Below are 72089 nucleotides of genomic sequence, written 5' to 3'. Positions count from 1 at the left end.
TTTTATGTCTGTTAGTATTGGTTGTAGGTGTCTGGGTGCTCCTATATTATGGACATATATATTGACAACTGTAATATCCTCTTCTTGAATGGATACTTTAACCATTAAATAATGTCCTTTTTTGTCTTTCTTTATGGCCTTCATTTTAAAGTCTATTTTGTCTGATATGAGTATTGCAACTCCTGTTTCCCTGTCTTGTCCATTGGCATGAAATATCTTTTCCCATTCCCTCACTTTCAATCTCTATGTGTCCTTTGCCCTAAGGTGAGTTTCTTGTAGACAGCATATTGAAGGTTTTTGCTTTTTTTATCCATTCTGCAACTTTCTGTCTTTTGATTGGAGCATTTAGTCCACTGACATTTAAGGGGATTATTGATAGATACAGATTTATTGCCATTTTAAACCTTGTTTTCCAGTTGATTCTGTGTTTCTCTTTTCTTCTTTTTGGAGGTTGGATGTTTTCCATTTATTTTATACTTGAGTACTTTTCAGTTTTTGTAAATGTAATATTTGGTTTTGATTTGCGGTTTCCCTGTTTTTTAGGTATTTTAACCCCTTCCTGTTTCTGTTTGCTTTATCCTGATATTCACATAGGGTCAAACACATCATTAAAATATAAAAAGAATTTATATTTTCTTATTTTCCTTCCCCACATTGTATGATTTTGATGTCTTTTTTTTTAACATCTTTATGTTTAGATCTGTATGCTGGCTTATTTAAGTGATTACTTTCCAATTGTGGTTTCCTCCATCATAATTCTTCTTTATCTCTCTCTTCTTTTTTAATTTAGAGAAGCCCTTTCAGTATTTCCTTTAGAGTGGGCTTAGTATTGCTGTTCTCTTTTAGCTTTTGTTTGTTGGAGAAATTCTTTATTTCCCCTTCTATTTTAAATGATATTCTTGCTGGATAGAGTATTCTAGGTTGCAGATTTTTTCCTTTCAGCACTTTAAATATATCTTGCCACTCCCCTCTGGCCTGGTGTTTCTGTAGAGAAATCAGCTGATAGCCTTATGGGGGTTCCTTTATAATTAACGCTTTGCTTTTCTCTTGCTGCCTTTAGAATCCTCTCTTTATCTTCAAGTTTTGCCATTTTTATTATAATATGTCTTGGTGTGGGCCTGTTTGGATTAAACTTGTTCGAGGGCCTCTGTGTTTCCTGTATCTTGATAGAAATATCCCTTAGATTTGGAAATTTTTCAGCCATAATTTCTTCATATATATTTTCAATCCCCTTTTCTTTTTCTTCTCCTTCTGGAATTCCCATTATGTGTAGATTTGCCTGCTTTATATTATCCCATAGGTCTCTTATATTGCTTTTATGTTTTTTCATTTGGTATTCTGTCTGCTGTTCTGATTAGGTGATTTCCATTATTCTATCTTCCATGTCACTAATTTGTTCCTCTGCATTATTCATGTGCCTTTAGCTCAGTTTGCATCTCTACAAATGAATTTTCTAGTTTTTCTTGGCTCCTCCTTATATTTTATAGTTCCTTTCTAAAGGAATCTGCATTACTGTTCATATCCTCTCTAAATTCCTTGATATTCAGCCACAACTCCTTCAGAATTTTCTCTGTCTCCCTTTTGAACTCAATGTCTATCAGACTGTAGAGGTCTATTTTATTGTTGACTGCTTTAGGTGAATTATCCTGTTCCTTTAACTGGGAATGGTTTCTGAGCTTCTTCATCTTGCTTGTGTTTTTCTATTTCTATGAGTCTGGGGAAGCCAAACTGTAGTCTTGTAAGGCTCCTTCTATGCAAGAGCACCTGATGGAATTTTTGGGGGGGTTACTATTTATGTTTGCTGTGGGAGTTTGAATATTTGCTGTTTCTTTCTTTGGTGTGAGCAGCTATTATTCCCAGGATGCTCAGTGTGTTTTCAGGGAGAAGGAGGCAATGAGTAGGGTAGCAGTCAGTGCCTGGTCGTTGGGCTCTCAACAACTGCAAGGACCTGCAGGAAGTTGGCACAGGCTACTCCTTGTTTCAGGGCCCTGAGAATTGTTATGAGCTCTAGGCAGATCTACAAGGTGACCACAGCGTTTGGCAGTAGCAGTAGCAGGGTGCATGTGTTCCCAGGGGAGTAAGACCAACAATAGCTAGTGTTTGATTGCAGTGCCCTCCTCTGAAGTGATTGGAACCTCAGTGGTGCCTCTTTGGGGACCCCTAGTTGTAGTGGGCCACGACTGCCTCTGGAGTCAATGATAACTGCAGTGGTTTGCCCCCACCACCTGTAGACCCTGCATGAAGAAACTTGTCTCACTTAGCCCACATAGGTGGTGCTGCGCAGGTTTCTCCTAGTTGCAGGATCCTGGGGAGTGACAGAGGTTGGGCGTGTGGGTTCTTCCCATAATATTTGGCAGTGACAGCAGCAGGGCAGTTGTGTTCCCAGGTTTGCAAGAGCACCAACAGATGGTGTTTGGTCACAGTGCCCTCCTCTGTGGTGCCCTTGAGGTGAATGGGGCTGCAAGTGGTGTCTGTTCACAGACCCCTAGTGGTGGTGAGCCATTTCCATCTCTGGAGCCAGAGATAACTGTGGTAGTTTGCCCCCACCTCCTGTAGACCATGCAAGAAGCACCTTGTCCTGGTTAGCCCCCAAATGAGATGCTGCACAAGCTGCTCCTAGTTGCAGGTTCCTGGGAAGGGACAGTGATAAAGCATCTGAGCACTGCCCAGAGCATTTGGCAGTGGCAGCAGCAAAGTGGGTGTGCTCCCAGACGAGTGAGAGCAACAACAGATTGTGTTCTGTTGCAATGTCCTTCTCTGTGGTGCCCTCTGAGGTGGTTGGGGCTGCAAGTGATTTTTGTTCAGGTATCCCCAGTGGCAGTGGAGTCAGAGATAACTGCAGAGGTTTGCCACCCACCCCCACCTGCAGACTATGCAACAAGCACCCTGTCCTCTTTGCCCAAGCAGGAGGTGCTGCTACTAGTTGTAGGGTCTTGGGAAGGGAAAGTGACCAAGTGTCTGGGTGCTGTGCAGAGTGTTTTGCAGTGGCAGCTGCAGGACAGATGTGTCCCCAGGGGAATGAGAGCAACAGTGTATGGTGCTTGGTTCCACTGCCCTTTTTATCTTTTTTTACCAACCCCTGAGGTGACTGGGGTGGTAGGTGCAGCCCACTCATAGGCCCCCAGTGGTGGGAAGACATGCCTCCCTCTGGCCTCCTAGATGACCTCTGTGGTCTGTTCCTGCCACCTCTAGATCACGCAAGAGGCACTACGTTGCATTTAGCCCCCTGATTCTCTTAGCACACACAAGAGGTGTCTTGCCACTGGTAGCCTGCACAAGAAGCGCCCAGTCTCCCCTAAACAAGCAAGAAACTTCTCACTGTCTGTAACCTGTGCCAGAGCCACCCCACTCTCTGAGAGCCCATGGTGCTGGAGTACATGCTCGGGTGCAAAGAGTTTCCTATGGTGGTCTTCCCCTCCTCCTCTCATCCTCCCCAGCAATGGAGCATTGCTCTTCCTGTGTGTCCCACATTTCCTCTGCCATGGCATTCCACTCCCCAGCCCATAGCACACCCCTTCCCTGCCTGTGGCACACTGCTCCTTAGGCTGTCTCCACACTACCGACTCCAGTCCTTTCCCCGGGACTGACCTCCAGAGCCTAAGTCTGAGCATCCAGCCCCCACCCAAGCATCTCAGGCTATGATGTCTGGGCTGGTGGTTAAGATGATCTATGTGGCTATCACTCTGCTTTGCCATTCTCAGTCCCACTGTTGTGCTTTTCTTGGCTACTTTGAGGTCCCTCTGACTCAGCTGATCTTTCCATGAGTTAGGTGGCTTCCAAGGATGTGGGTTCTTTTTCTCCTTCACAGCTCCCTCTCAGGAATGCTAGTCCCATCCTGATTCCTTTTTTTTCTCTCTCTTTTTTCTTTTGTTCTACCCAGTCATGTCAAGAGTTTCTTGCCCTTTTTGGAGGTTTAAGTTCTTCTGCCAGCATTCAGTTGATGTTCTGTGTGAGTCGTTTTACATGTAGATGTGTTTCTTTTTTGGGTTTTTTTGTTTGTTTGTCTTTTTTTGTCTTTTTAGGGCTGTACCCATGGTATATGGAGGTTCCCAGGCTATGGGTCTAATCGGAGCTACAGCCATGGGCCTATGCCACAGCTACAGCAACACCAGATCCAAGCCACATCTGTGACCTACAACACAGCTCATGGCAACGCTGGATCCTTAACTCAATGAGTGAGGCCAGGGATTGAACCTGCAAGCTCATGGTTCCTAGTCAGATCCATTTCCGCTGCGCCATGATGGGAACTCCTAGATGTGTTTTTTTGATGTATTTGTGGGAGAAGGTGAGTGTGACCTCTTACTCCTCTGCCATCTTACTCTGCCTCGGGATTGAATTCTTAACCCACTGCACTGGGCCAGGAATCAAATCTGGAACCTGACCCTTCAGTTGGATTCTTAACCCGCTGTGCCACAGCAGGAACAACTATTTTGGAGGGTCTTTTTCTTTAATTGTTTGCTTTGGTCTAATCACACAATGAAGGGTCATAATAAGGAAAAAATGCTTTATAATTCTCAATAGTCTGAGAATTGTTATGATGCTAAAATTTAAAATATTGCATTCAAATTGAGTACCTTAAAAGGACCAATGCTCATTTAAATGTATTTACTCATCTGTGTTTGTTAGTATAACACAATACATGCATCCATTTCCTTGCTAGTAGAACTCCATCAATCTTCCTATTATAGGCTATGTACAAAGATGATCAAAGTGATGCATGACATTCCTTTCATCAAGAGGTTGAATCTATGCCCATTCCACTGAATCTGTTCTTGATTTGTAACTTTCTTTGAACAGTAAATGTAGTTGGATTAAGATTATGCCAGTTGGATTCTAGGCTTAGGCCTTCAGGTTCACAGAAACCTCTGTTATCAAACTATTGAAGACTGTTGGAGAGTCCATATGGGGAAAGGTCTGGAGGTTAAAAGACACTGTAAAAATGAGACCCTGAAGAATGAAAGGACAGAAGTTCCTGTCATGGCGCAGTGGTTAGCGAATCTGACTAGGAACCATGAGGTTGCAGGTTCGATCCCTGGCCTTGCTCAATGGGTTAAGGATCCGGCGTTGCCGTGAGCCATGGTGTGGGTCACAGCCGCAGCTTAGATCCCACATTGCTGTGGCTATGGTGTAGGCCGGTGGCTATAGCTCCGATTAAACCCCTAGCCTGTGAACCTCTATATGCCTCAGGAGCAGCTCAAGAAAAGGCAAAAAGACCAAAAAAAAAAAGAATGAAAGGACATAAGAGTCTAGCATCTTAATCAGCTTGGTTAAGAGGTCAGACACATAAATGAGGCCATCTTAAATCCTTCACCCCAAATCAGCCACATGAGTGAGTAAGCTCAGATGACAAAACATGGAGAGGAATTAAGCTATCCCAGCTGATCTCTGTCCAGCCAATCAGTGCACTTGTGAACAAATAAAATTTATTATTTTTTTAGACAATCAGTATGTACCATATGAAATACATTAATTTGGTAGGTAATTTGTTACACAAAAGATAACTGTTGTTTACTTTAAAAGATTCCTCTATTCTGAAGATTAAATTATTGACTATATTTAATATTCAGTTTTTCTATGATACATATTGAATTTACACTCTGTTTAAAATTTGCATGCTATTGTTTTTCTTTGTTTGTTTGTTTTGTTTTTTCTAGGGCTGCATCTGTGGCATATGGAGGTTCCCAGGCTAGGGGTCTCATTGGAGCTGAAGCTGCTGGCCTACACCAGAGCCACAGCAACGCCAGTTCTGAGCCGCGTTTGCAATCTACACCACAGTTCATGGCAACACTGGATCCTTAACCCACTGAGTGAGGCCAGGAATCAAACCTGCAACCTCAAGTTTCCTAGTTGGATCCGTTAACCACTGGGCCATGACGGGAACCCCTTCATGCTATTGTTTTAATAACAAAAACAATGTTTGACATAATGAATTATTTAAAATAGGCAAAATAGTCTGAACATGAATGAAAAAGTCAAAGTAATATTTAAATGATGGCTGAACTTTCCCTGTGATAATTCATTTTAATGCATGTCCGAATGTTTAAATTTACAAGACCAGGGACTCAGTCTTTACCCCATTATTTTCTAACCCTATGACTGTATGCAAATTGCCTAATGTGTTTGATGTAAATTTATTCAGTTAAATACTATATAAAAGCTGTTAATAACTCAAATGTCCTTGGACAGGTGAATGAATAAACAAATTTAGTGTATCAATACAATAAAATAAAAAGAGGCACTGAAAAGAAACTAGTTGTTGATGCATGCAGCATTATGGACGTATCTTTAAAATATGAAAGAATTAAGCCAAATTTTTAAAAAGTACACATATATGATTCCATTTAAATAAAGTTCTAGAGAATGAAAACTAGTCTAGAGATAGAATTGAGAGCCGTGGTTTCCTAAGGATGTTGAGAAGATCAAGTGTGGAAGAATTAAAAAGAGGCATTAGGAAAATTTTACAGTGAAAATCTAGATTATCTTGATTGTCATACTTGCTTCAAGAGTTTATACATATGCCCAAACTCATTAAATTATATAGCTTAAATATGTGCAACTTAATACCTTATACCTCAGTAAATCTGTAAGATGACAAAATAATGAAATGGCTATCATGCCTGTTTTTCATTTTGAATGACTTATTTATTTAACAAACATTTAATCTGGGTCAGTGAAGGAGATAAAATTATAAGTAAAATATATCCCTGACATCAGGGAAATTAGAACAGTTTGAGGAAATTGGAAAAATCAGAGCTTTCTCTAAGACCATATACAAAGAAGGAATCAAAATATACTAAAGACATTCTCTAGGACCATATACAAAAATGAACTCAAAATATACTAAAGATTTTGGCTCTGCCTCCTAAAATCAAAGGAAATAAAAGCAAAAAAAAAAAACAAAAAAACAAAAAACGAATGAGAAGTAACTAAACTTAAACGATAAGATTTTGCACAGCAAAGGAAACCACTGAGGACACAAAGACAACATCATTAAATTTAAAAAAAAAGAGAAAAAAAAACCTAAACAATAACAACACAACAACAAAAAACACAGACAACATACCAAATAGAAGAAAATATTTGCAAATGATATGACTGATAAGTGGTTAATATCCAACATATACAAATAACTCATAAAACTCAACACAAGAAAACAAATGACCCAATTAAAAAATGGGAAGATGGAATTGATGCTATGGTATAGCACGTTAAGGATCCAGCGTTGTCTCTATGGTGGTATAGTTTCAATTCCCAGTGGAGATGAAGTAGATCGCAGATATGGCTTGGTTTCAGTCCCTGGCCTGGGAACTTCCATATGCCATGAGTGCAGGAAAAAATAATGAATAGACATTTTTCCTAAGAAGGCATACAAATGGCCAAAGGACACATGAAAAAATGCTCAACATCACTAATCATCAGAGAAATACAAATCAAAACCACAATGAGACATCTCCTCACACTTGTTAGAATGATCATCATTAAAAAGAAGACAAATAACAAATGTTGGCAAGGATGTGCAGAAAAGGGAACAGTGGTACACTGTTGGTATAAATTGAAGCAGCTACCATGTAAAACAGTATGCAGGTTTATCAAAAAACTAAAAATAGCACTACCATATGACCCAGCAATTCCACTAGTGGACAATATTCAAAAATATCCAAAGCATTAACTCAAAAGGGGATATGCACCCTAAACTTCATAGCAGCATTATTTACAAACTGCCAAGATATAGAAGCAACCTAAGTGTCCATCAACAGATGAGTGGATAAAGAATATGTATGTATGTATGTATGTACATCTTCTTTATCCACAATGGAATACTACTCAGCCATTAAAAAGAATGAAATATTGCCATTTACAGTAACATGGATGGACTTGGAGTGCATTATGCTAAGTGAAATAAGTCAGACAGAGAAATAAAAATAATGTATGATATCACATATGTCAAATCTTAAAAAATACAACGAAAAATAAATAAAACAAAAATGGTAACAGACTCATAGATATAGAGAACAAAGTAGTGGTTTCTGATGTGGAGAGGGAGGTGGGGAGGAGCAATATAAGGGTAGGGGATTAATTACTAATTAATTAAATACAAACTATTATGTGCAAAATAACATATAAAGATACACTGTACAACACATGTTATATAGCCAATATTTTACATTAACTATAAATAGAATATAAATGGTAAAACTTGTAAATTACTATATTGTACTCCTGTAAGGTATAATATTGTACATCACATATGGTTCAATGAAAAAAGAAAGGCCCAATTAGAGAAAGCAAAAATAATGTTATGCGACCAATATGTGCAAAACTGTAGGAGAGAAGAGAATGATTATTTTTCAGTCAGTACTAACATATGAGTAGAAATGGGATATATGGAGAATATAACGAAACTCTAAGCAAAGAAAAAGCATACAAAGTCATGTGACAGAAAAGAATGATGCTCTTCTTTGAAACACCTCTCTAACTCAAGAAAAGTGGATGACGGCAAAAAATGAGATTCAAACTGTGGAGCCTTTAATGCTATACAAAGAAATTTAGTCTTTATTATGCAATGATGAATAAGCATTATACAATATATTAAAACAGTATTAGATCTATAATTTAGAAGGATAACTAAGGGAGATAAAAGGGGAGACTATTACTTTTTTTCAAGTGCAAGATGATGAAGTTTTGAACTAAAGCAATGTCAAGGAAAAGAACCATATTAAACGTAGAGGTGAAAATGACAGGTTCTCTGGGAGGTCAAATGATTTAACGTACAGATATATTTCAAAGATCCCAATACCTATTTCATTTAGGTATTATTGAACTAACATTTTATTTTAATGATTTAAAATATTAGATGGTTTTCTGTGGTATATTTTAGATTGATATATTTATGTTTTTCTCACAAATGATTTATTTTTAAAATTATTATAGGTGAAATGTGTTACTGTTGGTAATCTTAATTTGCATTTCCCATTATGAATCATATGAAGTATTTTCTCATACATTTGGAAATCATCTCTATTTACTTTTCTCTGAATTAAACCTACAAGTCCTCTGACAATTTTTAACTGGTTTCTTAACTATTTTCTCATTGATTTGCAAATTCTTGAGTTTTAAATATGCTTTCTGAGTTTGTCATGTGTTTGTTTAACACTAATTATAGTAATTTTCCATATAGTAAAAAAAAAAGTAAGATTCTCAGTATTGAGGACCAAAAATAAAATACAGGAAATATTGAGAGTATAAGAGAGCTTTGCTGAAAGGCTAAAAATACCCAAACAACCATAAATGATAAAAAGGAAGAACATAATAATATAAGCATGCCCTAACCAATTTCCAATGCATTCTAAAGCCCAACTTGCTGAATCAGTATTGCAGAAAATTAACAAGTGGTGTGAAGAACAACACTGAGAAGTTCATTTGTTCAAGAACACTTAACTATTTTAAACCTGCTATTATGCACTATTTCAGATTTTACCAAAAATTAGTGAAAATATCCTGATCGCTGATCACAGAGCATATATACACAATGGAGAGAAGATAGGCAAGAGACAATGGAATTTGATAAGTACTGAAATGGAAAAAAATACCAGATGTGATGAGAAAATAGAAAATGGGTATCTAACCCATATTTGGGAAGTTACAGTATCTTTTCTGAGATGTAAAGGGTGAATATGCAAGATCAAGTGATGTATTGAGGGCAGAGATTTGGGTGAATGAAGCTATTTTAAAGACAGAGTAACACAATGCACAAAAATCCCTGAAGATTAAAAATTTTGCTTTCAGGGATATGAAATAGTTCTAACTGAATGGAAGTATAGATGGTAACCGGACAGGAAAAAATTAAAATTAAAAGGGATAAGTAATGACCAAATCATATATGGACTTTGCAGACCTTATAAGTTGTTTATACTTCATTCTAAAGACAATGGAGAAGTGTGAGTTAGTAATATATTCTTATTTCCTTGTGAGAATAGCCTTAATTGGTATATTAAGATTAGGGGATTTCTTTTTGGGCATTTTTCAGGTTTATTCACTTCTACCCACTGCCCACACCACTATTCACCTATTAAACAATTGCAGTAGTTTTGTTGACATTGGCTTTTTTCATATCATATTCTTTCTGTATAAAATGTCCTAGTCCATCTCATCTCACCCTTTATCCTGGTTATCCAGTTTGCATTCTCATACTTTAATTATTGTTTTATTAGAATGTCTTTTTTACTAAAATATACATTTTTGAAGGCAGAGTAGAGATTATGTCTGTTTTGGTCATGTATTTTTTTTTTAGCTTTATCCATGGAATACTGAAGTTCCCTGGCCAGGGATTGAACCTGAACCACAACAGTAACTCAAGCCACAGCAATCACAATGCCAGGTCCTTAAACTGGATCCACCAGTGAACTCCGTATTCATGTCTTCTTATCAAAATCTGACACTTAGCTCTCAACTAACTGATGATGAATTCAATTCTGAATACTAGTTTCATGTGCCTGTAGAATATCAAGTAGCAATAAGAAGTAGCATAAGGTCTAGGCCTTATGAAAGGGAAGAGAAAGAATTATTAATTAATAGCAAACGGTAAACAGTTTTCAAAGGAGAATGTGTGGAATAGGAATATAAGAGCCACTAGATTACTGTATAATACATTCTTTGTCCCCATATTTCATGTATTCTGTCCACCTTTTCTCTAAGCTATTGTCACTGCTGCCATGACTAGCTCCTGGAAGTTTCACCTCACAGCACCTCAGTTCAACTACAAGTACTCATCTCTTCCTTTCTGTCCTAATTCTTCTCTGAGTAAGGAGAATTTACTACCTGTGGGAATGCTCAGCACTTATATAGTGGAACAAAATTGAAATGAGCCAGAAAGACAAAGACAAATACCATATGATATCACTTATAACTGGAATCTAATATCCAGCACAAATGAACATCTCCTTAGAAAAGAAAATCATGGACTTGGAGAAGAGACTTGTGGCTGCCTGATGGGAGGGGGAGGGAGTGGGAGGGATCGGGAGCTTGGGCTTATCAGACACAACTTAGAATAGATTTACAAGGAGATCCCGCTGAATAGCATTGAGAACTTTGTCTAGATACTCATGTTGCAACAGAAGAAAGGCTGGGGGAAAAATGTAATTGTAATGTATACATGTAAGGATAACCTGACCCCCTTGCTGTACAGTGGGAAAATAAAAAAAAAAAAATTGAAAATTCAACTGAGTTATATCCCATGTGACAGTCTTTGACCAAGAAGAGAGCTGATGGATAAACTGTCCCCTCTTCTATCTCCTGAGTGTAGAAGTCTTGAGGCTTCTTTTGCTTTAGCGACTCAAAGGATATTAAAAAGATTGTTCCTTACTTGCTCATAGGGCTGAGAAGCTCAGTACAATATCCTTATATTGGCTTTCTTTCCCTCCTTGTTTGTTAAACATTCCAGCCTCTTATTCCTGTTTCCAAAGATTATTTCCCAAATTAAACTCCTCGCATGCAAGAAAATGTCTGCTTTCTGGAGAAAACTCAGTCTAAAATTAACTTTAACTTCCAAATAAAGAAAGAAAACAGCTAAAGTAGACTCTAAGAGAATACTCACAAAGAAAGTTAAGAGAAGTAGTAATGTAAAGTCATAGAAATAATAATGATCATAAAATGGCACTCAATAAAGAATTGCACTCAATTATTAAAATTCAAATAATGCCAAGAGGAACAGTGAGATAAGCAAAAGAGTTTCCAAAAAATTTAGTAGCAAGAAGCTCAGTGACATTTTGAAGAGGATAATCTTGGTGGAACACAACAGGGGGAAGCCTAACTACAGTAAATTAAAGAGATATAAGGAAGTAAACAAGTGGTTAATGTTAAGGTTTTTTTCATAAAAAATTCACTGGGAAAAAAATAAAAAGATTAAGACAATACTCAAAAAATGATGAATGTGGAGAAAGCCAATATACAGACTTCTATTAATAAATAGAAAAGAAATAATACTGTAAATATAATAAAATATAATGGATAATATATGGGATATATATATGTATATATATAGAATAGAATAGAAAACATTTCAAATTCAGCAAAAACTGATTTTTTTCTTGAAATTTTCCACTTAGAAACTGTAAATTTAATGGAAAGATACATATGCCCAAGTATATCTTGACTAAATAAAATGTTAAGTAATCTGAGCTCTATAAATAAACATTCAAGAAATAGTGTTTATCAGACATAATTTCAAAACAATAATTTGTTAGACAATCAAGTGGAAAAATTAAAGGGATAAGAGATTCAATACCTGAAAACAAGCAAAGGTGTTAAATAACACTAATAGGCTTTTCAAGAAATATTTATGGCTAGTGTTAGAAAAAGTATAGGGTAAGATATTTAATAAGGTATTTGAATAAAAAGAAAAACACACCATAATCAAGGAAAGATACCAAAAAAGGCCCAAGACAAAAAGAAAGTCATTCTCTTTTAAAACAATCATATAATTGCAAGCATAATCACAAAGGCATTTTGGGGGCAACTTGATAATGAGATTATAAAATACATCTATTAGACAAATTGAATGAGAATAGTAATGAAAGAATTGAAGGATTTAATAAAATGTGCTACATTTTTAAAAGTACTATAGCCTTGAAATAGTTAAAACTTTATTATATTAAAGTAACAATAGAGTTTTACTAATGGAAAAATGCATAAGCCTCACACAAAGGCAAAGGCAAACATCAGCATTGATATAATAAAGATAGAATTTTATAAAGTAGGAAATGGATAAGTTACTTAAATATTGATGTTAGGATCATCGGTCACTATTTTCAGTTAAAAATCAAATCAAATCCTTTCCTTAAAAAATAAAAATAAATTCCAGGTATAGTGGATATAAACATAAAATTATAAACCATAAATATCCCAGATGAAACTTTGGATAGCTTTTAAACATGACATCAAAGATAAAGATTGTAATTAAAAATTCTGAAAGAATGGTTACATTAAAATATCAAACTGAAAAACCCTATGCAAGTGAAATGAGGATGAGGAGGTCAATTCCAAGGAGTTGATCTTTTAAATACAGATACTTTTTACATGATAATAGTAAATATAAATATGTACTCATGACACATGTGTTAAATACTATTTGACTAATAATCTTGATGCTAGGACTACTTTGTAACTTAGGTTTCTGTGTGCTTTTCTCTATTTTTCTAATTTTCTTTACTGAGCATGTTAACTTCCCATACATAACACAATCAACGTTATTAAAGTTAAAAATAGTATCTTAGGTGTTTTCCAAAAATGATTTTCCATCAATTATAGATAGAGATATGGATTGTTTAAATGCTGAATATAAAACAGCAAGGCTTGCATTTATTTGATTAGTGTTACTATGTTAGTTATATCCCCAGGCCACGGAATCCTGGGGTGTGGTTTTCTTACAAGATAATAATAAACCCTTACACTTGGGAGTGTTTAGTTGTGTTAGAAAACATAGCTTTTTCTTAAAGGCTCACACTTCTCTTAGTTTCCAGGTGTTCCATATCCACCTGCGTTGTATAGATGAGCAGTGCCAGAGTAGCTGTCCAAGACTGTGTGTGCCACATAGTGCCCCATTTATTTGCATGTTAATGCCTGCTTGGACAATACACCTACAATAGCAGAATACTCCCTTATTAACATCAAGAGACATTCTTGCATTTTGATAATGACTTTAAATATATTACAGATATATTTCTTACCCTACAGTATAAACTATATAAAAAACTTAGAATTACTACGTAAATTGATATAATAGTGAACATCCAAATAACCACTGTACACTGTTCTGTCATTATCAGTAGTGATTTCTTTACCTTTATGTATAGTTTTAACATCTGTATACACTTCTATATGTAATTTAATTTAGATTTGTCTCTTTTGGCATTTATAAAAGTAAAATCATTGTCATATTCATTTTATATACTGAGTCTATCATTCTATTTTATATTGATTAATCTACTCTTATTGGATTTAGCTCACTTCCACTGTTGAAAAGTAGTCCTCTGTCAAAACATAGCTGTTTATTTATCTCTTATACTGATGATGAACATATGGGTTCATTCCAACATCAAGCTGTCGCTAGCCATGCTCTGTGAAAATTGCATACAAGGATCCTGGTACACATGCAGATGCCTGGGTCCTGTGATATACGCACATGAATTTACTGCATAGTGGCTGTTTTCAAATTTACACTTATTTAAATCCTATTTAAGATGATCTACATCTTTAACATCAGTCAGTAAACTATACTAAACTTGTAGGAGTGTAGATATACCATACCGTAGTTATAACTATGACTTCTATTATTAACAGTGTTGAATGCCTTTTTCTTATATTTATTGTTCCTTTACATTCCTCCTTTGTAAAGTACCAGGTCGGCCTGTTGCCCTTTTCTTTTTTTTCTATATTTTATAGGAGTTTGTTGTTTATTATTTTAAAAAATTTTAGTCTTATTAAGAATATATTTCTGTTATATGCATTGCAGATATCTTCTCTCACTCTGTGGCTTGCATTTTCATTCTTTGACACTGTGTCTTGTTGAGCAAGAATTCTTAATTTCAGATGACAATTTATTGATCTGTTAGTATTTATATCTTTAACAAAAATCCCTTATTACTCCAAGGTAACAAAGACGCTTTCTGCATTAACTTCTAGATGTTTTAATTTTGCCTTTTATGTTTAGGTCTATAATACAACTGGGAATGAATTTTGTACATGATATGCGGAAAGTCATTGGTTTTGTTGTTTTTTTAGTGTCTTTTCTAAACAAGTTGTTGTAAACTCTGCATTCTTTGTCATATGTGATCCCTGAAGTCTGTGTTCGGTTAGCATATTGGTCAGCTAGTGTTCTTCAATTTCTTTAAATGCTTGGAGCCAAGAAGAGGGAAAAAAAGATAGAAAAAGAAAACCTCTTTTCCAGTCTCTACAGATTGGCCCTATCTTGAATCATTTATTTAACACCTTTTCAAACTCTGCCTTAGCCTTATTTCCTATTTGCATGGACCCTAAGGCAAACCAGAGGTAAAATCTCAGGGTCTTCTCAAGCCTTTTCTTTCTTTTTTTTTTTTTATGACACATTTTTATTTTTTTATTTATTTATTTTTGTTGTTGTTGTTGCTATTTCTTGGGCCGCTCCCGGGGCATATGGAGGTTCCCAGGCTAGGGGTTGAATCGGAGCTGTAGCCACCGGCCTACGCCAGAGCCACAGCAACGCAGGATCCGAGCCGCGTCTGCAACCTACACCACAGCTCACGGCAACGCCGGATCGTTAACCCACTGAGCAAGGGCAGGGACCGAACCGGCAACCTCATGGTTCCTAGTCGGATTCGTTAACCACTGCGCCACTATGGGAACTCCTCAAGCCTTTTCTGAACATTAATTCAATCCTGTGTATGCCCTTGGACTTCTCTATTTTCCAGTATATGAATGAGCTTTTAAAAACCCTTATTCCTTCGCATATCTCTTTTCCCAAACTCTTCCTTTCCAGGCTTTTGTTTGGGAATCTTGTCCTGACTGTTATTTCTTGTCTCAGGCTTCTGCAGCCAGTGCTTTTGCCTTCATATGCTTCTGGCAAAAACCAGCAGAAAATCCACCCCAGCCCTGGAAACCTTCAAGTCAGAATGAAACAAAGACAAGCCATTCTGCCAGTCCTTGAGGGAACCACCAGGTAACTCAAAACACACAACCTCAGTTATCTGAGAATAGGGCCCCTATTGCTGCTTTTGGCACTGGTAACCTGATGGCTGCCAATCTAGTAAGTGGGTGCCAGTCTAGTAAGTGGGTGATGGTGGATGGGCTATTTAAATGCCCATACCACAATGCAGCAGTCTCTTTCTTCTTAAGCTTTCTTTCTTGTTACTGTTGTCAGTTTTTGACTAAATTCCAAAAAGGTTGATTCAGATAAATTTTTCCTTATGTGTGTGTAAAGGATGACAAATGTGAAGCTACCTACTCTTCTATTTTCAGTGATATCACTCCTCACCAGTTTTTATATATAATATTTTCATTATAATTCCTCTCAAATATTTTCTGATTGTTACTATTGTTTCTTCTTTGACTAAATGCATACTTAGAAGTGTATTTCTTAATTTCCAAATATCTGGACATCTTCTCTCTCTCTCTTTTTTTTTTTTTTTAAGGGCCTCACCTGCAGCATATGGAGGTTCCCAGGCTAGGAGTCAAATCGAAGCTACAGTTGCTGGCCTACTTCACAGCCACAGCAACACCAGATCTGAGCCATGTCTGTGACCTACACCACAGCTCACAGCGATGCGAGATCCTTAACCCACTGAGCAAGGCCAGGAATCAAACCCACAACCTCATGGTTCCCAGTTGGATTCGTTTCTGCTGTGCCACAAGGGGAACTCCCTATTTGGACATTTTCTAGTTATGTTTTTAAAAATGCTCTTGTGTAATATTCAGGCCAGTAAATGTATGGATTCAATGTTCTGAATTTTTGTGGTTGGCTTTATTACATACAGTATGATCAAATTTTGTAAATGTTTAATATATGATGAAAATGTTTATTTCAGTGGTTTTGGACAGAGTTTTCTGCAAAGGTCTGTTTAGTTAATTTTGCTTTTTGTATCTATAATATTACTAAATTTGTGTCCACTTATTTGATTAATTATAAGCTATTTATTATAGTTAGGCTAAGTGGTAGTGCCAGATGAGATAACCTTAAAATCTTAGTTATATAATGTGAATCCAAGGTGAAGGTGTGCTTGAATATTGGTCACTCTTATCCTTAGAATAAAGATAATTTGATGTATAGTTAAAAAGGATCACTCTATTGATGTTGTAGAGAATAAGCTATAGTAGCAAAGGAGAGAACAGGGAAACATGTTTGGAAGTTATCCTATGAGTAGATAAAAGATAATATAGCCTGGAAGAGGATTTTAGAAAAAGAATTGGAGTTGGTAAGTTATGGTCAGATTCTAGATGAGTTTTGAGTACAGAAAGTATACAATTGTATTATGATTTGACGTGGAGTATCAGAGAATAAAGGAATCAATAATGCTTCCAGAGTTTTGTTCTAAACAAGATTGAGAGGTGATGCCATTTACTTATATGGAAGAGACTAAAATAAACATATTTTTGGAGAAAATCAAGAATTCACTGGTATACATGTTAAGTTGGAAATGTTTATTAAATGCCCAAATGAAGATGTAAAGGAGGGAACTGTGTTTATATATCTGGAGTTAAAGGACAAATAAGGACTAGAGATATAAATTGAGAGTCATATACATGATATTTGGAACTCATATAGGGGCCAAGAACAGGTCACTTCGAAGTGAATATAGGAGTTCCCATGGTGGCTCAGTGGTAGCAAACCCAACTAGTATCCATAAGGTTGCAGGTATGATCCCTGGCCAGGCTCACTGGGTTAAAGATCTGGCATTGCCATTAACTGTGGTGTAAGTTGAAGATGCAGCTTGGATCTGGCATTGCTGTGGCCAGAAGCTGAAGCTCTGATTTGACCTCTAGCCTGGGAACAACCATGTACTGTGAATGTGACCCTAAATTAAACAAACAAAAAAAGTGAATATAAATAGAGAAAGAAAAGAGATCCCAGCACTGAGCCTGGGAAACTCCAACATTCAGTGGTAAGAGAAGAGGAACAAGAAACTGCAAAGAAGCCTAAGAAGGGGGTTGTGAAATAGAAGGAAAATCAGTGGAGATTATTTTCTATAGGGAAAATATAGGAACCCATTTTTCTAAATTATGGTGTTAATAGTGTCGAATGCTGATGATCTTTCAAAATGAGGACCAATTATTGGGTTTGGAAATATGAAGGACATTAATAATATTAACAATAGCACTTTTTGTATGTGTGATGGGTAAGAATATCTAGTTAGAGCAGGTTTAAATGAGAACAGCTGAAGAAGAATGACTTTTTGAGAAGTATTTCTCTAAAAGACAGTAGAGAAAAGGTCAGAAATGGGAGAAGATTCTAGAGGTTAATGGAAAAGATTTTCTCCCATGGAAGACAGTATGGTATGTTTGTGTCATCCAGTAGATGGGAAATTTGGGGCTGGAACCTGAGTGATCAAGAGAGAATGTAAACCATGCTCAAATGGAATGCTTAACTTGAAAATGTGATCAACTATTCTACTGTAAGAATGAATAGAAATGAAGACATATCAGTAGGTTTGGAAATGTGGGGAGCTCCTCTCCTTATTATTTTCATTTTCTAAGGGAAGTAAGGTAGATCATCAAATTAGGAAGAGGCTCTTGAGTTTTGAGAAGAGAGGAAAAAATGTGAAACTTAAAGACCAGGAGAATGAATAAATAAATGAAAATACAGAAGGATGTATAGCATCACTGTAGACACGTGAGATTTGGGTCATAAACATAAAGTGAATCCAGTGATTAAGGTTGTTTGTTTTTAATCCAGTCAATATGCTTTTCTTGAGCATAGTAGTGAAGTATATAGGAGTGTTTGGAGAGTTGGATGTAACCAAAACTGGAATTTGTTCAGGTGAGAATGATGAAGAGAGAGTATGCAAGGAAGGTGAAATTCAGGAATTATTATAGTTATGGAGAATGGTATATAAGCCAGATAAGCCAGGAAGACAAGATGGATGGGGGCATTTAAAAAGTACAGATACTGTTTTTTTCCTACAGATAGCTATTAATTTTTGTTGGATTTACTTCTAGTCTTTTCCGCATTACCCAAAATGTTATCGAATTTTGCATATTGCTTGATAACTTTATTTTTTAAATTTTGTGGTAATGTAGATTTATATGCAGTTATGTGAAATGATGCAGAGAGTCCTGTGTACCCTTTACTCAGTTTCCTTCAAAGGTAACATCTTAAATAACTAGAAGGAAATATCACAACCAGGAAATTGGCATTGATACCATCAACTAATGCTGTTTAGATTTAATCAGTTGTACATGCACGTGTGTGTGTGTGTGTGTGTCTTACTTCTGTACAATTAAATCTACCACAGTCAATATACATAACAGCTCTACATCATGGATCCCTCATGCTATACCTTTATACGCACAGACATACCCTTCCCTCCCTGGCAACCACTAATTTGTTAACAATTTGAAAAATTTTGTCAATTCAAGAATGTTATATAAATGAAATCATACAGGATGTCACCTGCTCAGATTGGATTTTTATCATTCAGAATAACTCCCTTGAGACTCATCCAAGTTGTTGAGTGTTTAAACAGTTTTGTTTTATTTCTGAGTATTAATCTATGGTATGGGTATGACACAGTTTATTTAACCATTCATCCACAGAAGGACATCTGAGTTGTCTTCAGTATTTGTCTCTTCCAAATAAAGCTTATATAAACATTTATGTAGAACTATTTGTGTGAACATAACTTTTGATTTCTTTGGGATAAATGCCCAAGTATTCAATTGCTGGGTCATATGCAAACATTTAGTTTTCTAAAATCTAGCATCCTCTTTAACACAGTAACTGCTTCATTTTACAGTTCACCAATTTTACCACCAATGTATGACAGGTCTTTGCCCATATTCTAACAGGATTGTTTATTTATTTTTACTCTAGAATTTTTGAGACTCCTTTGTATACTCTACATCTTGGGTCTTTGTCAGATATATGGTTCACAAATATTTCCTCTCAGTTTATATCTTGTCTTTTCATTTTCTTCACAAGATCTTTTATGGAGGATTATTTTTTTAATTTTGATGAGGTCAAATATTATGATTTTTCCTGTTATGGACCTTGCTTTTGCTGTCAAGTTTAATAACACTTTGTCTAGACCTTCTTCCTAAAGATTTTCTAAAACGTTTTCCTAAAGTTTTATAGTTTCACACTTAAGTCTAGGATAAATTTTGAGTAAAGTTTTGAGGTTTAGATTGAGGTTCAGGATATTTTTTGGCTATGGATTTCCAGTTGCTTCATTTGTTAAAATGTTTCTTCTGCCTCCATTGAATTGCTTTTTATCTGTTGCCAAAAATAAGTTGGAGGAATTCCCATCATGGTGCAGTGAAAACAAATCCAACTAGGAACCATGAGGTTATGGGTTCAATCCCTTGCCTTGCTCAGTGGGTTAAGGATCTGGTATTTCCGTGAGCTGTGGTGTAGGTCACAGACATGGCTTGGATCCTGCGTTGCTATGGCTGTGGCATAGGCCAGCAGCTGTAGCTCCAGTTGGACCCCTAGCCTGGGAACCTCCATATGCCTTGGGTGCGGCCCTTAAAAAAAAAAGTTGGAAAAATTTGAGTGGGTTTATTTCTGGTTTCTCTGTCTGCTCCCTTGATCTATGTGCCTCTCTCCAAATATTACACTGTCTTTAATTACTGTAGCTATCTAATAAGTTTTAATATTAGGTGGAGTTATTCCTTTTACTTTATTCTTCTTTTCCAAAATTGTTCTAGCTATTCTGTCTCTTTCTGTATTAAATTTGGATCACTTGTTTTATGTCCTCAAAAATCATTGCTTAGTTTTCTATGGAAGTTGTATCAAACATATTGATTAATTTGAGGAAAATTGATGTCTGTGTTATTTTATTTCCCATCCACGACCACATTATGCCTCTCTATTTATTTAGGTTTTTTTTGATTTCTGTCATCAGAATTTTGTAATTATTATTATTATTATTAAAAATAATTTTGCTTTTTAGGGCCACACCCGTGGCATATGATGTTCCCAGGCTAGGGGTCAAATTGGAGTTGCAGCTGCCAGCCTACACCACAGCCACAGCAACACCAGATCATGAACTTCGTCTGTGAACTACACCACTGCTCATGGCAATGCCAGATCCTTAACCCACTGAGTGATGCCAGGGATCAAACAAGTATCTTCAGGAATACTAGCTGGATTTGTTACCACTAAGCCACGATGGGAATTCTCTTGTAATTTTTACAATACAAATCCTATCCAAATTTTATTAAGTATATACTTTGAATATATCTTATTAAATTATTTTCTTTGGGGTAAATTTAATGTTTTTTAATAACTATTCCCATGTGCTGATTGTTAGTATATAGAAATGCAATATTTTCTGTGATTTTGTATCCTGCAATCATGACGAACTAGCTTTTTAATCATAGAGTGTATTTTTTAATATTCCCATCAGATTTTTAATAGACAAATGTCATATGCAGATAAAGGCAGGGTTTCTTTTGTTTGTTTCCTCCTTTCCAATTGCTGTGCCTTTTATTTGTTATTCTTGCTTTGTTTCAGTGACTGGAACTTCAAATAATATGTTTTGTTTTGGTTTGATTTCACTTTTTTTCTTTTCAAGGCTGTGCCTGGAAGTTCCTAGGCTAGGGGTTGAATAGGAACTGCAGTTGTATGCCTTTGCCATAGCCACAGCAACCCTGTATTCAAGCCACATCTGTGACCTATGCTGCAGCTTGTGGCAGCACTGGATCTATAACCCACTAATTGAGGCCAGGAATCTTACCCACATCCTTAAGGACACTAGGTCAGGTTTTTAACCCACTGAGCCACAATGGAACTCTGGTAATATGTTGAAAAGGGGGACTAGAGTGGTCGTTCTTACCTTGTTCTCAGTCTTTATAGAACAGCATCCAGTCTTTCATAATTAAGTATGAAGTTACCTTTAATCTTTGTGTACATGCCCTTTTCCAAGTTGAGATAAATCCTCTGTATTCCTGGTTGACTGAAAGTTTTTATCATGAATGAGTATTTGATCTTTATCAAAGATTTTTCTGCATTGAATGATTTTTATGTTGATATGATGTATTATATTGGATATTGTTAATGTTTATAATTAGAGAGTGAGCAGTCTAAATTGAATATCAGTCAAGTGTTTTATTTTTATAAATCTTAGAAATATAGGACAAAGTTTGCACATTGTTCCATCTTCAAACCTTGGAAAGGACATATGCACATTAGTAAATGAAATATTTGAAAACATAGTTAACTTCATCTTTAAACGTGGCTCTCTTAGCTTTGTTGAGATTCCTAATTTGGTATTCCATTCTGTAAATCTTTGGCAGAATTACTATCACGAAGGACAGTAGAAAATGCATTAAAGAACTCTCCAACCACCAATGCCTCTTCCTCTGTTTTCGAAGTATTAACCATATTAATAGGATTATAAAAACACATTATCTAAGGTGACTTATTTTTTTAATAAAGTATATGCTGAGATTGCTAAAAGCATATCTGTAATTCTAGTAGCATCTAAGGACCACATTGGTAGACTTTTGTGGTAATTTTGGTGTGTTAGAGGAAAGGGAAATCTAAGTTATAAGGGACTATGGAAAGGAAGAGAAGGAGATGATTTTTCCCATAGTAATACAATAAAGAAAAAAAGAAACAATTCCTATGCTTTTTCAAAGAGGAAAATAAGAAAGAAACAATAAGAACAACAAATGTGGGAGGGTTCTATGTAAGATTCTGGAAACATGACTCATGTTTATTGATTTTTTTTTTTTATTGGCTGACTGTTTTCCACTGGTGGTTAGTGATAATACCTTTAAGTTTGAAAAGAGCTTATTTTCAATAGCCCCAAAGAGGAAGGAAGCTAGTTCTATGGAATGGAAGTACATTTAGGCATCTGTAAACTGAAATTAAAAAATAAGGAATGAATAAGAAGGGATCCAGAATGTAACATAGCATATTACCTATATCATAAGAGTGCCATAGGGGTTTTATAATCTTTTATGATTTAATAAGCTAGATATTTTTATACTTTTATATAATAGAATGATTACAAATTTATCATTTATATTGCAAATATAAAGATTATTTTAGAATTGCTAAAAATTTTGTAATGTACTATAAATAGGACAAGAGAAAAACAATTACATAACAGCTGTATATATTCTCAATCATACAGAATGAAAAATATCACAGTAAAATTTCACTAAAAGATCAGGAAATCTTCAAAACATTCATTGGGGATGAATGTAAAGTTTGTAATGGGAAAATTAATCTCCATTCTGAGAACACTAACATGGAAAAATTAAATCTATTTTATTTGTGTGAATAAAGTTGTTTTCTAAAGCATTTCAGCAAAATAATGAAACAGGATAATTTAAAATATGTTTTTAATAATATGTAGTGATTCTTCAGTCCCATGTATCTGGAAAAAAACTATAATTCTGAAAGACATATGCACCATAGTGTTTATTGCAGCACTATTTTCAATAGCCAAGACATGGAAGCAACCTAAATGTCCACCAACAGAGGAATGGATAAAGACAATAAAGATAAAGATTGTACATAGATACAATTTAAAGTTACTTAGCCATAAAAAAGAATGAAATCATATCATTTGCATCAACATGGGTGGACTAGAGAGTACCATACTAAGTGAAATAAGCCAGATAGAAATATCATATGATAATGTTTATATGTGGAATCTTAAAAAGATACAAATGAACCTATTTACAAAAAAGAAAAGGACTTACAGAGATAGAAAACAAATTTATGGTTTCCAAAGGGGAAATAGGGGAGGGATAAATTAGGCAGATTTGATTAACAAGTCAGCAATACTATATATAAAATAGATAGCCAACAAAGACCTACTGTATGGCACAGGAATTATACTCAATATTTTGTAATAACCTACCAGGAAAAATAATCTGAAAAATAATTCTTATATATTATATATTATATTTAATTATGAAAAATTATATGTACACACACACATATATATATATGTGTGTGTGTATATATATATATATATATATATATATATACTGAATCTCTGTACATCTAAAACTAACATTGTAAATCACTGGGAACTATGACATTAATAAGTGAAATTGAAAAGGATTCAAAAAAATGGAAAGATAGCCCATGCTCCTGGATTGGAATAGTTAATTATTAAAATATCCACACTACCCAAAGCAATCTATAGATTTAATGTGATCCCTATCCAATTACCCATGACATTTTACACAGAACTGGAATAAATAATCTAATAATTTATTTGGAATCATAAAATACCCAGAATTGCCAAAGCAATACTGAAGGGGGAAAAAAGAAAGAAAAAAAAAATAAAGCAGGAGGCATACTCTCTCAGACTTTAGACAGTATTACAAAGCTACAGTAATCAAAACAGTGTGGTATCGGTACCAAAACAGACATAGGGATCAATGCAACAGAATAGAGTGCCCAGAAATAAACCCAGACACTTATGGGCAACTAATCTTCAACAAAGAAGGCAATAATATAAAATGGAAAAATATGGTATCCTCAGCAAGTGGTGCTGTGGAAACTGGACAGCTGCTTAATCAATGAAATTAGAATACACTCTCATAGCATGCACAAAAATAATTTCAAATGGCTTAAAGCCTTAAACTTAGTACCGAAACCATAAAAATCCTAGAAGAGAACATAGGCAAATTTTTCTCTGACAAAAATCATACAAATATTTATTGTCAGTCTCCCAAGGCAATAGAAATAAAAACAAAAATAAACAAATTGGACCTAATCAAACTTTGTATACAAGCTTTGACTTCTATACAAACAACCCATATAACTCAACAACAAAAAAAGAAACAACCCAATGGAAAAATGGGCAGAAGACCTAATAAACATTTCTCCAAAGAACTCATATGGATGGCCAGTAGGCACATGAAGAGATGCTCAACATCACTAAATATTAAAGAAATCTATATCAAAATTACAATGAGGTACCACCTCACAGCAGTCAGAATGGCCATCATTACCATCATTAATAAGTCTACAAATAACAAATGCTAGAGGTGGTGTAGGGAAAAGGGAACCATCTTATACCATTGATGGGAATGTAAATTGGTACAATCACTATGGAAAACAGTATGGGGTTTCTTCAGAAAACTAAATATAGAACTGCCATATGACCCAGCATTCCCACTTCTTGACATCTATCCAGAAAAAAGTACAATTCAAAAGATACATCACCACTATGTTCATAGCAGCACTATTCACAGTAGCCAAGACATGGAAACAACCTAAATATCTATTGGCAGATGAATGGATTAAGAAAATGTGATATACATATATATTACTTAGCCATAAAAAAAACAGACTAATGCCATTTGCAGTAATATGGGTGCAACTGGAGATTATTATACTGAATAAAGTATGTCAGAAAGAGAAGGACAAATCCCACATGGTATCACTTATATGTGTATACTAAAATGGTATCACTTTATTATGACAACACAAATTACCATACCTATGAAACAGAAACAGACTCACGGATGTAAAGAAAGTTTTGTGGTTGCCAAAGGGAGGGGAGGAGTGGGATGGACTGGGAGTTTGGGATTGGTAGATGCAAACTATTACATGGAATGGATAAACAACTAGATCCTACTGTATAGCAAAGTGACTCAGTCTCCCTCTCTCTCTCTCTCTCACTCACACACACACACACACACACACACACACACACAGGAAACTATATCCCTGCGCAGGTACTATATCCAATCTTTTGAGATAGACTACAAGGAAAAATAATATTAAGAAGTATATATGTGTGTGTGTGTGTTTGTGTACATGTGTGTATGTGTATGACTGAGTCACTTTGCTATACAGCAAAAATTGACAAACATTGTAAATCAACTATACTTTAATAAAAAATTAAAATATTTAAAAACTAAATAATTCCGAAAAAGAAACACAGTTTTTTATATTACTTATAATAAAAATAATAGCTCAAATAAATAGTCAAAATGTAACCAACTAATAGATTAGCAAATTTTAATTGAGGGATATTCGTGATTGGTATTATTCTTAGGGTTGCTTCTTGAAAGAAAATATGTTTGATAGAGTCAAGTAAACATGTTGGCAGGTTATAGGAAGTGCAAATGGAAAAACTGCTCCCACTCATGACTTCAGTGATGGGAATGTGATTTTATCCCCTCCACAAAAGCAAGAAGTGTTATTCTGATTTTCCCAGTTGGGTGGTGTTGACAGAGCATGGAAGGAGTTTATCTTCTGTACCCTCTACAGCAGAAGCAAATAATGTGTCAGCAGGGTACAAGGTAGAAGGGCACAAAGTGAGCTGAGCCTTTCTTTACTTTTGCATATTAGGAATGTGACTTAATGAATTAGTGTGAGAAGATGTGGCTAATCACTAATATACCTCACTTCCCCTTTCCCACAGGGTGAGTGGGACCCATCAGAGGGCCAGCAGATTTTGAAAGTAGCAAATACTGGTAAGGTTATTAAAAAACTGGGCCACTCATATAGTGCTGGTGGAAATAAAAGTGGTATAGACACTCAATGAAAGTTTGGAAAATTTCTCAATAAAAAATGTTTCAACCAGAAAATAAAAATAAAATAAAATAATTTATTATATATCTGAGATGAATTATTAGATATAAACATAAAATCTAAATGTGTATACCTTTTCGAGAAAACATTGAAAATATTTTATCAGTCTTGTTATAGGGAAATTTTCTTTATTATAACAAAAAGTCACCAAATAGAAAGAAAAATAGATCTTTACAAAGTAAATGTTTTGCTAATCAAAAATGCTAAAAAAATTAAAAGCAATCTATAGACATAGGGAACATATTCTCAATACTTATAATTCAAAAAGGAATTGATTCCATAATACATGAAGAATATATAGAAATTAATGATAAACAACCCAGTTTTTAAAAGGACATGAAAATATATTTCACAGAAAAAAGTAGTTCATGAAGTGTAATTTGCTTCCTAGGAATTTACCCAGGGTAAAAATATAATGCTTTCCTTTCAAAGACTTTCAAATGAATGTACAAATGTATGAAATTCTTTACAACCATGTACTAATGTTCATAGAAATTTATTCATAATATCTCAAATATAGAAACAATCTCAATATCCCCCTCAATAGGAGACTGAATAACCACTCTCCATGTAGAGAAAGATTTCTGAAGCAGTGCAAAAAAGCACTAACAATGAAAGAAAATTATCAGCTGAATTTTACCAAAATTAAAATGTTTTGCATTTTTATGATATCCCCTGATGTTGAGATAATCTTTTTATGCACAAATTGTCTTCATCAATAAATATGATGGAAATGTAAACTAATAACTAAATTAAGTAGTTTAAAAGAAGAATAAATATTTGGAAAAACTGAACTCCTGGATTTCTGTTGGAAATGTAAAAATAACATGACTACTTTGAAAACCCAGTTTGACAGAATTTTGTACAAATAAACATAAAGTGGCCTCATGACCCACTATTTTCTGTTATGTCAAATGAAAGCCCATAATTTTTATTCATGTTAAATGAAAACTTTTGTTTCACAAATGCTTATAGATGTGTGTAAAAGTTTTTAGTACCTTAACTCATAATACCTTAAACTAGAAATAATCCAAATGTTCCTTACTAGGAGAATAGGTAAGAAATCTGTGGCACATGATCACAATGGAATACAATACAGTTTAAAAACAGACATCTGATGCATTCAACAACATGGATGAATATTGAGCAAAATAGATTACATATATACATAAAAAGTTTATACTGAATTATTTCTCTTGTGAAGTTCAAGCAGGCAAAAGTAATTAATTATGACAGAAATTAAAACACCAATTGCCTTTGGGAATGGGAATTGACCGGAAAGAGGCATAAGGAAACACAGGGCTAATGGAAATGTTCTATATCTTGACTGCATTGGAGATTACTTAAATATATGCACTGGTAAAACTCACTAAACTATGCTACATTTTGCACATTTTACTTTATGTAAACTGTGTCTGAAGAATAAAGAGCGATTGAAAAGTTATTTTCTAAATTTTACAATATTCATGCTATTTGTAAACTGTGTAGTTTCTTTCTTCATTATAATGAATGTTTGGCTTACATCTAATTTATTATTTTTTTTTGTCATTTTTAGGGCCGCATCCATGGCACATGGAACTTCCCAGACTAGGGGTCAAGTCAGAGCTACAGCTGCTGGCCTATGCCACAGCCACAGCAATGCCAGTTTTGAGCACATCTGCTACCTACACCACAGCTCTCCGCAATGCCAGATCCTTTAAGCCACTGAGCGAGGCCAGAGAATGAACCTGCATCCTCGTGGATACTAGTTAGACTCTTAACCTGCTGAGCCACAATAGGAAGTCCATGTAATTTTATATTCTTTCTCTGAAAGATGGTCTCAGAATTATATAAGCTTCAGACCCCAGAAATCTGAATAGAGTGAATGCAAATTTATTTTACGAATGTGCTTCTTTCAGCCCTTCTCCTTTTTTCCTTACTCAACTCAGTCACTGTTAGGAATTTTGGTTTATTTGGCTTCATCTATATTTCTCATATTTGATCACTCTCACTTTTATGCAACTTTCCTTAATAACCTACAAAAATGTATGTTTCAGTTTGTTCTCATATTTTCTTTAACATATATTATTTTTTAAATTACTGCAATTATACATATTAGCCACTCTATCTCTCACATTATACTATAGATTCTTTGAGGACAGTTGCCAGAAACCCTCTTCTTATTCTCCCTTGTCACTTCCAAGTACCTTTGACATCTCCTTCATCTATCCAAAGCTACTTTTCCCATTCTTCACAGAGTTGTCCACCATGTGCTAGGATATGATGCAAATATTAAGAGATCACTACTTTCATCTTGGTGTCTTCTCTGTTCAGCCAGACCTCCAAAATTATCTCTGTATTCATGACTTCTTAAACAACCTAGGTTCACAGTATATGGACTACTTTATGAATGTACTCAGTAAATAGATACTGAAAAAGGTAGGATTTCAAGCAAATTAAGTTGGAGAGAGGCATTCAAGATAAAGGAAGGAGTTTGTATAAAAGTTGGCAATAAACACAAGATAAGTTTAAGAAATTAATATAATTTATGACTAGAATTCAAGAAGTTTTATAAAACAGGTGGAAAATTATGGTTAGGATTTCGGTGGCTTTACATACAATTTCAAAGAGTTTGGGTGTTATCCTTGAGATTTTGTTTTAGCCTAGTAGTAACAGTCAGTTAAGAAAATGTTAATTGAATATACACTAAACAGTTGATCTCTGCCTCTATGGAACTCACCATTTAGTGGAAAATACAAATATTAAATAAATAATAAAATATAATTAATACAATTATTTTAACTATATAATTACTGAGGAAAAGTATTCATAACATTTCATGGATTGGTTGTCAAAACCTAATTTTTTGGGTCAGGAAAAGACACCATGTTTCTTCCACTCAGTGCTATTTTTCCAGCATCTATAAATATACCTGATACATAAAGATGCTGATAGTTTTGCATGAATAAGCAGGTGAATAGTTGAACTGAACTCTGTCAAACGAGTTTTAGTTAGTTAAATAGATAGAGGATAAGTCTTTATCCAGGAGAAAAAATACCTGCCAGTATAACAACCTAGAAACTTAAGAGAGTCTGGTAGATTCAAAAACCTGAGAAAAACCCAATAGAGCTGACATGGAGAAAGCAACAAATAGAATGTCACAGATGACACTGGAGAAAGAGGTAGAATCTGTACAATACAGAGTATTGTAATCTGTTAAAGATTCTGAAATTTTTCCAAGGCAATGGGAATTCATTGATTAGTTTGCATCAGGGAAATTATAAGATTACCCTGCCATTTTAAAATAGTTTTAGCCTCGTTGTGGAGACTTGATACGTAAAGATTGGGAAGTTGTCACAAGTAGATGAATAGATGTGCAGATATCCAAGTCTACTTGTGCAGGCTAAGAAACAAATTACTGAAGTTTGGACTTGGGGTGTGACAGTGAGGATGGAAAACAATGGAAGGTTTGGGGATTCTTTAGGAAGTAGGATCAAAGGTATAAGAGCATGGCTGAGTGAGCAAAATTAGGAACTAAGAATAATTAATAGAACTATATATTGAGCAATTAGGGAGAGTTGCAGAAGAAGATAAAGATTCTAAATTTGTTCTTTTGGGATTTCCATGAGATTTCCAGGGAGACTGTTTGAATGACAATTGTACATAAATATCTCTTCAGGTCTTTTGCCATTGTCTTGCCTTTTGTCATTGGCTTTTTTTGCTGTTGAGTTGATCAACTAATTCAGCAAAGTAGCAGGATATAAGATTAACATTCAGAAATCAGTCACATTTCTGTATACTAACAATGAAATATTAGAAAAGGAATACAAAAATACAATAGTTTTTAAAATTGAATCCCCAAAAATCAAATACCTGGGAATAAACTGAGCAAGAAGATAAAAGACTTATATGCTGAGGACTATCAAACATTAATCAAGGAAATTAAAGAAGATGTAAAGAAATGGAAAGATATTCCATACTCCTGGGTGGGAAAAATTAATATCGTAAAAATGGCCATCCTACCCAAAGCAATCTACAGAGTCAATGCAATCCCTATAAAATTACCCAGGACATTTTTCACACAACTAGAACAAACAATCCACAAATTTATATGGAACTACAAAAGACCCAGAAGTGCCAAAGCAATCCTGAGGAACAAAAACCAGGCAGGAGGCATAACTCTCCCAGACTTCAGGCACTATTACAAAGTCACAGTCATCAAGACAGTGTGGTACTGGTACCAAAACAGACAGAGAGACCAATGGAACAGAATAGAGAACCCAGAAATAAACCCAGACACCTATGGTCAATTAATCTTTGACAAAGGAGGCAAGAACATAAAATGGGAAAAAGACAGTCTTTTCAGTAAGTGGTGATGGGAAAATTGGACACCTGCATGTAAATCAATGAAACTGTAACACACCCTCACACCATGCACAAATAAACTCAAAATGGCTTAAAGACATGTGAGACAAGACACCATCAAACTCCTAGAAGAGAAGAACATAGGCAAAACATTCTCTGATGTCAACATTACAAACATCTTCTCAGGTCAGTCTCCCAAGGCATCAGAAATAAGAGCAAAAATAAACCAATCGGACCTAATCAAACTGACAAGCTTTTGCACAGCAAAGGAGACCATAAAATAAATAAATAAATAAATAAAAAGACAACTTACAGAATGGGAGAAAACAGTTTCAAATGATGGCAACTGACAAGGGCTTAATCTCTAAAATATAGAAACAACTTATACAACTCAACAACAAAAAAGCCCACAACCCAATTTAAAAATGGGTTTTCTCTGGTTAAATGCTCAGTAGTAGAACTGCTGGATCATATGGTAGTTTTATGTTTAAGTTTTTGATGATCCACTGTAATGTTTTCCATAGTAGTTGTATCAGTTTTCATTCCCACCAACAGTGTAAGATTGTTCCCTTTTCTCTGCACCTTCTCCTGCATTTATTGTTTATAGACTTTTTAATGATGGGCATTCTGGTATAAGAATGATACTGGTATAACGTGATACCTCATCTTAGTTTGATTTGCATTTCTCTGATAATTAGCAATGTTGAGCACCTTTTCATGCATTTTATGCCCTTCTGTATGTTTTGTTTGGAGAAATGTCCATTTAGATCTTCTGCCCGTTTTTTGATTGGGTTGTTTTTATTTTGAATATTAAACTGCATAAGTTGTTTATATATTTTGGAAATTATTTCCTTGTCAGTTGCTTCATTTCCAACTATTTTCTCCCATTCACTAGATTGTCCCTTTGTTTTGTTTATGGCTTCCTTTGCTTAAAAGTTCAAAGATTTTAAATGTAATCAGGTCCTATTTATTTATATTTGCTTTTATTTTTATTACTCTAGGAGGTGTATCCAAAAATATATTGCAGAGGTTTAAGTCAGAGAGTGTTCTGTCTATGCTTTCTTCTAAGAGTTGTATAGTATCTGGTCTTTTATTTAAGTCTTTAACCCATTTTGAGTTTATTATTCTGTATGGCATTAGGGAGTGTTCTAATTTCATTCTTTTACATGTAGCTGTCCAGTTTTTCCAGTGCAACTTATTGAAGAGACTATCTACTCCATTGTATACTTGTGCCTCCTTTGTCATAGATTGGTTGACCCTATGGTGCATGATTTATTTGTGGGCTTTGTATTCTACTCCATCAATCCATATTTCTGTTTTTGGGTCAGTAGCATACTTTTTTGATGTCTCTAGCTTTGTAGTATATTCTGAAGTCAGGGATCCTGATTCCTCTAGCTCTATTTTTCTTTATCAGGATTACTTTGGATATTCAGGGTCTTTTATGTTTCCAAACAAATTTAAAAAAATTATTCTGGTTCTGTGATAAATTCCATTGGTAACTTTATAAGGATTGAATTAAATTGTAGATTTCCTTGGGTAGTATAGCCATTTTGATGATACTGATTCTTCCAGTTCAAGAACATGGTGTATCATTCCATCTGTTTGTGCCATCTTTGACTCCTTTCATCAGTGTCTTATAGTTTTCAGGATACAGGATTTTTTCTTCCCTAGGTATGTTTTATTCTTTTTGATGTGATAATAAATGTGATGGTTTCCTTAATTTCCCTTTCTGATCTTTTATTGTTAGTAAAGAAATGCAATAGATTTCTGTGTATTAATTTTGTACCCTGTAACTTTACTGAAGTCATTGATGAGCTTTAGTAGTTTTCTGTTGGTGTCCTTAGGGTTCTCTCTGTATAGCCTCATGTCATCTGCAAACAGGAGAGTTTTACTTCTTTTCCAACTTGGATTCCTTTTATTTCTCTTTCTTCTCTGATTGCTGTGGCTAGGACTTCCAAAACTATTTGGAATAAAAATGGCAAAAGTGGATATCCTTGTCTTATTCCTGATCTTAGCAGAACTTCCTTCAATTTTTCACCATTGAGAATAATGTTAGCTATGGGTCTGTCATATATAGTCTTTATTATGTTGAGGTAGATTCCCTATATGCCCATTTTCTGGAGAGTATTTACATAAATGGGTATTGGATTTTGTCAGAACATTTTACGCATCTATTGAGATGACCGTATAGTTTTCATTCTTCAATTTGTTAATGTATATCACATTATCTATTACTATGTGGATATTAAAAAAAATCCTTGCATCCCTGGGATAAATCTCACTTGATAATGATGTATGATCCTTCAAATGTATTATGGGACTTGGTTTGCTAATATTTTGTTGAGGATTTTTCATTTATGCTCGTCAGTGGTATTGGTCTATAGTTTTCTTTTATGCGTTATCTTTGTCTGGTTTGCTATGAGGGTGATGATGGCCTAAAAGAATGAACTTGGGAGTGTTCTTTCCTCTACAATTTTTTTAAATAGTTTCAGAAGTATAGGTTTTTAACTCTTCTTAAGTATTTGATAGAATTCACCTATCTGGTTCTGGACTTTTGGCTTTTGAAAGTTTTTTAATCACAGTTTCAATTTCAGTACTTGTGATTGGTCTGTTTATATTTCCTATTTATTCCTGGTTTAGTCTTGGAGGATTGTACCTTTCTAAGAATTTTTCCATTTCTCATAGATTGGCCATTTTATTGGCATATTGTTGCTTTTAATAGTCTCTTAAAATCCTTTGTATTTCTGTTATTGTCCATTGTTAGTTCTCCTTTTTCATATCTAATTTTACTGATTTGAGTTCTATCCCTTTTTTTCTTGATGAGTCTGGCTAAGTGCATGTAAAACCCTGTGTACACCCTCCAAGAGTGAAGTCTCTGTTTTCCCTTAGTCCTGTGGAGCTCCTGTATGCAAGCTCCACTGGCCTTCAACCCCAAATGCTGTGGGGCCTCCTTTTCCCAATGCAAGACCCCCAGGCTAGGGAACCTGACATGGGTTTTGGAACTCTCACTTCTATGGAGAACCTCTGAAGTATATTTATTTTCCAGTTTGTAGGTCACCCACCAATCAGGTATGGGATTTGCTTATATTGCAAGAGTGCCTCTCCTATCTCAGTTGGCTACTTCTCTGTCTTTGGGTGTAGGATTTTTTTTTTCACAGCTTCCCATCTATTTTGTTGATGGTTGTGCAGCAGTTAGTAGTGATTTTGGTGTTTTTATGAGAAGAGGTGAGCTCGTGTCCTTCTACTCTGCCATTTTGTCTGTCTTACCAAACTGAATTTTTAATATTCACAACATGAATACAGGAATCACAGTATCCTCCCCGAGTCAATCGTTAGCTGATTGACTGTTACCAAAAATAAATAAATAAGGGAGTTCCCGTCATGGCTCAGCATTTAACGAACCTGACTAGCATGTGGTTTTGATCCCTGGCCTTGCTCAGTGGGTTAAGAATCTGGCATTGCCATGAGCTATGGTGAAGGTCACAGATGCGGCTCAGATCCTGCATTGCTGTGGCTGTGGTGTAGACCAGCAGCTACAGCTCCAACTGGACCCTTAGCCTGAGACCCTCAATATGGTCCGGGTGCTGCCCTAAAAAGACAAAAAAAAAAAAATAAAAATGAAAGTAAAAATAAATAAATAAAAATAATAAATTATTTTTCACTGAGAGACTAAACCTCAGTCAGTGTCGAGTTAATGTTTCTCAGCTGTATTTGGTTTGACATTAAGCAATTTGCGGTGAAAACATGCAAACACACACACAGCAATAATTGTATGTTCATGTATGACTCTGGTCTATGTAGAAGTTGTAAATTCATAATGTTTTTAGTAAACTGATTTTTATTTTATATCATGTCTCTTTTCTATATTACTTATAACTTCAATTGAGACTTTCAGTGTTATTTTCCTCAGAAATGAATTTACTAAAAAATGTTATGAATTGCCTGCAAATAATCTCTTAATTGAAAACTGAAGAGCAATACAGATATAAGAAAAAAATTAGGATTGTTTTATTTTTATTACATTATGTTCTGGAGCAAAACTATTTACTTTGAATAGATAGTGCAACTGTAAATAGAAGACAAATAGTATCCAGACAAAGCAGTTATCTGGTGGAGATTGCATCTCAGCACAAAGCTTCATCAGTGTTAAAACGCTTATTCTCTCCAGTAGGAAAATGTGGAGATTTGTTTGTAATATTAAATGTGGAGAACACATATTCTTACCCTTGTAAAAATAGGTCAGGCTTCGAAAGAGACATTTTTATACTTAAAGTTACAAAACAAACAATTCTCACAGGCATTGTTTTATTTACTTGGTTTTAGCTGCATTCATGAGGTGTGAAATTTGGAAGATTTATGGGACTAGTTAGAGGGAGAAGTGATAATAGCTAATGCAACTCCATCCTAGCAAAAGCTGTTTCTCAATTGGGCATAAGGTTAAGGTAAAGCAAACAAGCAAGAAATATGGTATATAAGATATGGGTGTTACAAGACTTTAACCAGAGTTATATTGTACTGTGCCCATCCAGTTCTTTGTTCTCTAATCATCATTGGTAAATTTAGTTTTTACCAATTTGCTTATTGATTCTATATATGATTATAGTGGTTTAGACAGTTTTTTTTTTTGTCTTTTTGCCTTTTAGCCTTTTCTAGGGCCACTCCCACGGCATATGGAGGTTCCCAGGCTAGGGCTCTAATCTGAGCTGTAGCTGCCGGCCTACACCCAGCTCACAGCAATGCTGGATCCTTAACCCACCGAGCAAGGCCAGGGACCAAACCCGCAACCTCATGGTTCCTAGTCAGATTTGTTAGCCACTGAGTCACGATGGGAACTCCTGACAGTTCTTTCTTGCACCAAAAAGGTGAAATTAATAGACAACCTTTATTTACTCTTGACCTTTTTGATTTGATCAGTGGAATGCAATCCACCCAGCACCTAAAAAGAACATAATAGCACTTCATACCTATTTATTGTTATATAAAATAATGAATAATTCTCATTATTAAGAACGTTCTTTTCTCATAATCTTTCTATGCTAACATATACAACCACACACACACACACACACACACACACACACACAATCTGTGAAACAATAAGCAAGTATATTTGTGTGTCACAGGAAAAATCTTGGCATGTAAAGTCATAATGGAAAGTGTTTACATCTTTATGAAGTTCTTTCTAAGCTCTAAGTCACTCCATTTGTTCTCCATGTTCTAACCTAACCACTACAGTCCTTATCTTTTAAAATCTCTCTTCTAGGGCATATATCTCCATAACTAGTTCAAGTGTATAATCATCTGACTCTTCCCTTTTAAAGCAATTAAATAATAGATTTTTAAGACTTTGAGATAAATGAAAAAATAGATGAAATGGAAGTTATAAGATAGAGTTTTATGAACAGGATATGGGAGCTCTGGGTATCCATCAGCATGTCCACAGATGTGGTTTCCTCACCTAAAAAGTGAAGCACTGGATGATTTCTGGACTCTCTTCTAAGCTATAAAATTCTGAAATTATTTATATAATTATGAATTTTTAAAAAATCCTTCTTTATAGGTCTTTGACAATAACATTGTATAAGTATAACCCTTCCTATAAAAATAAGAGGAGACTTTAAAATGGCTGCCTCCCAGGGCTCTTTTTAGACCAAAATTTTTGTTATTATAGTTTCACACGATATACACTGATGTTTGCTTTAAGTTCTGTGGACTAACATTCGTATCCAACAGCAATTATAATTCTGGAAAAATAAGAGTTGAGTTATTTTTCTTCTGTTAACGGACTGGAATACTGCCCTGAATAAATCATGCAATCTATGGCAAGCTACAGTTCAGACTTTTAACTTTCCAATTCATTCCTTTACAATTTTATAAGTATACAGTGTAGAAACAAATACACCTTTAACTCTTCTCTAATCTTTGGTAATTTTCTTTTTATGGGCCATAGGTTCAAAGCCTTTGGCAAACAATAACATCAACCTGAAACTTAATAACATTGTTTCTATTAGTTATATTTATTTTTGCCATTACCTTTAATGGCAAGTGATACTTTCTTTCTGTTCACAATAATGATATACACTTTTCTTCTAAAGAAGATATAAGTAAAAGAGAAAGTGGATTGACATTAAAAATCAAATTGCTAGAAGTTTAGATTATATGTGGATAAAATAAAAATAGTGAAAGTGATAATTAAGTATCTAAAGATTAGAAACACATAGCTTTGATAGTGTTTGTGATTTATCTGAAGTTCTCTTGACTCTTAGATCTCTTAGATAATATAATAATCATCACTTAGCTGGCTTCCAAAATGATTTTTCTACTTACTATAAAAAAGTTCCTTTCACTGAAAACCAACTATGTTCCTCCACAAGTTGAATTTTGGAGTTGATTACTTAATGATGTTTTTCTTTGTTTCCTCTGAAAGCAGAGATATCTGACCTAATTAGGGATAGTACATGGGCAAACCACTTCAGCTTCTATCTTTGATTACCTGCCTCTCTTTTATTGAAGGCATCTGAGGAAAAATGCGTATTTCCCTTTATGTATACTCTTATACCAGGGATAGAAATATAAATTTGTATGATACTTTTTTGGGTTAGTAATTTTAAACCAATGTAGACTTTTCCTTAAAATTCTATTTGTAGGATGTTTGTCTACCAAAAAATATTATAGATGAGCTATGATATGGATGTAAAAATTTTTACTGAAGCATTTATAGTAACAAATGGAGATTAAGCAAATTTCCTTCTTCTACTCTTGGTTTCAAGGACACTTCCTTTATTCTTTTGGTTTTCCTGCTACCTATGTAACTCCTGCATCCGTATTTTTTTGCTTCTCTTCATCCCCTCATTTTTTTTTTAACAGCTGCACCCGTGGCATGTGAAAGTTCCTGGCCCAGGGATTGAATCTGACCCACAGCTCCAAATTATGCCACAGATGTGGCAACACATGATCTTCTAACCCATTGTAACAGGCCAGGATTTGAACCTGCACATCCACAGTGACCCAAGCCAATGCAGTCAGATATTAACCCACTGCACCACAGCAGGAACTCCTCCTCAAACTCTTAATGGTAGTATACTTCAGGCCAAACTTCTTTCAACCTGATCTACTATGTATGTCTTGATATTTTAACTGTCTTATGGCTTTAAATAGGCTTTAAATGCTAATGATTCACCTTTTTCTCTCTCTTACTTGTTCCATTCTTCTATAACCAAGGTTACATATTTAACTTATTACTCTATGTGTCCACTTGCACATCTAACATATGTCTGAAACTTAGCGCACACTAAACTGAGATCTTGATTTTATACCCTCCTCCAGTCTTCCTAGCCTAGTAACTGCATTCTGCCAAACTAGAGTCATGTTTTATTAGATTTTTTTACCCATTGCCATATCAAATCTGTCATAAAATCCTATTTGCTCTACTTTCAGATTATTCCACAATAAAACAAAAGTTATTTCCATAGCATTATACTCATTCCATTCTCTTTGAGATCAGGAACAAGATAAGGTTTCCTGCTTTGACTGTGTACATTCTTAGACAGCTTGTTAAAGAAAGAATTAAAAAATAAGGGGGAAAAGACACAGATTTTATTCCTCTATGTGTGTGTGTATGTATGTATACTCCTAAATAAACTGATAATTTTTTTTTTTTGCCTCTTTAGGGCTAAACCCGCAGCATATAGAAGTTCCCAGGCTAGGTGTTGAATCAGAGCTGCAGCTTGCAAACTATGCCACAGCTGCAGCAATGCCTATCAGAGCCATGTCTGTGACTTACACCATAGCTTACAGCAGCGATGGATCCTTAACCCACTGAGCGAGGCCAGGGATTGGACCTATGTCCTCATGGATGCTAGTCAGATTCATTTCTGCTGAGCCACAACAGGAAATCCTGCTGAAAAAATTTTAAATTATTATGAAAGTTCTTCTAAGTTGCTGGTTTTAAACTCCATTATATTTCTATATGCTAGGAACAAAGTTAGAAAAAATATATATATGTCACTCTTACAACAAAAATGAAAAGACCTAAGAATAAGTCTAACAAGAATATAAAATGTCTCTTTGAAAAATTATAAAACTCATTAGGTATAATAAGTTCAAATATACGAAGGTGTCATTTCATTCCTTTTCAATATAAATGCATTGAAACATCATGTGATAGTTAATCTTATGTGTCATCCTGACTGGCCATGAAGTGCCCAGGTTAAACTTCATTTCTAAGAGTAACTGTAAGAGTGTTTTCAAATGAGATTAGCATTCCAATCAGTGGACTCAGAAAAGGAGATTGCCTTCCTAAATGTGGATGGGTATCCTCCAACCCTTTCAGGGCCTGGATAGAACAAAAGACTGAGAAATTGCCCTTTTTTGCTTGCTTTACTGCTTCAGCTAAAACAGATCAATCATCTCATCTTCTCCTGCTCTTAGGCTCGAATTTACATAAATGCAGACATTGACTGCTTTGGTTCTTCAGACAAAATTATACTACTGGCTTTCCTGAAGTCTCTAGTTTACAGATGGCAGCCTGTCTCAGCCTCCATAAACCTGAGAGCAAATACCTCATAATAAAGTAATCCTCTCTCTCTCTCCTCTCTCTCTCTCCCTCTCTCTCTCTCTCTCTTTCTCTCTCTCTCTCAATCGTGTGTGTGTGTGGTGTATGTGTGGACAAATATACTTCTGGGAGAGCTGGACACCTTTGCACATTTGCATTGGGATCCATTTATAAGCATATTCACAGCACTGCTGCTAGGATAACTGAAATCTGACTGTAACCCAGGTATACTTCACCTGCAGAATGGATGAATGGATACTTTTAGGATATTCATAGTATTTTATTAACACTGAACAAAATTTACTGCTGGAAAATGATAGAATGATATATAAACATATATAATAACATATTCAACATAAAATTCTTACCAAGGGTATGTTAAAATTCTCATGATAATTATATCATTTAGTTCTCTATTGTCACTGTTTCTCAAATTACAACAAGTTCAGTGATTTAAAGCAATGCAGATTTATTACCTTACCATTTCTGAGGTCAGAAATGTGAAATCAGTACCACTGGATTAAAATCATGGTATTGGCTTGCCTAGGTTCCATCCTTTTTCTACCTTCTAAAGGTCACCAGCATCCTTGGCGCATGGCTCTTTCCACCATCTTCAACGCTAATGGCATAGCATTTTTAAATCTCTCTCTCTTTCTATGTCATGTTACCTTTTGTGTCTAATCTCTGCCTGCCTCTTATAAGGCCCTCTATAATTCCATTGGTCCCACCTGAATAATTCAGAATAAACTTCCCATTTCAAGATCTTGTATTAATCACAGCCACAAAGTCCCTTTTGCCACATGAGGAAACATATTCACATGTTTCGGGGATTAGTGTGTTTAGGGTAAGGGATTTTATTTTTAGCTTTTCACCAGATTATATTGGCTACAAAAGCATCTATTTTTTCATATTTAAGAGAAAATTTTTCTCCAAAGCAATAGCTCAATATCTATGTGAAAATAGAAAAAAAATTTCTCCAAAGCAATTGCTCAATATCTATGTGAAAATAGAAAAAAAAAATCTGTTCAAAATTTTCATTTCATCATCACTAACAAATATTAATTGGCACCTCATCTTTGGAAAATTAACTATAGCTCATGTCAGCTACCAGCGACTTTGTGTAAGTAATAATCTCATCAAATAATAGTTTAGAAAATTTCATTTACAAAAATTTTAATGACTTTTTATACCTCTACATACAACTCTACCCTGTAAATTTCCTTCATGATCTCAAATACCCTCTAATATGGAATTTGGGAAAAAATGTTAAGAAATATTTCTTTCCTGCCCAGTGTTTTACACAAAGGTCAAAATATACTCATGAGTTGTCTTATTATAAACTTCCCATGCTGATTTCTTAATCTATCACTTTATTTTTTCCATAAATATTTAGCGAATGTCTATTATGTACCAGAAACGATTGCTGATATGGGAATATATTATATAAAAGGTAGCATACTTACCCTTAATTTTTTATTTGAGTTGCATAAGAAATGAGGGAGGAAGACACTAGTACAAATGTGTTTATAAATACAAATGTATTGTGCTAAGGATTTTGAGATATGAAGAGATATGAAGCTATTCTAATGAAAACAGAATAAAAGAAGCTATTACCTCCTCCTGGGTAATTCATCTAAGGTTTCAAGGAGGAGGTGACACTTCAAGATGATTCCATAATGCATGGGCAGTAATATGCACCTGGGCAAGGTCAAGGAAAATCATTCCTCATACACAGAACAGCATTTGCTAATCCAATGGTTCTCAGCACAGAACTATTTTACCCCCAGGGAATATTTACAAATATTTGGAAGTGTTTGTGGGTGTTACAGCAGGGTGACAGGGAGGAATGCTACTGACATCTTGGGAGTTAGGACCAGGAAACTCTTGCAATGCATAGAGTAGACCCCTACAGCAAAAAAAAAGAAAAGAAAAAAAAATTAGTCAACTTATAATGTCAGTATAGATGATCCCCAGTTTAGAATGGTTCAACCTAAAACTTTTTGACTTTGCAATGGTGCAAAAATTATATACATGCAGTAGAAATTGTACTGCAAACTTTGAATTTTGATCTCTTCCCAGACTAGCAATATGTAGTAGAATACTCTCTCATGATGCTGGGCACTGTGGCAGCAAGTTGCAGCTCCCAGTCAATTATGTCATCAGGAGGGTAAATAACTGATACATCAACAATCATCCTGTACTCATACAGCTATTTTGTTTTTCACTTTCAGCATAGTATTTAATAAATTACATGAGATATCCAATGCTTTATTATAAAATACACCTTGTATTAGATGACTTTGCCCAACTACAGGCTACCGTAAGGGTTCTTAAGCTATGATTTTCAGCAGGTTAGGTGTTTTAAATGCATTTTAAACTTATGATGGGTTTATTGAAAGATCTATGGTGCCAAACTTGAGAAATGCTATTCTAAACCACACAGTTGTTAGATAAGTTGTTATGTTTCTAAAACCACAAGAAGCCCTGTTTATCATTGTTATTTATTAAGAACACACTATATATTTTACTGTTTGAGCATAAGGACAAATTGGGATGAACATGAAGAAATAAATGGTAGGTGGTAAGGGGAGTCTTTAAAGAAAGGATTGGTAAAAATAATGATAAAAATTTTCATAAGGATATGAGGCAAGTGATGAAATATTATAAATAAAATATTGTCATTAAAGAAAAGCCACACAAAACAAATTTTTAATGTACGCAGGTATAGGATGTCTTCACTAAAAAGGCTAATGTAGATATTATATTTAGAGAAATACAATTTTTGCACTTACCACTATGGAAAGCTGGCTTGATTGAGCAATGTATTCCAGAATTAAGCATCTAGATTTTTCCAGACTGAAAATATATTTTGTATTATAATCTACTGTTTTGGAGATATATTATTACTGTTTTCAATATATCAGTTTTCATTTAGCATCACACAAATGGTATGCACATTTATCTTACTAATTCCAGCGAATGATCCCACAAACTAAAAGATAACTTTATTATTTGGTTATCATCATGTTTTAGGGTCTAAAAAGATAAATTTGTTCAAGTGTCTGAGAGCTTTCACAAATCACCAAATGAAATATCAGAAACATGCCAAGTATTTTTAATTGTTTTGAGTGCCATGGAAAAGTTTAAGTAGTAAAATCAGGCTTGAAATAAAATTCAAAGACTTTATAATATAGTCAGCACCCAAAACTATAAGAATTGTGTGGGTGTTTGGATATTGTTTTCTTTTAAATGCAGACAAAATTCTATTTTAGTGCACAGTTCCTTTGGAGAAATAATTTGTCAATTATGCTGAATGAATGGTGGCCCGGTTTTCAATGTGTAGAAAACAGACAGGGATTGACCTTAGCCTCCTTGAAGCAATGAGCTCAGCTGGTTCTCAACCCAGATCCTTAGGGCGTCAAGGTGGCTGTATCACCCTCTGCATTATCTAGCCCCTGTGTGTTTACTTCTATTGATGTACTATATTGTGCTTTCTCAGACAGAACCCAGCAGTCACAGGTTAGCATCCTTGGAGTTAGAACTTCAGAAAATGTCATTGCAATTTAAGCAACAGTGATCAAAAGTAACTACTACATATCACCAGGAGCCAGTTCTAGTTTTTACACTAATCCAAAATAAGCAAAGTACATCATGTTCAAAGGAACTATTTTGTACAAGACTTGACTTTTAAGTCTGATAAATTTGTGGGTGAAAAATATTCTTTTTGATCTGAGTTCAGTGGTTGTTACCTCCTATCTGAAAAGAGTTAGTGGAATAGATAATAAATTAGTTTGGAAAGTAAAACTGAGAAGGTGCAGGGTGATAATTTCTCTAAAAGTCTGATCTCAGAAAAAGTCACATTCAGAAATGGCCTAGGTAAGAACTATAGGAACCAGGCTACAGAAGAGGAGGGGGTAGAAATTTGACATTTCTGGAAATCCTCCTTTTAGAAATCACAGTGGTTTCTTCAGTCATTAGGATATCTATCAGACATCTGAGAATCAGATTTTACCCTTTTAATTCTCATTTTCTCCTGAGATTTTTCATAAGCATATATAGCCCTTTTCCCTTTAGACAAATCATGCAGAACTGCCAGTCTTATGGTATCCATGCTAGTCTGATGATGTGCAGTTGACAGACAGAAGTCTGAATATTTGGTTTCTATGTTTGGAGGTATATTATAGTTATTGACTTTCTCTCTCAAGGTCAATATCAAAATTTATTTAAACACGAAATGCTGTTCAAACAAATTCAATTTTGATCAGGAAGTAAAAATCGATACCTCTTTCACACTACATATATGTATGTGTATATATATAAATAGAAAGATCAGTGTATATACATATACATGTATATACACACACACATATATATACATACATATCTTTACAAATATTCTTCTCTGAGACATTACTATTTGGAAATATATATTTATTAGCAGTTTTAAATAAGAAATAGTTTTGGAGTTTCTGTTTTGACTCAGTGGTTTAAGAACTCGATGTAGTCTCTGTGAGGATGCAGGCTTGATCCCTGACCTTGCTCAGTGGACTAAGGCTCTGGAGTTGACACAAGCTGTAGAATAGGTTTCTGATAGAGCTTGGATCTGGTGTTCCTGTGGCTATGGCATAGGCCTGCAGTTGTAGCTCCAATTTGACCCCTAGCCTGCAGCTTCCATATGTCACAGGTACAGCTCTAAAAAGAAAAAGGAAAGAAAGAAAAAAAGAAAGATAGTCTTAAAATATTTAGTATAAGAAGTATCTAGATTCTCCTCTTTAAAACCTAGTAGTTACAATGGCATGTCACAATGCGCTGAAACTAAGAGGGACATTCTAAATTTTTATGTGCCATTTACCCTTAGCAATCAGAACAAAACCTAGCTCCAAGAATGGATAGGACATGCAGACCTACTTGGGAGGAGATGTTCTAGCCAGAATCCTTTTACTATGAAATAAGGGGAGATAGAATTTAGTTTAACAGTTAATCCATTTTTTAAAAAAATAATATTTAGCTGATCTCTTTTTTTTTTCCAGAATGCTTTATTTCCTCAAGAAGCTTCACCCAAATATATTCCCTTTAATCTGCCTCACTGGTACATCAAAAATCCTTAACAGATATCACTTAGGTTCCAGCTAGTCACCCTCCTTTAAAAGCCAATAAGACTTAAAGAACTTTGGTGCAGAAGAGTATGAGTTAGAGGACTTGGTTGGTTTTAGCCTCCTCACTTGAACATTTTTGAGTTTCCTCATCCACCATGTGGGTTTTGCACTGGATTATCTGTAGGCTTCTTTCTTTGTCTGAACTTCTATGATTCTTGACAGGGGGTTGGGGGAGAATTTATTGTGAAGCAAATAAAGCCTTAGATTGACAACAGCCCTTCATCTACATTGGGAAGAAGCCTTGAAATATATAGTCATGTGATTTTATAAATTTTGCAAGAGTAAAACATTTTAATTGAAGTCAGTAATATACTTGCCTTTGCCACATTTCTGTCAGAGACACTGGTAAAATGGATATTTTATGTTAGTAAATTGGATTTCTCTTCTTTTAAAAGGAGAATCCCTGCGAGTTCCCATCATGGTTCAGTGGTAATGAACCCCATTAGGATCTATGAGGATGTGGGTTCATTCCCTGGCCTCTGTCAGTGAGTTAAGGATCCGGCATTGCTCAAAGCTGTGGTGTAGGTCACAGATGTGGCTCAGAGCTTTTGTTGCTGTGGCTGCAGTGTAGGCCAGCAGCTGTAGCTCCAATTTGACCCCTAGCCTGGGAACTTCTATATGCCATAGGTATAGCCCTAAAAATAAACAAAAACAAACAAAAACAAAAAAGAAGCCCCAAATTCTAGGAGCCTCAGCCTCCACAAAAACTAGATCCACCCCTACTTAAGATGTCTTTGGATGCCTGTAAATTTAAGAAAATGTTAATATCATTCAGCTTGTCACAATTGTAATAGCAGAAATTGGATGAATAACCTCCCCAGGCCCTCATCAGTCCAAAGTTTCTTCTTACCTTTATATAGAAGGAACATTAGTTGTTTCAGATACTACAGACCAATATTTGTATTTAAATAGCAATTGTAACCGTAAGTAGAATAATAAGATTTGAGAATTATCTGGAATGCTATATCTGAGAAAATACAGTATCCATGGCAACTTTATGTTCAACTTGTAACTTTTGAATATTTTGCCTTTTTCTTTACATTGTTATGATTTATAATCACACTAATGACCTCCCAGTTAGGCATTTTCTGACTATGAATGACAGTCTCTATTAAAGGCCTCTAGCTTTACCTGAGACCACCAAAGCTTTCTATTCATCATTAATGCCAAGAAAATATCTGGTCTGAAGGTCATTATTGCTTAAATAGTAACTCAGAAAGTTGTGCAAAGCTAGCAATTAAGTTGGCTTTTAGACTATTTTAGAAAGTCTGTATAAACACAACTATCAGACAGAAACAACAGTAATAATGAAAGCCCAGGCCACCAATGAAACTAAAGTAAAGGTAAAAATTTCTCTTCAGGTTATTGGCCTTTTAAAAATAACTTTCAAGACTTTAATGATGTGAGAGCATGTAGACTAGAATTATTAACTTGCTTACTCTTCCTCAGTCTCCCATTAAGATTCCACCCACTCTTCTAGGAATTGTCTGCCCCAGAATGCATTTCCTGCTGTGTTGATTACCTTGCAAAGTCAGGAGTATCACAAGCCTGTTTATATTAATTGCCCTTGATGGTTTTACAAGTGAGAAGGAGAAAAGAACCAGAAGTGAATATGGAAAGCTCTCCAGTTCTACTATGAACAATCAATTGGATTTGTGTTTTAAAGATGTAAGAGTCATTTAAAATATTTTGGTTTTACTATACAAATAGCATACACTATAACCCAAGGGAAAGGGGCCATATCGGCTATGATATAGATTCTGTTCTTCTTGCTCCTTGTACCTATTTTCCACTTCATTAAAAACCTGAGTCTGACTCCTACATTTTTCTTCCTAAAACAAAGCATGTTTATAAATTGCTCCCTTCCAGCAATTCTCTTTCCTTCTTATCTTTCCTTCAGAAGTAGGTTTATGAAAACTATAGGCTACAGTGACCATCTTTACACGCTTTACTCCTTAAGCCCTCAGGCCACTAAAATCTCTCTCTACCACCTTTACCATTCTGAGACTTGACTTCTGCTATTGCTATTAGAGATGGCCTGAAAACCAAGTTGGGTTGACATTCTTCACATCTTATCTTCCATGACCTTTTGGACTCACTTTCAGCCACTCCATATAATCTCAAAACTCTTTTTTTTTTTTTAATCACACAACTATATAATATTGTTCCACTCCCATTACATAATTCTCTGTGAAATATCCCATCTGATCATCCTTTAAATGCTGTTATCCATGGAAATCTATCCTTTCTTCTCGCCTTTTTCTGTACACTTTTCCCAAGTGATTTATCTTAATTTCATTGTTTAAAATGCCACTTATATTTTAACAGTGTAAAATCTGAGCTCAGTTTCTCTTCTGTAGCCGAGATCTGTATATTTTTTCATGTCCTGTAGGTATCCATTTGATATTTTATTATCGATTTAGTATCAATTATCCTAAAATTGCTTTTAATAAGTAGAACTGGAGAGCTTTCCATATTCATTTCTGGTTCTTCTGTCCTTCTTCGTTGAATGGTGATTCTTATACTCACTCACTAAAATTAAAAACAAAGATTATCATCCATTTCTCATTTCCTATGACTTTCATATCTAATCTCCAAATCCTATAAATTCAATCTTATTAATATTTCAAAAATCTATTCTCTTCAAGATACCATGCCACTATATAGCTTTATTTCTATTTCTCACTAGACATGAAATTTTCACCTACACACACTAAATCTCTCACTTGCAGTTTTCTTTAAAACACAGATCTCATTATGATTTTTTTTCCTGTAGGAAAAAATTTCAGTGACGTATCTTTTGCCTATATGATACAGTTTAAATTTCTTGTCACTGTTTAAAGGATGTAAAAAACTAGAATATAACCTCCATGGGAGCAAATTCCTTGCCTTGTCTTTCAGTCACTTACTCTCAATCTAGATCTAAGTGGACCTTATGGCTGGTAGACTGTGAATAACTTTATCTTAAACCCATTGGTTTAATATTTTCTTTTTGTTTTAGTTTATTTTTTGACCACTTCTATAACATGTGGAAATTCCCAAGCCAGGGATTGAGCCCTTGCCCCAGCAGTGACAACACAGCATCCTCAACTGCTAGGTAACCAAGGAACTCTAACCTCATTGGTTTATGTGTCCAATTACAGCCTATGTCAAACCATTTTGAACTCACAGGACTGAAGTTTCCTAAATATGCCATTTTGAATAATACTTTTAAGTTTTGCTTCCTTTGCTTGAACTACTCTACCCATTTACTCACAATAAGATTCACCTTTTGGGAGTTCCCATCGTGACACAGTGGTTAACGAATCCAACTAGGAACCATGAGGTTGTGGGTTCGACCCCTGGCCTCGTTCAGTGGGTTAAGGATCTGGCGTTGCCATGAGCTGTGGTGTAGGTGCCAGATTTCAGCTCGGATCCCGCGTTGCTGTGGCTCTGGCATAGGCCAGCAGCTATAGCTCAGATTAGATCCTTAGCCTGGGAACCTCCATATGCCATGGGAGCAGCCCTAGAAAAGACAGACTCACCTTTTTTTTTTTTTTTGGCTGCACACAGTGGGAACTCCAAGGTTCACCTTAAATAATGCATCTGAATATTTTATTACACTCGGATATATGTATCAATCTGTTTTACCTATAGAATCAATAGATAATTTATATATTTAATTACCTGTGTGTTTTATCTATAAAAGCGCATTAGAGGATGGGGATGAACACATATTTTCTTTAAATAAAAAGCATGGTATAGAAAATACTAAATTCCTACTAGACTGTGGATTGTTTTATGAAATTTTGTTTCACCACATACCCATGAAGTATATATGAATTGCATTGTAAAGGAAATTTATTTTATACAATGGATCATGGTCTAAAAGATTTTAGAAATCCACACTAGACTGAAATTTCTTTGAAAACAGGTTCTGAATCTGCATAAATTTTTACCTCTGGCATGGAGTATTTTCTTAGGCATATATTATTAGTTGCTGAAAAAATTTATTATTAAAATGACTCTTCCTCTAAAAGCATGACTTCCAAAGTCTCTGAGTAGTGTCATAGTATAGGTCTCAGGCACTTAACTCTATAACATTGCACATGTATTTTTATCTGTGGTAGACAGAAAAATGGTCCCCTAAATATGTCCACAACCTAATCCCCCGAACCTGTGAATTTATTACCTTACATGGCAAAAGGAACGTTGCAGAGGTGATTAATTTAAGGCTCTTGGGATAGAAAGATTATACTGGATTTTCTAGGTAAAACCAATATAATCACAAATGTTATTTCAAAAGGGAGGCAAGAGGGTCAAAGTCAGAGTCAGAGAGGAGCTGTGATGACAGAGAAGAAGTGGTAGTGGATGTGCCTTGAAGTTGGAGGAAGGGGCCATGTGATAAGGAAGGCAAGCAGCCTGTAGAATCTGGACAATGCAATGGAATGCAATATCCCTTAGAGTCTCCCACAGGAACTAGCCCTGCCAACACCAATGTTTAGCCCATGTGACCCATTTTGGATTTCTGATCTTCAGAATTGTAAGATAGTAAGTTTATATTGTTTTTCAGCTGCTAAATGTGGGATAATTTTTAATAGCAGAGGATGAAACTAATACATTCTCTCACCCAAAGAACACCCCCACCCCTGCACACATTTTAAACTGTCAGCCCTTTAATTGCTCTGCTAAACTAAGCATTCTGGAGGCTAATCCTAACATCCAAAGCAAAATTCTCTTTTCCTTAGAAAGTCTAACAATAAAACTGGTTGTCGTTCCTGGTTTCCTAGACTCTGTTTTTAATGCATATGCTATATCTTCCTGAAGGACTGGTATATCTTCAAGAGAAGAGGAAAAAACATATTATTTACTAACATCATGTGGCACTTTCTTTTGACTATCATATACACCAGTTAATATGGATTTGTTGATTCTATTTGTGTGACTTTGCCTCAGAAAACATTGATATACTCCAAGGCAATAGATGTTTCTGGACATGGATATAGAGAAACAAACCTTAGACTTTTGAATTTAGGAATCTGTGTTATTTTGTAAGCATTTTAAATATGTCTGATAATTACCATGCATTTAATGCATGCATATATGATGTCTGCTCTTTTTAGTACTCAAATTCTGATTTAATCTATGGCCATCCTGTCTTTATAATGCCAAGAGGCTCTTAGTTCTGATCTGTGTGCAGAATATTGTGTTAAATAAAAAGAAGCACATTTATGAGATAAGTGCCACTTGTGGAGAAGAATAAGAGTGAAATGACTGTCCATAGATGGCAAATGCCATATATGTGAAAGAATCCTAGCTTACAGCTTAAAATATCATTTGGCTTCTCCAGTCACATGTTCTGCAGGCTAATAGTAGGTGAAAAAGATAAAAAATTGCATGCTTCTCTTTATTACAAGCTTTATTAATATGTGCTTCCAAGAACCCCTAATGTCCTATCATTAAATTTTTTATTATCTGATTTGTGTGTGTGTATGTGTTTATTTTGGAGTTCCCCCAACCCCTGATGTCTCAGAGCCTATAATTTTGTCTGAGGTATCCTTAATCAATCTGGTTAGCCAGGTCATTACTGGGTTCTCATTCCGGAACTGAAAAACAAATGATGAAGGTTAAACTGTACCCTTTAACCTTGAGAAAAGAAGGCTTTTCTTCTTATCTTCAATCTCTTCCCTCACAGCTAACACAGTCTTTAAGGATGGGATCTGGAAATCTGCCATTTTGAATACTCTACTTGGGGTTACAGTAATTTACAGTTCTTACGGAGGCATAGCTTAGTGGTGTAAGTCTGTATACGTAATGTATGTGTTCATGTGATTCTTGAAAGCCTAAACAACGTCAATTTTGTAGGATTTAAGAATTGAATTTGTGATATCTGATTGGCCTTTCCAGTAATAAAGAATTGAATCCTTGCTGTAAAAGGAATATAAAGCATAAAATAATATGTGCTGAAATAAAAGCTTGGTTGACCTTTTGACTTCATTTTCAAACTGTGTGAGCTCTCTAATTGCTCTGCTAGCATTTCTGGCATGGGTTATATCAATACATTATTCCAATATTGTTTGTTGTACTATGCTGTCTATATTTACTACTATGTTATTTTTGACATTAATGTACCATACCATACAGAAAATAAGTGGGAAAGAACAGGTCATTTTTGCAAATGCACTGTAATTTGTTAGCTTCTATGAATTATGTATCAGTCTGCCTGTCGTTTTATTAGAATTTGTAGTTATAGAGAACAAATGCCTCATTAATTTTAAAAAATCCTTCTCTTTACTTATTCTCTATAGTAAGTTTTTAACATGTAAAGCAGTGACAATAACATGAGATCATGGACAATTGAAACAAAACAAAACAGTTATTTAGGTCATATATATAAGCACTAAACTCTGATTTAGGAGTTCTGGGTCCTAGTTTAAGCCAGTTACTAATGATGTTACTAAGACATCATTCTTAGGACTCATAGGTATTCTCCCTTGACCCTCCTTTGCTCATGTGAAAAGTGAATATAGGTTAAAATACATTGTGTGAAATAGTGGAAGGCACATAGTCTTTGAAGAGAGATTTGCATTTAAATCCTTTTTTAACATGTATTACTTACATGAACTTGAACAATTTTTTTAACTTTTTGGAGCATAAATATAATCGTTTTTAAAATGTGGTTAGTATATATCTATTATTCAGAGAAGTAGATAAAAGGAAATATCTGAGTATATCTCATATCTGATGGATTTCCATTATTCACCATTAGATTTGCTCTTATAATTCTTTCTAGCTTATGCAGTGATACTAATGTTAATAACAAACACATATAGCAGCTATTATGTGCCAAATATTATGCTAAGCAATTTACATACATTGTCACTTAATCCTTATAACAACACAGTGAAGTAGTAATTATTATTATACCCATTTTGCAAGTGAGAAAACTAAGAGTACAAAAGTGTATGTTAATTTTTCAAGCACTCCCAAAATCTGGATCTAGAGTCATTCCTCTTAGTTATTTTGCCATGTGGGCAACCATGAAACAGTGCTGTCTATCATATATTATGATTAACATTGTTTCTAAATTTAATTATACACTATATATTAGAAATAGGATTTGAATAGACATCAAGAGACCTGGCTTTTGTATTCAGCTTATCAATCACTAGCTATAATATGTAACCACTCTGACCCACTTCTGCATAACAATATCTACTCACTTAACTTCACATTTCTATTTAAAGAAAATAAGAGAAATGATATGTAAGAAGATTCTGTGAATTTTAAAGCAATATCTAAATAATAGATTTTTTATCTGAAATCATGAAATCAAAATTATCAAATTCAGATAAGAAAATAAATAGTCCTCATTTTCTCCTTAATTGTTGTAACCCTATCGGTACCACTCATACAAACAAGTTGACTACATAAGGGTGAGAGAAATGAATATGTATTTAGCGTCTAGATTTTGTGAAACTGTATTTGTGTCGTCTCATTTAATACTCATATGCTGCCAAGTCTATATCATCCATCTAGACAAGATCATTTGCCAAAGTTAATCAGCTAAAAAAGGAAAGGATTTGCACACAAACCCATGCTCTTTACACAGTTTATCACTGCTCTGGGGCAGAATTAGGAAAAGACTGTGATTTTGAACTTTGAGAAAACTATTCAAGATAAACTGGACTAAAATTTTGCCCATTAAAGCTGGGTTAACAATTTTTTGAAAAATACCTTTGAGAAGTATTGGATGTTTCTCATGTAATATCAAGAATAATAAAACATAATGAAATTTAAAGAAGAAAAGATATTTTTAAAACATATTATAAGTTGTCAGCATGTATCTAACCAAGAAATTTAATGGAATTGGCTTCTCAGCACATTACAACATGTATGGCATTTATTTTTTTAATTACTCAATGAATTTTATTACATTTATAGTTGTACAATGATCATCACAACCCAGTTTTATAGCATTTCCATCCCAAACCCCCAGTGCATCCCCACAGCCCCCAACCTGTCTCAATTGGAAACCATAAGTTTTTCAAAGTCTGTGAGTCAGTATCTGTTATGCAAAGAAGTCCAATGGGTCCTTTTTTAGATTCCACATGTAAGTGATAACATATGATGTTGGTGTCTCACTGTCTGACTAACTACACTTGGCATGATAATTTCTATGTCCATCTATGTTGCTGCAAATGCCATTATTTCTTTCCTTTTAATGGCTGAGTAATATTCCATTGTGTATATGTACCACATCTTCTTGATCCACTCCTCTGTCGATGGACATTTAGGTTGTTTCCATGTCTTGGCTATTGTATATAGAGCTGCAACGAACACTGGAGTGCATGTATCTTTTCAAGTCATGTTTTTTTTCTGGAAAGATGCCCAGGAGTGGGATTGCTGGATCAAATGGTAATTCTATTTTTATTTTTCTGAGGAATCTCCATATGGTTTTCCACAGTGGTTGAACCAATTTACATTCCCACCAACAGTGTAATAAGGTTCCCATTTCTCCATACCCTCTCCAGCACTTAATTGCTTGTAGATTTTTTGATGATGGCCATTCTGGCCAGTATAAGGTGGTAACTCATAGTGGTTTTGATTTGCATTTCTCTAATAATGAGTGATGTTGAACATCTTTTCATGTGTTTTTTGACCATCTGTGAGTCTTCTCTGAAGACTTCTGCCCATTTTTTGATGGAGTTGTTTGTTTCTTTGGTAAGGAGCTGTAGGGAGTGTTTATAAATTTTGGAGATTAATCCCTTGTCATTGCTTCATTTGCAACTATTTTCTCCCATTCTGTGGGTTGCCTTTATGTTGTGTTTATGGTTTCCTTTCCTGTGTAGAAACTTTTAAGTTTAATTAAGTCCCATTTGTTTATTTTCGTTTTTATTGTCATTACTCCAGGAGGCGGAGCTGAGAAGATATTGTGTCATTTATGTCAGAGAGTGTTTGGCCTATGTTTTCCTCTAAGAGTTTTATAGTATCTGGTCTTATGTTTAGGTATTTAATCCATTTTGAGTTTATTTTTGTGTATGGTGTTTAGGAACTGTTCTAATTTCATTCTTTTAGATGTAGTTGTGCAGTCTTCCCAGTGCAACTTATTGAAGGGACTGTCTTTTCTCCATTGTATGTTTTTTACCTCCTTTGTCATAGATTTGTTGATTGTAGGTGCATGGGTTTAATTCTGGGTTTTCTATCCTGTTCCAGTGATCTGTATTTCTAATGCCAGTACCATATGATTTCATGAGTGTAGCTTTGTAGTATAGTCTGAAGTCAGGGAGCCTGATTCCTCTGGCTCCATTTTTCTTTCTCAGGATGGATTTGGCTATTCTGGGTCTTTTGTACTTCCAAACAAACTTTCAGATTTTTTTTTTTTGTTCTTGTTCTGTGAAAAATGTCCTTGGTAATTTGATAGAGATTTCATTGAATCTGTTGATTGCCTTGGGTAGTATAGTCATTTTGATAATATTCATTCTTCCAATCCAAGAGCATGGTATGTCTTTCCCTCTCTGTGTCAACTTTGATTTCTTTCATCACTGTCTTATAGTTTTCAGAGTACAGAACTTTTATCTCTTTAGGTAGGATTATGCTTCCCTAATTTTTTTTTTTTTTTTTTTGCTATTTCTTGGGCCACTCCCACGGTATATGGAGGTTCCCAGGCTAGGGGTCCAATCGGAGTTGTAGCCACTGGCCCAGGCCAGAGCCACAGCAACGCATGATCCGAGCTGTGTCTGCAACCTACACCACAGCTCACGGCAATGCCAGATCGTTAACCCACTGAGCAAGGGCAGGGACTGAACCCGCAACCTTATGGTTCCTAGTCGGACTCGTTAACCACTGCGCCACGACGGGAACTCCTGCTTCCCTAATTTCTTTTTCTGATCTTTTGTTGTTAATATATAGAAATGCAGTCTATTTCTGTGTATTAATTTTGTATTCTGCAACTTTGCCAAATTCATTGATGAGCTCTAACAGTTTTCTGATAGAGTCTTTAGGATTCTCTAGGTATTTATCATGTCATCTGAAAATAGTGATAGTTTTACTTCTTCCTTTCCAATTTGGATTTATTTTATTTCTTTTTCTTCTCTGACTGTTATGGCCAGGACTTTGTATGGCATTTATATTTGACACTTATTATTAAAACTGAAGGAAGCACATCCATCAGGAAGGAAAGGTAGAGGGAGTAGAGTAAAAATGAGAAAGAAAAATAATAAGTGTAAAGAATAAGAGAGAAAAAGCAAGTAAGTGAACAAAACAATTGAAGCTGGGGCAAAAAATGTTAGGTTGCTTTTTATTTTTATTTTGTCATAAGTTTAAAAGGCTTTTTTTTTAGACTTTAAAACTGTCTGACCGTGGAAGCTGTAAGAACAAGGGCAAGTTGTATGTAAGACTCATGTTCCCTTTTTCCCTTACTGTTTGGAAGTTTTGGTAACTTTATTTAAAGTGTAAAAAGTGGATTTCTCACTCAGAGACTTGTCACTCATAGAAGGTATTAGGATAATGACTGTATATGAAAACATAAAATGTGACATTATAGAAATTAGAATCAACTGATTCATACAAATATATTGAATACAGTCCTTGTTTCAACTTACTTGTTGCTTCTTAATTTTTATTAGGACTTTCTAAATTAGAGAAAAATATTGAGCTGTATTTTGGAACTGCCATGAAAACAACCACCTTCTTTGTAAAATGCTCCTTTTTATTAGTTTTGGCAAAAAAAATGCTCTGAGACACCTCTAGATAAATAGAAAATGCACAAGGTCTGATATTAAGTATAATTTATAATTGTAAGAGGAAAGAAGGAACTAAAAGGCATAAATAAAGAATTTGGGAAAACTAAAATCCAAAATCACTTGAGAACAAGATACCCAAATGAGTAAAAACTGACTTGTTGACTGCATATAGCTCATTCTAGAACCATCAGGTCTGGACATTTGACATGTAGACTAATTCAAGAGTCTACTAGGTGTGTACTGCAATGGTAAGGAGTACCTTGAATAGTAGTAGCATGAACCACATGGCATGGCAGATATTTGACAGATTTTGATGTGCAAATTAATTAGTTCTATACTCCATATACCGGATAGGTTTAAGCCAACATATAGAAAGTATCTTTGACTCCAGCCTGGATGGAGTGGGAAGGCAGAGGCAAAAACAGCCCACACCTGTTCAAAATAGAAAGGAAGACATGTAATCTAAGAAAAGGTGAGCCATATTGCCCCCTATTATACAAAAAAGAAACAATTCAATCTTGGAATTTTAAATATAATAGTAAAACTAAAATCATGACACTTGAAATATCCTTGTTGCAGTTTTATTGAGACTGTGCTGACTGCAGCATGTTTTTCAGAAGAAATGATTAGTTATCATGATCTATTTAAATCAAGTCTGTTCTCCTCACAAAAATGTGTACATTCTAACTTAATTTTAAGTAACTGGCCTATAGGAACCAGAAAAGATAATGTAATAGTTTGCTGATAGTAATAAGTGACTAAGAGTTACCATCTGCAAAAATACACTTTTGCTTAAGAAAATGTGCCTTGGGGAGATAGCACAACATATCCAATCCCACTGAAGGACTCTGGATCAAGGGTTTGCTTTCTTTCAGAGTTTTGTCCTACTTCAAATGTGTAATTGAAGAGGCTAGCTGCCAAGTTGTGAGGCCCAATAGAACAGTTGTATCAGTCAACCAAAATATTTGCTAGCACCAGGAATGACTTCTAGTTTTAATCTTCCGAAAAAATGCTAAACACAGTTTTTGGAAAACATGAGAAATGTTACACAAGGCAAAACATGCTACTTTGTCACTGACACAATAAATGGGTTAATTTACGCTTTGAAAGCTTCCTGCAGCACATTCTGCAGTGACTGCTTTGAATCCCAGCCATCTTTGTGTATTGGCTTTGGAAGCTCTCAGGAATGGGGCTATTTGTTCAGATTAGGTCTGTCTTCAGCAGATAAGTCTCTTATGTAATTTTAAGTATAAGGAGAAAATATAGGGCTTTTCATGGCCTGGGCATAGGAAATTTCTCTTGCCCAATTAATTAATGCCTTTCTTTTAAATTTCCTATTTGAGATTTGTCTTACATTTTCACACATGGGGACTCCAGTGGGCAGTTCAAGATGTTTTACCCAGTTGAGTTTGGAAAGAAATACATCTGTGTAGATAGCTGTACCTTTTGCTAAATGGATATTGAGTAAACATTTATGTCTGAGATAAAAGTATCTGGCTTAGACCATGGTCTTGGAGAAATGAAAGTTGAGTTGCAGTTTCCCAACTCTATTTGCTAATTTTTTGAACTCTCCAAACCCTAATTCATTCTCTTGAGAGGTTAGCGATGGTAGCCTTCATACAATTTCTATGAATAATAGATGCCACTATAAACATAAAATGACTAGTACAGTACCTGGCCCATAGAAATTTGTGTTGTTGTTGTTATTGTCTAGGTTTTTCAGGGCTGTTCTCCTACTTCCAGCTCTCTTCCTCTTCCCAGAGCAGAAGACAAAGGTTGAATAGAACTTGTAATGATTGAGAATTTATCTCATATGAGATGCTTTAAACTGAGTTTTGGTAAGTTGGATAGCAAGTTTTCATGAGGTTTTCATACTACTCCATGGGGTAGTGGGAAAGAATAGATGAGTTATAGAGCATAAAGTTTTATTTTATTAGCATGTCTAACCTTGTCACTATTTAAATCTGTGCCCTCTCCTTTCACATAAAGGGGATTTTGTGTCATCGATTCAGAAAATATTTACAGATACTTCTTTATGTTTACTCGACAATTCTATGTGCAATAAAAAGTAAGCTCAAATGTGATCTCAGAGGTTGCATTCTTAGAGAATAGGCAGGCACACATTTTCCCACTCAAATTATAAACAGAAAAAAAGGATATAATTTTAATACAAAAGAAACTAACAGGAAAGAAAATGATTCAATTAACTAAGGTATTCATGAGAAAATAGTATGCACTAAGGTTTAGTGTTATTTTAAAAATATTTTAATGCAGGACTAGCTATAGATATTTGGAGTACCAATATAAAAGGAAAATTTGGAATCCTATATTTAAAAATATTAAGAATTTCAATTACTTTTTAAAATTTTATTGAAGTATAATTGATTTACAAAAATATTTGGAGTACCAATATAAAATGAAAATTTGGAATCCTATGTTCAAAAATATTAAGAATTTCAATTACTTTTTCTTTTTAAAGTTTTATTGAAGTATAGTTGATTTACAATGTTGTGATATTTCTGCTGTACAACAAAGTGATTCCGTTATACACAAACATAGAAGAGCCTTAAACTAATCACAGCCATCTGAGCACAGGATCTTACCCAACTGCACATATCTGAACAACACACGAAGTAGGTCCAGCATTAAGAAGAATTCAGAAGTTAAGATAAAGCTTGATTAGCTAGAATGGAAAGCAGAATGGGATATTCCAGGTAAAGGACTATGTCATTTGGGATCCTTCAGGAAGCAAACACTGAGACAATGTTAAGAAGTGCACAAGGGTTTTACAGAGGGAAGTGGAGGTGGGGCAGAAATAATGTCTGTGAAAGATAAAGGGTGAGAAAGCAAGATTGAGCAGGGAAACTCTTCAGATTATAAATAAGATTGAATGCCTATGGAAGGAAAAAGAAGAGAAAGAAAAATTGAGCAAGAATAGTCCTACATTGTAATTCAGATCTGGAAAATCTCAGTCAAACCAATGGAGAATATATATATATATAATATACATATAATAATGGCATATTATTCAGCCATAAGAAAAATGAAAAAATGTCTTTCGCAGCTACAGGGATGGACCTAGGGATTACCGTACTAAGTGAAGTAAGTCACACAGAGAAAGACAAATATATTATTTATATGTTAAACCTAAAAAATGATACAAATGAATTTATTTACAAAATAGAAATAGACACAGACCTAGAAAACAAACTTATGGTTGCTGAAGGGAAAAATTAGGGAGGGATAAATTAGGAGTTTGGAATTAACATATACACACTACTATATTTAAAATAGATAACCAACAAGGACCTACTGTACAGCAAAGGGAACTATACTTAATATCTTGTAATAACCTATAATAGAAAGGAATCTAAAAAGAGAATATATATATATATATATAATATATGTGCTGAATATATATATATATAAAATAATATATACGTATATAAAATATATGTGCTGTCTCTACACAAGTCCTCTATTCCCCATCTTTAAAGTTCCCATACTGTCTTGCAACGTTTAGAAGAACAAATACATTTAAAAAATCCAACAACAATAAAATAAACTGCAAACTGAATCACTTTGCTACACTTGAACCTAACACAACATTGTAAATCAACTACATTTCAATTTTTAAAAATTAAAAAATAAACAAGTTAGTTTGTTGTTGCTTTGTGACTCTGTTCTTAATTTCTCAGCAGGAAGGATTACAGTGCTGGGAGATGGCTATACCTTATTCGGAGTATTGCTTTGCCATCTCCTTGACTCTCATCAAATTGTACTATGTTAAAGATTCCTTTTATATGAATTACACACACAAACAAATTTCAGCTGGAAGATAATTTAGAAATTGCCTAATCTATGTTCTTTTAAAAAATGTTATGTTTCCTCTCTTTTGCCTTATAATCAAAAATCTATTTTGTCATTGAAAGTAATTTTAAAGGTTATCTAATATATTCAATCACTTAATCATAATTTATTGAGGCTTATTATGCATCAGATACTGTGCTAGAAACTTGAAATAAAAAGATGAAAAATAGTACACACCCTCTGACTTCTAGTAGAGATTTTTATAATTTAGTTTCTGTAATAATTATTTTTTGATTTTTATGATTCTTATTTTTTCTATCATAGTTGATTTACAGTGTTCTGTCAATTTCTAGTATACATCAAAGTGACCCAGTCATACATATATACGTACGTTCTTTTTCTCACATTATCCTCCATCATGTTCCATCACAACTCACTGAATATAGTTCCCTGTGCAATATATAGCAGGATCTCATTGCTGATCCACTCCAAATGCAATAGTTTGCATCTTTTAACCCCAGACTCTCTGTCCATCCCACTCCCTCCCAGAACATTCCTTGAAAAAGTTACATGAACCCGTATGTTCATTGCAGCACTGTTTTGTAATAATTATCGAAGAATCTCTTAAAATGAAGATTCCTGGCCTCAAATTCAGAGTTTTTATTTAGTAAATTTGAAATTTGACCCATTTTTGGAAACACTCCAAGGAATTTTGATGAATGTAGCTCTCAGAGGTACTAAAAGATAAATTGAGGCATATTAAAAATGTTAAGGGGTTATTTGAGCAAAAGTAAATTCAAATAGGTCAGTGACAAACTAGAAGTGGTTAGGAGTGCTCCTCCATAGGGGAAAGACTCATATAGAGGGAATTCGGAAGCAAACAATGGTAATTATTGATCGGCTATATAGCTTTTAGGCTAGTTGGCTGTTTGTGATTGGGTCCTTAAAAGTGGGAGGTGTTAATGTCAGGGTCAAAGACAAAATGTTTGATGACAGAAGCTGAAAGTCAGAATCAGAGAGGGATTTGAAGATGCCACACTGCTGGCTTTGAAGATGGAGTAGGGAGCCAGGTGCTAAGATTGCAAGGGGTCTCTAAAAGCTGGAAAAGATAAGGAAATAGATTCTCCCACTATAGCCTCCCAAAGGCATATTCCATTGCCAACTCTTTAATTTTGGCACAGTGAAACCCTTTTCAGATTTGTGACTTTCAGAACCATAAGACAATAAATTTGTGATGTTTTAAACCACTGAGTTTGTCATAATTCGTTACTGTAGCAATAGGAAACCAATATACTATATAAAAGAAACATGTATATAAAGTAGAATGGGGCTATAGAGAAGGGAATTCTTAACTCTATTTCAGAGAACTCAAAAAGCTTATGTTTTGCATGTATGGGGTGAATGAACTGAAGAAATTTCAAAATCAATAAATTGAAAATATTAAATCTTGAGGCTTGAGGAAGTTCCAGGAACTGGTGCAAATACATTCCAGATAGAGGAAAATTTTTACCAAAGATGGAGGAGAGAATACAGAGGGCACTTTTGAAAAACTGTGAATAATTTGATTAGCAGAGGCATGACATGCGTACAAATTAAGGCAGAAGTAGACAGCAGTCAAATTAAGAAAGATGTGAATAATGTGTTATACATTTTGCTTTTATTTTATTATGTAGTGGATGAAATTGAAAGATTTTAAACATCTGCACAACAGGATTATATTTCTATAATTATGGACTCTGGAAGCCATCTGGACAATGACTGAAATAGATTAAATTCTGCTGGAACTTTCCAGGTGAAAAATGTAGAGAACTAAGACATCTTTCATGAAGATTGAAAGAAGCAGGTTAAATTTACGCCTTCTGAGACACTAAGAACTGAAAAGATCACAATGCACCACCGTAAGAAGCAAAGCAGTCCCTTCTCAACTATAAAGTACAAAGCTTATTTTTATGCTGAATTTTAACTTTCTTTCTAGATTTTCTGATCGCAAAGTTCTGGGCACATTGATCTGCTCTAAACTTTGTTCAGTATATATGAGTGCACGTGAATGTTTGTGTATATACTTTTTTTATATGCACGAACACTTACACATAGGCATGTGTGCTTGACATGCATACACATTTGCTTTTGTTGTTGTTGTCTTTTGTCTTTTTAGGGCTGCACCTGCAGCATATGAAACTTCCCAGGCTAGGGGTCGAATAGGAGCTACAGCTGCTGGCTTTACACCACAGCCACATCAACTTGGGATCCGAGCTGCATCTGCAACCTACACCACAGCTCACAGCAATGCCGGATCCTTAACCCACTGAGCAAGGCCAGGGATCAAGCCTGCATCCTCATGGATACTAGTCAGGTTCATTAACCTCTGAGCCACAGTGGGAACTCCCATACGCCTTTGCTTTTACCTGTTGCATTGAAGATATTCTGACTGTTGGATAAGAAGCAACAGGAAATATTTAGAATTGGCAGAGTTGGGAAAATAAGTTTTGAATGTGAAGAGCTGAAGGAAAGCTAGGAATCAAAAATAAATTTTAGCTTTCAGTGTTAAGTGATTAGAAGATATTTGTGCTATTAAAATGAGAAATATAAGATAGAGGTAGTTTTTGTTTTCTTTTGTTTCATTTTCTTATTTAGAGGTATACCAGGTCAAGTGAGAGTCAGATTAAAGATTTCCCACTAGATTTTGAATCTAGAATTATAATTCAATGAAAACATTTTCAGTGAAAGGGTGAGAAAAGTTAGATTGCATTGAACTGAAAAAATGGAGGTGATTTGAGGTGATAAGTTCTTCCTTGAAAGAGGTAGAGATTGACCTTGAATAATTGAGTAGCAAAGAAGAGGAAGTAAGGAAAAAGCCATGCCAATAAGTCATTTCTGTCACTTCTGTACCAGCCCCTCTCAGCCAGAGGAGATGGTAGAGGTGAAGAGGGTGAAAGAGAGAATGTGAAGCATTGAAAAGGTCATAATATAGAAAATTTGTCAAAAAAAATTTTTTGGTAATAAATTCCAGCTAAAGAGAAGTGTCCTTAGAGTAAGAAAATAAAACATCCTCTTTTACAGACAAGTATTATTTTAAATACACTCTACCCTTTATTATCTTTCCCAACACACACACATACACACACGCACACAAAACATATTGGAAAGTGAATGAAAGTAATTTAATATAGAGAAGATGATAAATGTGGGAGACAAAAAAAAAGAGGTGATCTAACATTTACGTAATTGTGCCTGAATAGAAAATGTGAGACATGAAAAAAAATTGCTAAAATACCCCTCGGAAAAAAGTTTTCTTGATATAAAGAAAAACAGGAGAATGAACACTAAACTAAAACTTGCAATAAAATGTATCTTAATATAATGAATAAACTTTTCTGTATACCTGCGGCATGCAGCATGTGGAAGTTCCCAGGATAGGGGTCAAATCAGATCTATAGCTGCCAGCCTACATCATAGCCAAAGCAATGCTGGATCTGAGCCTCATCTGCAACCTATACTATAGCTTACAGCAAGACGGAACCTTAACCCAAAGTATCAAACCCGAATCCTTATGGATTCTAGTCAGGTTCATTTCCACTAAGCCCTAATTGGAACTCCCTTAAAAGTTAATTAAAAGAAAGAACAAAATTTGTTCTAAATTTCTTCACAATAGCAATCAAAATTAGTAGAAAATAATATGTTTTGTTGCAGATACTGAGCCTGTGATTTTATACCTATCAAAGATCTTCTTCAAATTAGCATATAATATTCTTAAACATCTATTAATTCAGAATATAAATTACCCATGAGCCTATCTTAAAAAAAATCAGGCTAATTATTAATAAAAGTTAAATACTTGAGAAGGAAGACGCAATGTTAAAATCTTGATGGCTAATATTGATTTTTTAAAATATGTAACAAAGAAAAAAATAGAAGAATTATGACAGAAGAATTGAATATAAATATTGGAATTTCAGACATTGTAAAATCAGCAAATATAACAATAAAAGTTGAAATTCTAGTAAAAGTGGAATTTGGAAAGTAGGCAAATGTACTAATGCTCTGATTATTTAGAACAGGAAATAGAAACTGGTATGGAAAGACGTAGTTAAAATTAGGCAAAATTATTAATTTTTAAAGTAATAGTTTCTTTATTTTAAAAAACGAAAATATTTTCTTTATTTTAAATTTCTTGGGAGTTCCTGTTGTGGCTCAGTGGAAACAAATCCGACTAATATCCATGGGGATGCGGGTTTGATCCCTGGCCTTGCTCAGTGGGTCAGGGATCCAGCATTGCCTTGGGTCGTGGTGTAGGTCATAGGCTTGGCTGGGATCCTGAGTTGCTGTGGCTACGGTGTAGGCCAATGGCTGTAGTTCTGATTCAACCCCTAGTCAGGGAACTTCCATAGGCCTTGGGTGTGGCACTAAAAAGCAAAAAATAAATAAATAATAATTAATTTCCCTAATTTTGCAGTAATTAAAACTTCCATTCAGAAAATTTTTCCTGGTAAACTTCTTCATTTTTCTTGTTGAAATTCTAAAAAAATACATTTTCTTTTATTCGAAGAATGTAAATTATAGTATAATTTTATTCTCAAATTATTTTTATCACTATTTTTCTCTCTCAACACACACAAGCAACTCAATTTTCTGTGAAGATTATGATCAGTTATTTCATTTGATGGGTTTTTGGATTTGGGAAATATATTTTAGTATTGCTTAAAGATTTTATAATTAACATATATCATTTTAGAAGAATAGTAATTATTATTGACAATATATATAAAACTTTTGTGAAATTATTTAGTACATTGCCTACATTTTTACATACTGGTTATTAATTTCCCTTTCCATTCTCATGATTTTTATGGTCTTTAATCTAATTTACCCCTTTTATTTTATTTTTTTCACTAATAATATACCTGTTTTCTCATTTTAATTTTCTCTGTTCCTTTGATATCTTCTCTTTCTGAGATTTCTAAGCTTATATACAGTTATGTCTCTCATATATAAAAGAAATTATTGATACATAGTAGGTACTAAATATATGTTTATTTCTATGAACTTCCTCCAAGGACTGGGACTGCCCAAGGCTTTTTTTATTTTTGTTCCCTAAACATCTCCAAGTCCTCATAATTGTTTTCCCCAGAAATGACACATGCTGAAAATATGCTATATCACAACTTTAAATTTTATTAATTTCTGAGTGATATTTTATTTCATACTTTTTCATACATTTCAAACAATTTGGATAATTATGTTTGTGTGAAGAGTGGATAAAAGATAAAGTGAGAAAGATAGTTTTAGGGAATAAGATTATACCATTTCACATTTATTTTCTTTCTAATATTTTTCAGTGTCATGACCAATACCGTAATAAAGAGCCACAAATCTCTACTCTCTTTAATGCTGAAGTCATATTTAGAATACTATGATTTCTTCTAAATGTAATTTGGATTTAAGATGTTTTATTAAGGCTTATCTCACTGGTTTTCCAGTAAAAGCTTACCATCTTGAGTCCTTGAATGCCTCCACCTGAACTATGGGCAGATGGAATACAGTAGCTGGAATCTTGTATTTTCAAGATTCAAAAAAATATGATCATTAAAGCCAACAGGTACTGTTCTATAAGTAGCAATGAGAAATGTATACATACAAAAATAGACACAAATGCATATGTGTAATTTTCTACTAGAAATAGTTCTGTTATTCCTGACATAAATAAATGTTTACATCCTGCATGCTAACATAACAGCTGTCTTATTTTTATTGCTGCACTTATTGTGTCCTAAACTTCATCATGAGCTTTCTGAAGCTTTGGTCTTTGTTTTATTTATCTTTGAATTTCTGGCACCAAACATATTCCTATGTCTATATCAGACCCCTATGCTTGGTAAGAATTTGTAGAATGTATGTAAATGAATGAATGAATGAATGCATCCACAGACATCACCACAATCTACAAAGCTGGTGTCTAGTTCCCTTCTGCCTTGAGTCAGCTTTCCACTCGGTGCAGCCCTAACATCTGTTTTAATGCTTGACTATATCCCGACTACTTCATAAGAGCTTTGACTGAGGGGCCTTTAAATCTTTTAGCTTTAATTCAGGATTCCTTATTAACTGGTCACAGGTAGCCGCATCTCATATTCCCAGTAAGTGTACTCTCCCTTTCATAGAGAATGCTTTCCAGATGGGGATGGTAAAACCATTATTTTTTTTAAAAAGACAACCTGATATAAAAGTAATTAATTAGGAATTCTTGTCATGGCATAGTGGAAACAAATACGACTAGGAACCATGAGGTTGTGGGTTCGATCCCTGGCTTTGTTCAGTGGGTTGAAGATCTGGAGTTGCCGTGAGCTGTGGTGTAGGTTACAGACACAGCTCGGATCTGGCTTTGCTGTGGCTGTGGTGTAAGCTGGCAGCTGCAGCTCCAATTCGACCCCTAGCCTGGGAACCTCCATATGCCGTGGGGTGAGGCCCTAACAAGCAAAAAAAAATGTAATTAATTAATTTTTATAATTTATAATTTGTAATATAACTTGTAATATTTATTTTTCATTTTTTAATTAAAGTATAATTTGATTTACAATGTTGGGTCAGTTTCTGCTATATCACAAAATGACTCAGTTATGCACACACACATACACATATTCTTTTTTTCACTTTTTTTTTTCTGGTCACATGAGCAGCATATGGAAGTTCCAGGCCAGAGATTGAATCTGAGCTGCAGCTGTGGCAACACGAAATCCCAGGGCCTCCATAGTTACCTGCAGTCAGATTCTTAACCCACTGCACCACAGTGGGAACTCCTACTTTCTTTATTTTATATATTCTTTTCCATCATGGTCTATCCCAGGAGATTGGCTATATTTCCCTGTGCTATACATTTATACCTTGTTGTTTACACATTCTAAATGTAATAGTTTGCACATACTACCCCCAAATCCCAATCTATCACATTCCTTCTTCCTTCTCCCTTAGCGACCACAAGTGTGCTCTTTATGTCTGTGAGTCTGTTTCTGTTTTGTAGATAGTTTCATTTGTGTGATATTTTAGATTCCACATGTAAGTGATATCATATGATATTTGTCTTTCTCCTTCTGACCTAATTCACTCAGTATGATAATTTCTAGGTCCATCCATGTTGCTGCAAATGGCATTATTTCATTTTTTTTATGGTTGAGAAGTATTCCATTGTATGTACATACCACATCTTCTTAAGCCATTCCTCTGTGGGTGGGCATTTAGGTTTTTCCTTTGTCCTGGCTACTGTGAATAGTGCTGCAGGGAACATAATTCCTTTTCCAACTGTTCAAACAACTTTATTATGTAAAATGCCCCATTGGTAAAATTAACTAAAATTACTACATAATTGAATGCTTTTTCTCATCTCCTACCTCTGTTGTGTTTATTCCTGATAAATGCAATGTTAATAACTATTTATTTGAAAGACTAGCAAATTGAAATTCAGCAGTCACTAATGTACATTTTTTACATTAAGAAAACAAAACAAATATTCATTTTTAAAATTTCAATTAGGTCCATAATTGAGAAAAAAGACCCTTTAAATGATTTTAAAAGTTGATTCCAGGAGTTCCCTGCTTGCCTAGTGGCTAAGGACTCAGTGCTCAGTGTTGTTACTGCTGTGGCTGGTTCAATCCCTGGCATGGGAACTTCCACATGCCATGGGCATGCCCCCCCCCCCAAAAAAGTTGACTTCAAACTTTTCTATGACTGTCTTAATCACCATTAATCACAATTCACTCATACTGTAATTTTATAATCTATACTGCAATTTTACAATTATTTTATAGTATATCTATTTATATCTATACATATACATACATGCATTTGCTTTTATTAAACAAACAAATAAGATCATTTTCTACTATAAGAACTTTTTGTGTTGATCAGAATTTTACAAGAAAACCTAAAGTAAAGGTGTTATTAGCAGACCTGTGATAGTGAATTGAAGTAATATTTAATCCTTTTTCAACATAGTCATTTCAGTGTAAAAATGTAAAATTCTTTGAATCTGTGAAAGTGTGACTTACAGATATCTATGTGACTAAGTAATCAACCAAACCTGCTCCAAATTTTCAGCTTTCTGATGTGTAATTCAGTCATGTTCCACTAGAATAGATACTGTGCTCTATCTCCACAAGGAAATTTAACCATCTGCATTGCTCTAGACCAAGCATTAGTTTTCTTTTGTTGGCAGAAAGAATTGGAATCATGTATACCAACAGATTGTAGATTACCTGTAGCCATGGGATTTCCTGTCTTCTTTCCAGACTGGCTACAAAGTCAGCCACTCTATTATGAAGCCATGCTTAAGATACCAGTTATTTCTAAAGCAAAGAATAAGGGCAATTTGACAAAGAGTATTTTTATCAATGTGATATAAGCTTCTGATTTAGTTACAAAGTCTAACTACATTGTGGTTTAGAAACTATTGGAAGAGTAATCAAAACATTCCCTAAATCAATTTTTTACTAAGAAGAAAAAAAAGAAACATATTTGGAGTCTGCAGGACCAAAGGGCTTTGCAGCATCCGGTTCTTTGTGACTTTACATTACACGGGTTTTTCATATATAGGAGTGCTCACAACTAAAGCTGTAAATTATATAAAACAAATAAAAGCAATATATGCACTGAAATAAAATACAAGTTTATACTCATATACACATACATATGTTTGCTTTTATTAAACAAGCAAATGAGATAATATTCTATACTGAGAAATATACATATTCATATAAATTCTTAGGAAAATACTAGAAGAATATACACAAAAAGTAAACACAGATTACATCTGGATAATAGAAATTTTGGTACCTCATTTTTTTACAACCTAAAATTAACATGAATTACCTTTGAAGTCAAAAAAACAGAACAAAAGAAATTCTATAAAATAAATAACATGTACATTGTCCTTAAAGAGTTTGCAAGCACATTAATTTATCTGTTCTCATTGAAAAAGCCAGACAATCCAGTGAGACAAATTTCTACAAGGCCCACTTTATGTTTCAGAGATGTCTTGACTGAAAATCTAACAGGCAGAACCACAGTTTGAAGTTCCTATCACCACTATGACAGATTTATCAAAAACAATACAAATTTTGGATCAATTCTCTGACATTCAGTACTGAATTTTTTATGTGAAGTAATTCTTCCAAGAGAATATAACTAGAAATCAAAACAAAAGTAAGAAAAAAAGAAAAATTAGTAACTGTATTAACAGAATGTCTAATTCCTCATGTATCAGTTATACAAGTATATGAATCTGCCATTTTATAGCCACTTGATGATAATTTTAAATATCATGGAGCATATTTACATCTTTTTAAAATATTTTTGACTTCTTCATAGCCCATGCATTTGTTGAGTCCTTGATAATCCCTGGAGAAAATCCCAGAGCCCTTGTGGCCACAGAAACAATAAACCATACCTTGCACCATATACAAAAACTTAAGTGTAGACCTAAATTTAAAATTTGACTATAAAATTTCTAGAAGAAAACATAGAAAATCTTTGTCAACTTGATTAGACAGAAATCACTTAAGCAAAACATATAAAGTAAGAATAATTTTAAAAAGAATGATATTTTTTCATGTGCTTGTTGGCCATCTATATATATCTTCCTTGGAGAAATGTCTATTCAGATCTTTTGCCCATTTTTCAATTGTGTTGTTGGCTTTTTTGCTGTTGAGTTATATAAGTTGTTTGTATATTTTAGAGATTAAGCCCTTGTCAGTTGCATCATATGAAACTATTTTCTCCCATTCTGTAAGTTGTCTTTTTGGTTTCTTTTTGGATTCCTTTGATGTGCAAAATCTTAGTTTGATTAAGTCCCACTGGTTTATTTTCCATTTATTTCTATTTCCTTGGGAAACTGATCTAAGAAAACATTTGTAAGCTGATGTCAGAGAATGTTTTGCCTATGATCTCTTCCAGGAGTTTGATGGTGTCTTGTCTTATATTTAAGTCTTTCAGCCATTTTGAGTTTATTTTTGTGCATGGTGTGAGCGTATGTATGTTCTCGTTTCATTGATTTGCATGCAGCTGTCCAGGTTTCCCAGCAATGCTTGCTGTAAAGACCATCCTTTTCCATTTTATGTTCTTGGCTCCTTTGTCAAAGATTAATTGACCATAGAATGGCCATCATCAATAAGTCCACAAATAACAAATGCTGGAGAGGTTGTGGAGAAAAGGGAACTCTTCTGCACTATTGGTGGGAATGTAAGCTGGTACAGCCACTATGGAGAACAGTATGGAGGTATCTTAGAAAACTATACATAGAACTACCATTTGACTCCACAACCCCACTCTTGGGCATATATCTAGACAAAACTTTCCTTGAAAAAGACACATGCACCCACATGTTCATTGCAGCTCTATTCACAATAGCCAAGACATGGAAACAACCCAAATGTCCATCAAGAGATGATTGGATTAGGAAGATGTGGTATATATACACAATGGAATACTACTCAGCCATAAAGAAGAACAAAATAATGCCATTTGCAGCAACAAGAGTGGAACTAGAGACTCTCATACTGAGTGATGTAAGTCAGACATAGAAAGACAAATACCATATGATATCACATATATCTGGAATCTGGTATATGGCACAAATGAAACTTTCCACAGAAAAGAAAATCATGGACTTGGAAAATAGACTTGTGGTTGCCAAGGGGGAATGAGTGGGATTGATTGGGAGCTTGGGGTTAGTAAATACAAACTATTGCCTTTGGAATGGATTAGCAATGAGATCCTGCTGTGTAGCACTGAGAACTATGTCTAGTCACTTATGATGGAGCATGATAATGTAAGAAAAAAGAATGTATACATGTATGTGTAACTGGGTCACCATGCTGTACAGTAGAAAAAAAATGTATTTGGGGAAATAACAATAAAATTTTTTATAATAAATAAGTAAAATAAGAAAGAATGATAAATTAGACTATTAAAATAAAATACGATCTTTGAAAAAACCTAAGGAAATGAAGAGACAAATCACAGACCAAGAAAAATGTTTGCAAAAGCATAATTGGTAAAAAAAAAAAATTGTATCTAAGCTACATAAGGAATTATTACAAATCAATAAGAAGACAGGCCACAAAAGAAATAGGTAAAAATGTTAACAGATGCTTCAAATAAATGCTCACAAAAATAGATAAGCATATAAAAAAGATACTCATCATGCCATTAGGGAAGTGAAAATTAAAATCACAATAAGATGATATTGAATGGCTAAAATAACAACATTAATAATAATAAAATCTTAAAATGTCAGTGATGATGAAAATATGAAACTGAATTCATATGTTGGTGCGAATACAACATGGTACTATTACATTTGGAATGGGTGGGTAATGGAGTATTACTGTATAGCACAGGGAACCATCCAATCTCTTGGATTAGAACATGATGGAAAATAGTATGAAAGAAATAAGAAAGAACGCATGTGTGATGTGGCTGGGCCACTTTGTTGTATAGCAGAAACTGAAGAAACATTGTAAATCATCTATAATTTTAAAAAATGGTATAGTCACTTTGGAAAACAGTTTGATAGTCTCTTATAAAGTAAAAACATTTGCTTACTATACAACACAAAAGACAACTATCTAGGAATTGAAAATGAAAGCATGTGTCAAAAAAATATATCCTCCATATAGATATGTGCAACAGCTTTATTTATAATTGCCCCAAATTGGAAACACTCCAATTGTCTGTTGACTTGTGACTGGATTAACAAATTGTGGTACAGTGGAATACAACTCACCCCACAGCAAAGGCAATGAACTACTGAGACGTGCAACTATATGATGTCCATCAAGTGCATTATAGTGAGTATGAGAAGCAAAACTCAGAAAGATGCATATTCTGTAATTAACTTGATGTGACATTCTGGAAGGAAGTGACTTCAAAGTGGTATTTTGGGGATGATGAGAATGTTCTATAACTTGACTGTAGTGCTCATTACATTACTGTAATCATTTGTCAAAATTAAAATGAACATGCAAAAAGATTGAATTATACTCCCTACATATTATACCTCAACAATTTACCTAATTTTAAAACATAGGCTATCAGTAAATAGATATTCAGACTATAATTAAATATGATGAGTTCCCTTCATGGCTCAGCCGTTATCAAACCTTACTAGGATCCGTGAGGATGTGAGTCCCTGACCTTGCTCATTGGGTTAAGGATCCGGTGTTGCTGTGAGCTCTGGTATAAATCCCAGAGGCAACTCAGATCCTGCGTTGCTATGGCTGTAGCATAGGCCAGCAGCTGTAGCTCTGATTTGACCCCCAGCCTAGTAACTTCCATATACTACAGGTGTGGCCCTAAAAAGCAAAAACAAACAAAAAATGAAAACATAAATATTCAACTTTGTTTTCTGTAGCTTTGCCCTACAATTTGTTCTGAAACTAAATTTGTTATGAGGTTCTTTATTTCCAACATTTCTTAGCGATGTATCAACCCCTTCTTTTTTTTTTCTTCATCTAGACCTTGATTGATTTGTATTAATAACAACTTTCTTCATGGGTCCTATCTTAGAGAAAATAACTTAATATCTTAATGACCTATAGACATGGTAAATTGGAATAAAGTAGAAATCTTCTTCTGGATATCTTTATGTTTCTGTGGTCACTTTTTTATCTTATGGAATATACCATTCAGTTCACTGAGTCATCATTAACGCTTTCTTTCTGCTATAAAGAGCTGATCTGCCATCAAAATTTTTGGAAAGCACTGAGGAATTACCACTGAAATGACCTGTGTTTACTTTCATTCTTTACAGCTTACATTATATCATGTATAAAGGCAGCTTGGAAAATCTACATTATGCTAATGTGTGGGCTACAGAGCAAATTTAATTTCGTCAGACACAGTATTTTATCCTGTAAGCAAAAAATGGATTTAATCAAACATTATTTATTCTACACAGGAAACTCATTCCATCATTGAGCATATTTTAGACACTTAACATTGTGGTCCCTCAACCCCAGGATTTAATACTATGGACAGCCTGTTAAAGAAAACATTCATTACATTAGAGTGAAAGTCCACTGCTTCCTGACACTTAACTAAAGAAAGAACCCAATATATTGTGACCTCAACTAAAAATCTAATTTCTTTTCTCTTGACCAAAATTTATCTTCAAATCACATAATAGAGTATTTACAACCAAAGCAGAGTTGCTTGTATAGAATGGAGTATATATTATATAGAGAGTGAGTTTATAAAAG

The sequence above is a fragment of the Phacochoerus africanus genome, chromosome 2, assembly GCF_016906955.1.
Source record: "Phacochoerus africanus isolate WHEZ1 chromosome 2, ROS_Pafr_v1, whole genome shotgun sequence".
Taxonomy (NCBI): domain Eukaryota; kingdom Metazoa; phylum Chordata; class Mammalia; order Artiodactyla; family Suidae; genus Phacochoerus; species Phacochoerus africanus.
This window is presented reverse-complemented; position numbering follows the sequence as displayed.